Source organism: Ixodes scapularis, unplaced genomic scaffold, assembly GCF_016920785.2.
Source record: "Ixodes scapularis isolate PalLabHiFi unplaced genomic scaffold, ASM1692078v2 PGA_scaffold8__174_contigs__length_109621045, whole genome shotgun sequence".
Taxonomy (NCBI): Eukaryota; Metazoa; Arthropoda; class Arachnida; order Ixodida; family Ixodidae; genus Ixodes; species Ixodes scapularis.
This window is the reverse complement of record NW_024609883.1, coordinates 29,758,554-29,829,879: the sequence shown is the minus strand read 5'-3', so window position 1 is coordinate 29,829,879 and position 71,326 is coordinate 29,758,554. Positions and strand designations below refer to the sequence as shown.

The window sequence follows — 71,326 nt, the reverse complement described above, 5'->3', positions numbered from 1 at the left end:
TTCCACGTACAGTTGTAAAGCAGCATCCTTATTGATTCTACCATATACTGTTACGGGTGAAGAAAGTCTTTGGGTACACGATACTTGAAACAAGTCTGGCACTGTACATTGTGGTTCGACACCCACTAATGTCGTCGTCCTTATAGAGCCACATCATTTAATCATTACCTCGTCACCTCATATTGCTCTTCATCAACAGTAAGTACAATAGGCTACCGCCATATTACAATCCAGGAATTGAAAAATTCAGTCGTTCAGTCCTTCAACAAGTTTATTATTTATATAATGTTATTACGTTATATTACCTCGAGGGGATCGACGTCCATCGTCGATGTTCAAATACTTATACCTGTATATAAATTAGGCGCAGAAAAGGGGGGGGGGGGGGGGGGATCGGTGGCCGAGTGCATGGTCTAGCGCACACCAGCTCGGAGCACTTGGAGTGAAGCTCGCGCTGCAGAACCCACCCCGCCCCTGCCCGTTTCGATTTGGAAGAGCATCGTACCGGCGTGCGGTGGTGTATCACTATTGCGTGGTGCACGTTAAAGACCCCAGGTTTGCGGTTGTACCGCACTGGCTAAATTGCTTATCTACAGCTGAGACACCAGACGCCCACTAAGGCAGACTAACTTTCGGCTGTATAAACATGCACACAACAATTTGCAATTAGACGCATAATAACAAAGAACACAGCGTGCCGCCTCTTTTCTTTGGATACCTTTTTTTTTAAGCCAGCGCAAGCTCGTGCGTTCCGTCTTTTAAGACGGTTAGAACGGTCGCACATAAAACTCGCGTTCCTCCTACCCGCCCGCTTCCTCCTCTCATTATGTGTATTTGGTTATAACTAAATAAGATATAATAATGGTGTATTATTCATATTTACTTTCAGTTTCAGTCAGGAAAAAGGAGTTTCGCGGGAACTAGAGCCAATAAATGAGCTGCGCTTAGAGTATCGGCACTCTTTTCCCCGACAGTGTACTGAACGCCGCCATTTTGGTGCTTGTGCACAGCAGGCGGAACTGCCGATCGTCATGATTCAAAAGTGCTACATCTTCAGCATTAGATTCGGTGTTAGGAAGGTCATGTAATGTTGCTTTGCTTTGTCGCAAACCGTTTAAAGTGGAGGACGGAAAAGCGTTCCTTGTGATTTCAGATAAAGCTTCTAATAACTGGCAACCATGATTTTAAGCCACAATAAGGCCAAGGGCCCCTACTCTGAAGCGTAGCCTATTTAATGACACTATTCATGCTCTTGTTCAAGAGGCTTGTAATACCTGGAGGGGCCATGACGTAAGCCCCGTGGATTCCACAAGCCACTACCTTTTGACACCTGCCTCTTCTTCATTGTTCCCGCTTGTGCCAGTAAATTATAAGGAAAGCTACGGTTCAGATAAAAAGCTACGGTTCATATAACCGGCAACCAATCATGGTTGCCAGTCATATGAAGCTTTATCTAACATCACAGGAAACGCTTTTCCGTCCCTCACAAATGTTTAAACAACCCGCGACAGAGCATTGCAATGTTGCATCAGCTTCCTAACACCGCATCTAATGCTGAGGAAGTCGTACTTTTGGATCATGATGATCGGCAGTTGCGTTTGCTCTGAGCAAGACCCAAAATGGCGGAGCCCAAAACAATTTTGGGGAACGGAGTGCCGATACTTTAAAGCTCATTTAGTGACTCTAGGCATAAAGTGAACTGGGGTGTATTCTTTTCCTCTTCGTCTTCATTGTTTATTTATTTCAATCATATCGAATAATGAACACATTATATCACGCTACGCTTGTGTAATTATTTGTCTTATATTTATTAGCCTGACCCAGTACTTAAACCATTCAGTTATCGATAATAAATCTTCCAACATATTTTTTTTAAATGTGAGGGTAAAAAGACACAGAGATTGATGATGATACAGACGCCAACGCCGCCCTCGGAAATTTTTTGAACATTAGAAATCAGCAGTTTGTCTGCCATCCGCCAGGTAGCGCAACAAAACACCCAAACACCTGGAAGGTTCAAACACCTGGAAGACGCCGTCAAAACAAGCTCACCAGCCCCCAATGACGAGGGTCACACTCTCAAAGAGTGTATAGCGGACCTGCTGCATCGACTCCACGTACTCGAAAAATCAACAGAATGTCCTGTGGGTCAAAATCTTGAACAATATAGAGCCACCCTAAAACTGAAAGACATTCGTCCAGTTGAGGGTGTCATACACCATGACGACGCTGCTGCCAAAGCTTCAGAACATCAACTTCAACAATGTCAGTTGATCGGTTCGCAAAATGGCGCAATGCCCCTGCACATTCAGTGTACCGGTGACCTCATTCCTACACAGAAGCAGATCGCCTTAACAAGAATGGTGTCATCTGAAGCGCATTTAAACGAGGAGAACGCAGATGAGAAAGTTGCCGGGACGAACCAAATGCATAAGACAGCTGCATGCTCAATCAGCAGTATGACACAGACTTCAAATAACTTTTCAGAGCAGGCTGACCCAGATGAACCGATCCGGCCCCCATCGGGGGTACATCGAGAAGTTATTGTAGCCGGAGACAGCAATGTGGCCCTTTTTGCGCGAGCTCTCTCTGAGGAAGTCGGCGACCCCCACAGTTTGGAGATCATATTGAATAGAGGAGCCACTTCAGAACAGATTCACGAACTGATTGACACACACGAAGAGCGAGCAAGGCAAGTACCCCGTATGTACATCGTACATGTCGGAGTGAATAATATTCTCCAGGGTGATCAACCAGATACCATAATAGAATGCTTGCGACAGAGGTGGGCTAAGCGAAAAGCTGCACTAGCCATCTGCTCAGTGCCAGAAATCCGAGGCAGAGGAAAGGAGCTTCAAGCTGGGGCAATGATGCTTAATGCCAAACTAAAACATCTCTGCCAGAATATCAAAGCACGATTTATAGACTTTACCCGGGACTTCGAAGACACGAACGCAGTCGAGAAGAATGGTCTTCACTATCGCCCATTGGGAGTTCAGATGGTGACAAACCGGATGAGTGCTATTGCATGCCGTTTTTTAGGGTTCCGTTCACGAGGGAACCAACGATCAGGACGGCCTATATACAACAGGAAAAACAAGAACCAAGCACCACTACGACATGTGCCAGATGTGCAACACGACTACCCGGCAGTGGATTCTTGTGCACCCAATGTCCATTGTCACACTACGAGACGACAGATGATGCCCGGAAGCTCCGGACACAAGCAAACACCATCAGTGACTGGCCCAGAGTTTTATCCGGAGTACCTCAAGGAATACCCACCACTAGTGAGAGCAGAGATGAGGACTCCCCCTGTGTGCCCAACATGGCATGGACACCTTCAAAGAGAAGTTCACACGATACCACCGATGAAAGGCACCGATCACAGGGACAGAACGGATGCGGTGTGGGAAAACTCAGACAGGCCCCGAACCCCAGCTGCCGCCCCTTTTCTACACACGAGAGCATCTAATCAGCTAGAAAGGCCTCCCCCTCTGCCGAACCTCCGACCAAATCCGTGGGTTGCCGGAGACTTCCCTCGACCCTCTCCTGCCCTCTCAGCACTGGAGTTGACACTCTTTGTGCACCAAGTAGTGCGACACCAGATCGAAGCGATGCAGAATCAGAAGTAACAAAGATGTGCAGAGTGAGTGCGAAAGACGCAGGTGATTGCACTTCTATTCCTAATCGGAGAGCAAATAAGAGCAAGCGAAAACAGCAAAGTGTACTAGTAGGTTTTTTGAATATGAATGGTGCGAGACGTGAACGGAAGTGGCATGAGTTGTACAGTTCTCTCCACACAAGGTCTGTGTCTCTATTTGGCGTAGCGGAAACACACTTGCGTGACATGGAAGAACCGCCGATTGATCCAGAATGGTGTTGGGCTGGATGCAATAGATTTGAAGGGGAGAGGCGAGGTGGAGGTGTTGGACTTCTTTGGGCAAGTAATGGGCCAACATGGCTTCGGAGATCTGAGGACTGCAGGGAACACATATGGGTTCACGGGAAAATAGGTAATGTTCCGACAGCGGTCTGCATTATTTATTTTTCGGTGGGAAACGCCCGCAAAGAGAACATTGCCATCTCCGAATGTGTTCGTCGAGATAACCACAACATGGACCACGGTCTCTCTGTGCTTATAATGGGAGATTTTAACGGCCACCTGGTTGAATTGGACGGACGAGAAGATAACAACGGCAGAATGATGAGACAGCTAGCTGGCGGAGGACCTTGACTTGGAGATCTTGAATTTAAGAGATGACTGTAAGGGACAACATACGTGGTCTGTGCGAGACCGACGGACTTGCATAGACTATGCGCTCGCGTCGAATAGACTTGGGATTCATCTTCAGAAGATAGTTGTTGATGAAGAGGGCACGTGGAGTATCAGCAATGACCACAACAGCATTTTTCTACACTTTGGCACTGTTAAAAGAACTCGAGATAGCAACCAGCGCAAAACTATAACCCGGCTACACGAGGAAGACATAGATGCTGTCGTTCAGAACTTTGACGAAAGTACTCGGCGTGTGCAAGCACTCAGCTATGATGATTATGCAAAAGAGCTTAGAATAATCATTGCTGAATACTCCACAGTGAAGAATGCCAAAGGAAAGCAAAAACTCGTGTCGTGGTGGGACTTAGAAATCAAGAAATCGATTCGTATACGACAAGACGCTAACCGGCGGCACAGACATGCGTTAAAGACTCTTGGAAAGGGTCCTGTGACTCTACAGCTATGGGAAGAGTATCGTAAGTGCAAAGCAGAGACGCAAGATATGGTAGAAGCGAAAAAACAAGCACATGATTGTAAGGTGATGGCGGGCATAAGAAACGGCGGAAAGAAAGCAGTAGAAAAGTTCGGGAGATATATAGCTACGCTAGACGGCAAGGACAAAGCTCCAGAACTGCTGGATTACGACAGTGGATGTCCAGTTCAGCATATTGGGGAACTGCTTGAGAAACAACTTGTAATCCTTTTTGGTGCTACGGATGTCGCAAGCTCGCCAGAAGAAAGGAGCAATACGAGTCTGCTCGCCGAAAGCCTCACGCTATCGACATCTACTGATGATGGTACAACCCTAGTGGGACGGGTGCAAGTCGATCGCGCACTCACGCGGTTGAGCGGGAATACTTCCCAGGGATTAGACGGGATATCAGCAAAGGTGTTGAAAAAATTGAGACCAGACTCACGAGAACATTTAGCACACCTGTTTACTCGAATAATTCGCGGCGAAGAGCCAATACCAAGTGACTGGAGGCGCGGTCGAGTCACGTTCATTTTCAAGAAAGGTGGCAACAAACAACATCTGTGTGACTACCGCCCACTTACTGTCACGGCTGTGGCATACAGGGTGTTTGCGACAATTATCAATTGGCGAATCTCATCTTGGGCCGAAGATGCTGGGGTTCTTACGGAACTACAAAACGGTTTTCGTAGGGATCGTCGACTAGAGGACAACGTGTTCACTGTAACTCAGTGCATAGAGATCGCTCGGGCGGAAAAGCGAAATCTTATATGTTGCTTTTTGGACATAGCCAAAGCCTGCGACTGCGTACCACATTGCTAATCAGGAGGCTACAACAACTCGATATGCCGGAACCCTGGGTGAGACTTATCCAACGTATCTATGATAGAAACCACGTAATGGCAACATTCAACGGGACCACATCTGGGGATGTTCCGGTGCACAAGGGACTACGTCAGGGCTGCCCGTTATCCCCCGTTCTGTATATGCTATATATACGTCCGGCATAGAGAAGGCACTGGAAAAAACCGGTATCGGTTTCACTTTACAACACAGGCAGCACGGGGACATGGTCAAATGGCGGCTCCCTGGTCTTGCTTTTGCCGACGATCTTGTGCTGATGGCCGACAATGTGGCAGATATGAAGGTACTGTTGACCACCTGCGAAGCAGAAGCGGCTCAGCTTCGACTGCATTTCAATGCCAGTAAGTCAGCCGTGGTGCTGTTTTCCGGTCAGGGCGAGGTCCTTGAACCCCTTTCCATTTAGGATAAAGCACTTCCTCTGAGTACCCGATACAGATACCTTGGTGTTACACTGACCTGTTCCGAAGATTATCTAAAAGAACACAATGAAAATCTCAAGGCATCGGCACTAAGAAAGCGAAACATGCTGCGTCGAAAAAGTCTTTGGAGCTGTGACCGGTATTTAGTAACTCGAGAACTTTGGAAAGCGGTCGCGGTACCAGGATTGACTTTCGCCAATAGTGTTACGTGTACACCCAGCGAGATCCGGGAATACATTGAAAGACGACAACGAGAGATTGGACGCCAGGCACTAGGATGCCACAGCAGGGTGGCCAATCAACTTGTTCAAGGAGATCTCGGATGGTCCTCTTTCGAGGAACGTGAAGCCAGCAGCAAACTCGAATATTATGTCTGACTTCGACATATGAATGGAGACTGCGGGGCGAGGAGAATTTTCGTATACCTGCATCTAAAAAACGTGCACACAACGTGGAGGCGTCGAGTCATTCGACTTGGAACAAAGTATGGTGCCTTCTCAATGACCGACGAGCCATCTACAAAGAAAGACTGGGTAGCCAAGGTAAGAGGGCAGATAAAGACTGTCGAGGCAGACCGCTGGAGGGCAGACATGCAAGAACATTCAAGTATGCAGCTCTACGCGTCTTACAATACCGACATCGCTCCTATCCACTGGTGTGGAAATACGTTGGGAAGTCGGCTCCTCGCCGAGGCCCGCGGTGGTGCCTTGCGTACCCGTCTGCACAGAAGAAGATATGACACCAACGTAACGGACGTGCTGTGCAGTGCATGTGGTGATGCGGACGAAACTTTACAACATTTGCTTCTCGAGTGTCCAGCACTGGAACCTGTAGCAGGCGTCGGTACTCGCATTGAGCAAGCTCTTGGATTTACAGAAGAAACCAATTTTGTGGCGTGCGCAAAGCGGGGGCTGGAGGCTTGGTAGGCGATTCACCTGTAACGCTCGCCGAGAAGGCATTGCTGGAGACGCTGCTGCGAGACTCGTGCCAACAGATCGACTACTCCGGCAAGGAGCAGGAGGCTCTGCTTAGGGTGAACGAGCGAATGGCAGGCAAGATAACTTCAATGCACATCACCATTCATGGTTTAGAAGATGCTCCCCGACGTAGCGCCATTGCTGCTTCCGAGGCAAACAAGGTGGCGGAGAAGGGGAAGGCGTTGGCAGAGGAGATGGGGGCATACCTGCTGGAGGAAGAGGAGAAACACAGGCAGGCCCCAGAGAAAAGATGGCAGGAGTTTGAGGAGAAGCTACACTTGTCAAACGAAGCACCTCTTGTTGAGCAGGAGCGTGCGACGAAGGTGACAGAGAACGAAGCGGCGCTGACGTTATACAAGCGTCTGCTGCCCTCTATGAAGGAGAAGGTGCTTCAGCGCAAGGCTGAGGCGCAGGAACGCGTGGACATGCTACAGAAAGCCATTGAGGAGTCCAAAGATGACCTGGAGCAGTGCAAAGCAAGGCAACGTTCGGACGTCTGCGCAAAGCTCAAGGCGCAGCTGGACGATGCCGTAAAGGATCTCACCATCCATCTGGAGATGTCAAACAACCAGAAGTGCGATTTTGAGAGAAAGCAAAGAAGCTGAAGCACAGAGCACAGGACAACATCGAGGAGTGCAAGATGCAGGACAAGAGAGGATTGTCTAGGGTGAAGGAGTTGAAGAGGCAGTTCCAGACGGAAAGAAGACGGGCAGACAAGCTTCAGGAGAGACTTCAGGAAGTTCTCAACGGCACGAGTCTCGGGAGATCTGACGAGCTGTTTCGGCCCATTAACTACGAGGAGCGCCAGTGCGGTGACTCCAGCAGCAACAATACTCCAATTTCTTCTTCTTTTCTTTTCTGGGGGGGGGGGGGGGGGGGGGGGGGGCGTGTCTGTTTTGCAGACGCTCGTTGCAAAGAGCAAGCGCCGCATAAATACATACATACATACACATACAGTTTTTAATTGTTTTTAAAATTAGCTAAGCTTTACACCTATTAAGAAACCAAAGCAAGATCACTGTGAAAGTTTAATACATCGCAATGTATATCTATTCCAAACAATAAATATTATTAGATGCCAATAAATCTGTTTGACGTCCAAAAAAGATATGCGTCAAAACAGGTAAGTTTGAAACGCTCCTGGAGCGTTATGACATTGAAAATAAAAAAAAAGCCATCGTCCACCTCTTGGGCAACCATTGTAGCTCTAAATGTTATAAAAGATTTTATCATAATTTAATTATTTTCTCAGCGGCATTTGAAGTACCATGACTCGAAGCACAAAAAAGTGCTACGTTTGATATAAAATATGTAAACAAAAAAAATTTTACACAACATTAAATTTTTTTTTGCATATTACCAATTATAAGCACTACATCTGTTGCTAATTTCATTGCCCTGCTGCGTGTCATTAAAAACATATTTGTGCTGAAAAATGTGAATTTTAGGGCAATATTTGGAGGGATGAAAAAAAAACAAAGTAGTGCAAATACCAAAAAAGTGTATCGTTACATTCTGCTCCGACATCATCTTAACAAAACTACTCTATTGTAACCGTGTTACCTTTAATGGATCGTTCATAAAACATGAACTAGCGGAGCAAGTGAGGGTCCGCGCCATCATATTCGAAACGCTACAAATGCGCATGAACAGTAAAAACCAACACATACATAATATCAAATGAAAGAGTATTGCATTGCCTTTCGAATGACATCAATCCCACAAAAACAGTATTTAAAAGGAGATGAGTAATGACCTGCCGAAAAGTACCTAAACTGCCACATTCAGTGGGACCGTGGCCTTAATTCAAAGAAGTTGAAAAACGCCGAGATAAGTTTGAATAGAAATAGACTTTATTAAATACATATATTAGACAATGGACCCTACACACAAAACAAATCTAGTGTATTTATGATCAATTATAAAATTTCCTCCGTATTTGAGCTTCGACCGAGAGACAAAGATTCCGGCAAAGTGGGAATCGTAGAACTGAAATATGATTACCTGGTGCAAGTCCAATACAAACCTTTCACAGAACGGCTTTGATAAAGGCTGTTCACTGACCTCGATGGCCCAGTTCACAGCTTGAGTGACGAGTCTTGTAACCTCGTTGCTGACTATTCATTTGGCAACATTTTGCGGCCGTCTCTATTTTTTTCTTTTTCTTTCATTGAACCGAAATTAAACAACAACCCGTTGAGTGGGCAAATAAATTGTCGTAATATGATGAAAACTGAGTCAAATGCATATGCGCCTCGTCCACAACTGGAAGATGTAAAAAACAAAATATGGCGGTTTCTAATGGCATGATGATGATAGCTGGCAAGACTTCTGCGTGTGGCCGGGAGGATCGGTGGTCCAGTGGTCTATACTTCGTTTCAGCTTCGGTCCAGACGCAGCCAAAGCTACAAGCGCGAGCTCCGGGCTTTCAGCATCCCTGCCAAGCACGCGCGCTCGTGCAGTGCAAGCACTGTTCTGGGCCACATGCTCGCGCTTGTAGCATCGGCTGCGTCTGGACCGAAGCTGAAACGAAGTATAGCGCACTCCAGCTCGGACCATGTGGGGCGAAAGCTCGCTCTGCAGAACCCAGGATCTTGGGTTTGATCTCCACTCATTCCCGTTTCGAACTGATCAGCGTCGTCACCTCGTGCGGTCGTGTATCAGTACCGCGTGGTGTAGGTTAAAGGCCCCAGGCTAGCGGTTGTACTGCACTTGCTAAATTGCACAGTCGAAGGCCAAGTTGCTCGTTGAGGCAGACTAACTTCAAAGCTGTATGAGCATACCTACAACCCAATTTTCTTTTTGCGTATTGCCTATACAGGGTGTCACAAAAGAAAATTTACACGGTCTTTTTTACCGCAAAAATAAACTAGGCATCGCCGAACGCTCATTCTCCGCCCAAAAGTAGAGCTAGAGGTCACAACCAGATGCCAAAGTTTCAGGCCGATCCGATAACTTAATCAAAAGTTATAAGCGATTTTCTGAAAATTTCAATGGGAAAATGGCGGCCGACGGAGTTTTCAAACGCATGGGGCTCTATGGCACCAGAAACCGAAAACGGGCAAAAATGGGCTCCATTTTCCCATTGAAATTTTCAGAAAATCACTTATAACTTTTGATTAAGTTATCGGATCGGGCTGAAGCTTTGGCACATGGTTGTGACCTCTAGCCCTACCTTTGGGCGGAGAATGAGCGTTCGGTGATGCTTAGTTTATTTTTTCGGTAAAAAAGACCGTGTAAATTTTCTTTTGTGACACCCTGTACTTGTATTGTTACCAAGAACTTCTTCTTCCATAGTCACCAATGTCATCCTCAGGACATCATTCATTCTTTTTTAATTGGCATCACAATCGTGATCGGGCATATCGAGAATCAGCCCGGAGGGTTCGAATCTGGCCTTTGTCCTAGCGATGACTAATAAACCCCTCTAAAAAAAACGGACTCAATCTTACAAGTGGTGGAGGTTTGCAGGCGATTTTCCCTCAAGACGCTCTTGTGATCTCTTAGTTCACCAGGCATGTCCCTGCTTCTCTGGAGCTCCGCAGCCGAATCATCCTACCAAATATGGCTAACGCCCTTACCACGACACCCCGAAGTACCAGTTGAGTTGCGGGACAGGTAAACGCATATGTCCTGAGAGAGAGAGTAAACTTTATTGTGTAAATGTAGTTTTCCGTATCCCAGCCCTAGTCTGGGCCTATGCGGTCGGGGCAGTGTCCGGCCCATCCAGCACATTGCGAATGTGGTGAACAAGGGGGGGGGGGGGAGGGGGGGCACCACAGCCTTTGAAGTTCTGGAGGGAGAGAAGTTCATTCCTTTCAGCTGGTTCAGGAGGTGGGTGCGAGAGAGATTGCTGTCGGCTTTGGTAGGATGCGATGCATTTCCAGAGTGTATGTTGGTTGGTTGCATATCCTCCGCAGTGAGGGCAGGAGGGGTAGCCTGGCGCTTTTTGTATGTAGGGGATGTAGTTTTGGGTGAGGATGGAATTTGTATGTGCTCTATGAGTCAGATTTGCTTCTTCTCTTGGGTGAGTTCGTGAGGGCGATGGGAGGAGAGTGGAGGCCTTGCGTCTTACCTTTAGAATTTGTTGCCTGGTTGTGAAGGGTTTTTCTTCCTTGTGTGGGATCGTATTCCTGATCGCAGGGCCAGGCGAGAGGGCTTACCCGAATTCGGTTCGCGGGTGAGCTGATGTGGTTGTATGTTCCCTCTTGATGCCTTGTGTCCTCGGACCAATTGCATTCTAATTTGGAGTTGTATGTACTTGTGCATGTGATGTTGCAGCCGGTTCTGTATTGATGTGGGAAGTCTATTCTTCTGAAAAGCCCTGCATGCGTCCTGGCTGTACGTTCTTATGATTATTTTGTCGTTGGTTTTGGTGAATTCGGTGATGGAAGTATATATGGCTAGTAGTTCGGCCTGCCTTGGGGATGGGATGTCTTGATGTCTTCGCGTTAAGGTTTCCTCGATCCATACAGCTATGAGGCCATGTCCTGCGTTGTAGCTTGCATCTGTATAGTATGTTTTGGTGCTAGTATCTTCTTCGACCTTTTTCTCTAGACGCTGGACTCTGTCGTTTCTTCTGTCTGCATTACGTTTTGTACGCATCTTCTTGGGGATTGGGTTTACATGGATTCTAGGTATTTCTTCCCATGGGGGAGTTTTCAGTGTGATAAGAGGAAGATTTTTTTTCATAGTTTAGTTTGGTTAGTATTCATCTGCCTTGCAGCGATGTCTTTGTTTTTGTCCTAGTTTGTGGATATTTACTCTGCCGTCTAGTGAAGTGAAGAGCCCCGCATCTTTTATTCTTTAGGTGGCTGTAAAGCGGGGTTCGTCCAATGCTAGCTTAGAGGCTTTGAGCAGAGTTGTTTCGAGTTTTCTCTGTTATGTCTTGGCGAGGCTGATATATGGTGAGTGATACATGACTCTAGAGTATATTAGTGCTTCTATGACTCTCCGTATTTCATGCTCTTTATACCTCTCTTCTGTCTAGTGATCCTGTGGATCATGCCAATAATTTGTTCTGTTTGTGCTATGAGTTTATTTAAGGTGATGTTATGTTTACTGTCTTCTTGTAGAAAGTAAATCTACAAGATTTACTTCTTGTAGATAGTAAATCTTGTTGATCCTAGCACTTCTATGTGTTTGTTTCTTGGCACTGGTTCGTTTTTTATTGTTAAGCTTATAATTTCTCAACATTCTGAGGTTGTATTTGTGGGGGATCGAATAATTACGGTACGCCCTGTTTCTGTTGAACGAGACTAAGCGCGTGCATGGCGATAGCAAAGTTGGAAGCTTTCAATAAAGTTTAGTTGCCAGTTAGCGTTTGTCCTGTGTGCTTCTTCGTCTTTTTGTCCCGTCTCTTTTGCGCTATTTTTAATATGAATGTCCACTACCAACTTGCCCAGCAGACCAAGCTTTTACAATAATTACTACATACTCCGATTTCTCTGCAGAGCATGTAAGTCCAATGGATGCCGCGTACCTTTGCATTGCGTCTTCTTGTTCTCCTGCAGATCCTTTAGTCGTCCAGAGGGTGATGTCGTCTGCATATATGCTATGTTCGAGGTCGTTTATGACGTTAAGCTATTTCGGTAGCCTTTTCATTGCTAGATTGGAGAGGGATGGTAATAGAATGGATGCCTGGGGTGTCCCTTTGTCTATCGGGTGGCTGTCTGAGGTGTCGTCGTCCGGTCTTATTTTGATTGTTCAGTCAGAGAGGAAATTTTTCACGTAGTTGTACATCTTGATGCCCGGGGTTTATTTTCTTAGGTTCTTTAATATAGCTGCGTGTGATATTTGGTAGAACACCTTGCTCATGTTAATCCCCGCGACTATTCTAAGTTTTACCGTACTCGGGTGATCGAGTATTTGTTGTTTGATCCTGATTATCATGTCTTGCGTGCTTACATGTTTTCTGAATCTTATCATTGTCTCCGGTAGTGATTCTTGACTTTCCATGAGCCATTCTATCCTCGTTAACACCATTTTTTTTCTATTAGCTTTCCCACACAGGATGTCAAGGAAATCGGTCGACAGTTGTGGATGGAGTTTGGTTGTTTCCCTGCTTTTGGGATTGGTATAATGATTGCCTCCTTCCACTGGGTTGGTAAGTTAGCTTCGTCCCATATTCTATTAATTTCTTTAAGTAGAAGTGTTATATATTCGTCCAGGAGATTTCGTAGCATTCCGTATGTTATCCCGTCCTCTCCCGGGGCAGTATTTCGTTCGAATTCACTAGGTGCGCTTCTTAACTCCCCTTCACAAAATAGGCAGTTGATTCCTTCCGTGTCCGCAACATTATATTCTGTTCCTGTGTCAGGGAAAGTCATTCTGTGTTTGTTGGGTTAGAATTTGTACAGTAATTTTTCTGCTATTTCTTTAGGTCCTGTTTGATAATGGAGGCATAGTTTATTTGTAGCGTATTTTGTTTTAGGTTGCCCTAATAAAGTTTTAAGGATTTGCCATACTCTCGGGGTGTGCAGTAGGCCGTTCAGTTGATCGCAAGTTTGGAGCCAATTTTCTTGTGCTAACACATCTGCGTAATTGTATGCTTCCGCTGTGATTATTTGGGTCGCTTTCTTGAGAACTTTTTTGGATTTATTCTTTTTCCAAAGTATAACAATCCTGTTTCGCTTGTCCCATAAGCTAAGAAGATGCGAGTCTACGTACGGCGCTTGTTTACTGTTTGCTATCCATTTGATGTTATTTTTGTAGCTGCCTTGTATTTTATCTAGTCCCTGCGCCTACGTCAGGTCAGGATTATTTTCTACGGTTTCTTTAAGTTCTTTTGTTATTTTGTTCCACTTGGTGATTTTGCTTTTTGTTCCCGTTTGTGTTTTCTTACTTTTCCTGCGTTTTTTTATAGTAATGCTGATAATATAGTGATCACTACCTAAGTTTTCTAGCAGGTTTTCCCAATGGCACGTTGGTTGGCCTTTGTACCAGGTTAGGTCCAGGTTGGTGTCCTTTTGCACGCTATTGCCTGCCCTGGTGGGTATCGTGATGTATTTCATGAGAGTGAATTGTCTGGTAGTCATAATGTTTTTGAGTTTTCTACCTCGAAAACATTGCGAGATTGCAAGACCCAATCTCGCGTTTGACTGCGAGATTTCACAGTTGTGCTCTGATATCCCGTTGGGATCAGGTGGAAGTTTAGCTCCGCACTGTAAGCATCTCTGGTAGTGCAGTTTGTTTAGGCAGACATCTGCACGGTGACGTATTGTGGCGCAGTTGTTGCAGAAGAAGCTCCTTGGGGTGTTGGGATGGAGCCTCATGAATAATCTGTCGTAGAGAGCGAATCTAGGTAGGCGAGTTCCCTCCATGACGATTAGTACGGAGTGGGGTGAGCCTCATCTCCCAGCTTGTATGACCTTGGTTCATTGGATCTCAAGTTCGCTTTGAATTTCTTCATCTGGGACGGACATTTGGATATCCTTGACTGTGTTGTTTCCACCGGTTTTATATGCGAGGATTGGCTGTTGTTTGTTGAGGACTAGTGTTTGGCGTAGGTGGAGAAATTTCTATGCTGAGTCGTGCGGTGCATGTCTATCGCAATGAGGTTCGGAGTGGCTGTCACCTTCACGTAGTTGTCCCTTTTTTCTGCCGTGGGGAGTGCCGCCGATTGTACAAGGTTTCGTCCTATAGCATTGGGTGGTCATTTACTGAGGTCTGTGCCGTCTGTGAGTTTGATTATCACAGTTATATGTTCTTCGAGTCGTTGGCTTGGCGCACCTGCGACTTTCCAGTCCTGTTCTGTGGTGATTTCTTCTGTGTCCCTGCTTGTTGGAGGTGTTAGGGCGGGAGTAGCCAACATGCCGCAGGGCGGTAGCCGATTCCTTGTTCTTGTGCCAGGTGTTAGGCTTGTCTCCGTTCGGCCACGGGAGATTCAGTAAAGGTCCGGTGTCCTTTGACACCAGACTTGATGGTGGCTTTACTCACTTTTCGTGCCTGGTGTCCTCGTGCTAATTTCCTTTCGCATGACCTTTGTTTGCGGCGATTATATATAGAGTTTGAGTAAAATTATTGGAGCTCGCTGTTCTGCCGTGCTGTGAGCGAGTGAAAATACGTTTATTTCAGAAATTGGACACCGAATACCTTGACGAAAGTCATCTTATTCGGTGGGGGATGTAGAGGGTAAAAGTTGGAAGGTTGAAAAAAAAAGAAGTGGTTATATATATTGGGCTTGGCCCCCGTTCTTGATCAAGTCAGGAAGGGTGTCGAGGATTAGCTTCCTGTCTGGAGGACCCCTGTTGGGGGTAACCCAGTCTTCGTAGTTTTGTGGTTTGAGTTCGGCGGCAAGTTTTATGAGATCGCTTCCTGTCGTTTTCTTGCTGTCTCTTGACAGTCCCAGATAAGGTGTTTGTAGGTAGCCGGTACATGGCATACTGTGCAGTTAGGGTCAGGGCCCGGGTCCTCTTCTGATGTTGGTTTGTAAAAACGCTTTCGTAGAACTGGTGTAATGGCCGTGTTGATAGCGAGGCGCCGGAGGCACACCCGCTTCCACCGTGAGTATTTTGATGGAAGCGGGGGTTCCTCCGTTGGCAGTAGAGCAGTCAGCCTCGCTTTCCGCTCTTGTCTTGCGAGTGTGTTAATTTCGTCGGGATCGGGGTCCTCGGTGGTTATTGTGGCGGAGGAGTCCAAAAAGCCTTGTGCGGAGCAGATTGCTTGTAGCGTGCTCCGCGCGGCCTCGTGGGCTTCTTCGTATCACGAGATACCTTGGTGTCCCGGGATCCATGAAATTTTGGGGGTGATTTTTTTGGTTCGGAGATAGCGCAATGCGGCTTTGATTTCATTCACAGTCTTGTTATTACTGCTGGCTTTCCTGCATTCTCTAACAGCCTCTTGGGAGTCAGTGTAGATGAAGATTTTTGTGGGGTGCTCATTATCTTGGGCGTTTTCTAGTGTCCAAAAGATTGCTTGAAGTTCAGCGGTTTTCGCACTGGGAGTATAAGAGAGGATTTTAGCGTTTGTTTCGCCGGAGCGGCAGGAGTACCATGCAATGGCTGTCCTACCGTCCTCGTTGCGCGACGCGTCTGTGTAAATGACTTTATTGGTCTTACATTGAAGGAGATGTTCTATCTCTTTTATGTGTCTTTTAGCAACATTTTTTCTTCTATTACAGTGCTCTTTGCTCTGATTTTGGGGTATAGGCTTGATCTCTGTTATGCATTCGTCTTCCCATGGAGGAGGAGAAGTGGCTATAGCTGAAATTTCAAAGTCCGTTATTTCGAGGTGCTTAAGGATGATTCTTAACGGTTCAGTTCTTTTGAGGCGGTCTCTCTGACTGTTTTCTGCTTCTTTTGCTAGTTCTTTAATTGTGTTTATTTGAGCCGCTTTGTGAAGGTCGGTAATGAGGGTTATCTTGGGTAAACCCGTGATAACTCTCATAACTGCCTTGTTAAAGGGGTGGTGCAACGATATTCGATTGGAATGTTTTTCACTTTACACGAGCTTACTGGCAGTAGTGGGACTCAAGAATACTCGCACGCAACGCCACTGACCAAGAAACTTCTTTGTTGCGCTGTAATTTCAAGGACAAAACCGAGTGTTTTCATTCAATCTCTCCTTCGCAGAACCTGATGACGTAGCTGGGCGGTAGCAGTACCGCCCAGTGACGATATTTGAATGCGGCTCATAGATTGGACCCGAGCATGGCGTGGACACTCGATTTGGGCTCGTGATAATCGACAGCTTGAGAAGCATTCGGGTGGTGGCCCGTGTCCAATCGCTGCAATGACGACAACAACCGAACCATAACAATGTCTAGAACTCAGCGCGTTTCCTGTGCCTTGCCAACCCCAGCGCGAGGCTATGATCAACAATGGCGCCATATAATCGGCTCCAGATTCCTAAGCTTCGAGTTGAGGAGGTGAACTATGCTCGTTTTTCTTAATTTTTTTCCTGCGACTTCGATTACGTGTGGTGAAAAACGAACGGGTAATTGACAGGTCATTAACCACAGGGATCCGTTCTAAGCGGTATTCGCGCAAAATACAGAAATCCTTGCATCGCCCCTTTAAGGTTTTCAACTTGATCTTGCCGGGTCTTGGTAAGACGAAGGTAGTTATACCCGTAAATGGCTTTGGAGACAAGCAGTGATCGCACCAACAGTTTTGAAGGTTTTTCTTCAGCCCCCCCCCCCCCCCCCCCCCCCCCCCCCATTCTTTGGCTGTTGTTCTCTTGATAAGGCTAAGGCCGCGTCTCCATTGAATCTTAACCTGGTTCAGCCAGCTCCGTGCTCCCCCATCCTCGTCGATTGTGAGATCGAGGATCTTTACACTTGGTTGTCTTTGTATTTTGGTGCCATCAACGTACAAATTACTGGTGTCTCCAATGTTTTTCTTTCTAGCCCTCTTTGAGGCGACGACTGTGTAGGTGGTCTCTCCGGCAGATATTTTCATATTTGTTTCCTGCATAAAGTTCAATGTGACATCCAGGGCTTCTTGAAGTCACCTTTCTTAAATGTTGGGTGTGCCTTTGTTGATCCATAAGGTGACGTCGTCAGCGTATATAGTGTAACGTACGCCTCGTATTGCCTCCAGGCGGAATGCTAGGTCAGTCATGGCCATGTTAAATAATACTGGGGAGATGACCGCACCTTGGGGAACTCCTACCGTGTTTCTTGTGAGGGGGCTCGTGGTGCCTCCAATGTGAACTTGAAATTTGCGTCGATGAAGGAAGGATTTGATGAAGTTTAGTATTCATCCATGTAAGCCTCTATCTTTTTGCTCCTCGAATGACTGTTTCATGTGTGATGGAGTCGAACGCTTTTTTGATGTCGATCGCCACTATCGTACGAGGTTGTATGGTAGGTTGAAATTTCGTTATAACATTGTGAATCATGGCTAGACTGTCTTGTGTGGATAGGTGTGGACGGAATCCAGTTTGCATGGGGTGTAGGCTGTTGTGTGGCTCTAGGATCCAGGTCATTCTAACCAGGACCATACGTTCCATTACTTTTTCAATTCAGTGCAACGTTATTGACTCCAGTTTGGAGAAGGAGACAGGGAAAAAAGCTGCATTGCGTAGCTTGACAGGTCTCTGCCTCCCATATAGACTTGGGCAGACTAGTCGGCACTTGCAAAAAAAGAAAGACAAGAAAAAAATACATACAGGGCACTATACAGCTTTTGATATGATGAACAGAACAGAACTTTTAAAATAGTATTTGTTGTTAAAATACAAGTGTCTAATTTGGTTATTTGACATATTTTCTATGTGAATATTTGTTCATTAATGGTAGATGGTACAGTATGCTGGAGCATTTGAAATCCGTATTTGGTTCTGGGATGCGGCACTCTCCAGTGGTCTGGACTACGCGTATGATAAAACGAAGAGCTTTCTTCCAGCGAAGCTAAGTGAAGGAATGATTTGTTATTATAATAAATACCATCTTTATATTTCTGGATTAATGTCTGTGTACATAAGTAAAAAAGACGTGTTACCTTAAATTTTGAGAATAAAATATCGGCATGACTATTATATGGTACATTGGCTACTATACGTAAGATCTTTTTTTTTTTTTGTGCGATGTATAATCTGTCTAGGTTTAATTTTGTCGTATTGCCTCATACAAGCCGGCAGTACTTTACATGTGAAGCAAACAATGAGTTATATAATATAATCTTGACCCTTTCTGGTAAACAAAAACGATGTTTATTAATAGTGCCTGTTATTTTTGATAATTTAGACATAACATATGTTCTACGTGTTCGTTCCAACTCATGCATTGGTTAAAGAACACCCCTAGTATTTTTACCGTTGGAACAACTTGTTTTGTCGATCTATCTAGCTTAAGTGGTATATCTATTTGACAGAAATAACTTTTAGGGCAAAATATAACGGCCCTTGTTTTATTGCTATTGATTTTTAACGAATTTGCCATTGCCCACGAATGAAAACTATTCACTTCAGATGAAATACTATTTATGTCCGTTCCTTGAAAAAATATGCTCGTATCGTCGGCATACGTTATTATCTGGGCATTATGTGAAATATTTATGATGTCGTTAATGTATAGGTTGAATAAAATAGGTCCGAAAACACTTCCTTGTGGTACAGCTTCCTGTAGTTGTTTTAGATCAGAGAAGTGGCCATTGATGTGAATGCTCTGAAAACGAAAGCTCAAATAGCTTCTTATTAACGGCGCCGCATTTCCACGAATGCCATAATTGTAAAGTTTACTCATTAGTGTGTTATGATTTACCCGATCGAAGGCTTTCGAAAAGTCGATAAAAATTTCTACCGTTAGAATTTTATTTTCAAAATTTTTCAGAATTATTTCTTTCATGTTCAACAGCGCAAGTTCAGTTGATCTCCTTTTTCTGAATCCAAATTGAGAATCTGTAACAACTGAACATTTTTCACAAAACTGGTTTAATCGAAATTGTATGAGTTTTTCTAGACCCTTTGAAACTATCAGAAGTACAGAAACCGGCTTATAATTTGATAAATCATTTTTATCTCCAGATTTATAAAGTATCGACATTTTTGCTATTTGCATTTTTTAGGAAAATACCCTGTGATGACGATACATTAAGAGTTAAATAGGTGCAATTTGCGCGATCACATATTTAACGGGTTTTATTTGGATGCCGTCAATATCGCAACTTTTACTATTGTTAAGGTTACAACATGTTACATAGGTTGGAGGTTAGCGAGATGGGTCTAAGGTTTTGGACGTCATTGTTAGGTTTGCCTGATTTCGAAATGGGAATTACGGTGGATATCTTCCAGTCATCGGGAAGTCGACCGGATTCCCTTATCTCGATGTGCTTGTCTAGGAGCTCACGCGTTTCTTCATCCGGAAGGTTTCGGAGTGCTCTGATGGTAATGTGGTCCGGGCCTAGAGCTGTGTTGCTTTTTGCTTTTGCTAGAGCGTCCATGAGCTCACCCGTGGTGAAGGGGAAGTTTTTTGGCAGCAATGCGTTTATAGATTCCGGCGCATAGCAAGTATCCGGTGGTTCCTTGGCTGGTTGAGGGAAGAAACTGTCTCCCGCTGCTTTTACTAGCTCTTCTTGTGTTATGTTTAGACGTAATGCGAGGTTGGAAGCGGTGTTTTGCTTTTGGTTTTGCCGCTCATTCATCGGTATGTGTTCCACACCTTCTTTAGTCCAGTCTTTTCACCGAAGGAGCTGCAGTGTGCCCACCATCTGTTTCGTCTAAGTTCGAGAGTGAATCTTTTGGCCTTTGCCGTGGCTAAGTTAAGTTTGACCCTGTAGGAATTCGCGTACCGCCGCAGATTCGCCCTTTCCCACGTGGTCCGTCAACAACCCGAGTCCAACCTGGTTCTTTCACGGGAGCGGAATTCCGCTCCCAGTTTATTGGTACAATAAAACACAACACTACAAAACACTCAATCTAAACTACAAATACAAGCTACATTACACAATTATTTACAAATACACGTTAAGCCTAAAGCTAAACACAAAGAAGGCCCCCAGGCCTCGTGTCCCACGATACCCTAGATCCGGTCGCCATCCACCTGCCTGCCTGCGTTTCGGTCCCGTTCGGAGTTCTCAGAGGCCTCTCGCCCCCTGCCCCACCGAGTATATATCCATCGATGGGCGAGGAGGTTTCTCCTCACCCGCCACGGGGGCGCCTGCAGCGCCCTCCAGTGGCTAGGAGAGAAAGCGGCGCGTCGGGAGCCGAATTCGAGATCCCGATCGACCCGGCGGTGACACGACCATGTGATCCCGTCTGAGGCGAGGCAGCTACGCAGCTGCCTGGCGGCCAAGGATTGGCAGAATGGTTTGATGGGCGCCCAAGTGAATGCACGGTGCGCCATACTCCCCTCTCCTAAAAATCGAAGTACGCCGGAATTCAGACGTACGGCTAGGCTGCTGGGAACACCGTCGCTTTGTTTGGCCTGAAGACTCCCCCCCCCCCCCCCCACACACACACACACACGCACACCCACACCGCTGATCCCATGGGTCGTCCTCACTGAGGTCCATCAGTTCTCCCGAGACCTGGGGTGCGCGGCCACCACACACCTCACAGTAGACTGTGTCGACTTCGGCTTGGCGGCGGCCTCCGGGGCAACGGGGTCCTTGAGCAGTGTGCCTGGCCACCATGAGACTGGATCCTCCACAGAGTGGTGCACCAGAGAGGGGCTGTGGTTGCGACCCAGCTGCGACCGCCCTCCCGGAACGATGCGGGGCTGGAAGTCCAGTGTCACTGAGAACTGCACCCCGGCGTCCTGCGTGGCGTCGCGGACGTCCCATGAGGCTCCCCGTGCTGTGGTTCTGGCCGGGGAATACGCTGCCCGAAGACGAGGAGTTCAGCCCAAGCTGGTGTTTGTCCAAGCGGCGACTCCTCCTTTCATCCTCTCCCAGAGATGACCATTCGGTGCACACCAAGTTGCGTCTCGAAGCAGCAGCCGCAGGGGCGATGACGCACAAGATGGGAAAAGTCCAAGGCGCGCGCCCAGCGATGGAGCAGTACCCCAACACCAACAGCAACGCCGCACAAAAAAAACACAAAAAAAAACAAAAAAACATTCAAAGCAAAAACAGGAAAACAAAACACTGAGGGTTCCGAGGCACCCTCCCCCCACCCACAAAGAAAAACAATAAAAAAAAAAAAATGCCGGGAACGCCGATTTCGGATCGCTTCCCCTCTTCTTCCCTTTCCCGAGTTACGGAACGCCGATTTCGGATCGTCCCCCCTCTTCTTCCCTTTCCCGGGCCACGCACTCTACGAGGTTCCGATCCCATCGGGTTGCCTCCGGCTACGCGTGTTGTAGCTGTGCCGCGGTGGTCCCAGGAACTCCTGAGATCGTTGGAGCCCGCGAATGCCCCTTTGCGGCTGCTTGACCGGCTCATCCCCTTCCCTGGGGAAAAAGGGTTTCAGTTCGCCGATGTGAACTGTCCCGCGGACGAGATCAGAATTCTGGTCCCTCAGCGTGTATGTCAGTCGAGACTTCTTGGAATCGATGACAAAGGGGCCAACCCACTTGGGGGCCAACGCCGCCGAGGAGAACTTGCTCGCATCGCTCTGAACGTGACTTCGCCGAAGAACGGTGTCGCCCACCTCGAACTGCGCATCGCGGTGCGCTTTGTCATAGGTGTTCTTCTGCTCCGCCCGCGCGCGAGCCCTGTTTCCGCGGGTGGCGTCCAGCGCCCGCGACAGTCGCTCTCTCGTGCGCGTCGCGAAATCCTCGTACGAGGGCACCGCTCTGGCCGCGCTCTGTCGCGGGCGAAGAACCGCATCGGTCGGCGTAGAGAGTTCTCTGCCGAAGTTCAAAAGCGCAGGCGTGAACCCAGTGCTGCGGTTGAGGTTGGACCGCAATGCAAACGAAATCGAATCCAAGTGCAGATCCCAGTCCCGCTACTTACGAGCATACGCCCCGAGCAGCGGCTTGATGTCGCGGTTCCGCCGCTCGTTCACATTTGCTTGAGGATGGTAACACGAAGTCTTACAATGCTTAATCCCGAGGGCCTGGCAGGTTGCAGCGAAGACTTTCGAGCAAAATATCGAGGCGTTGTCACTCACCAGTCTCCCGGGGAACCCGTATAGCGACACCAGACCTCAGACAGCCTGCTCAGGACTCCCTTGGCTGTCACCTTCGGCATTGGAAACATCTCGACGATTCCGGTGAAGTGGCAAGTTACTACCAACACATGTTGATAGCCTCTGCTTGACCGCGGCAGGGGTCCCATCAAGTCGCAGGCCGCGATTTCCCATGGCCGCGTACTCACGATGGGCTCGAGCAGGCCGGGTGGTCTGCCCCCTCTGGGCTTGCGCTCTTGGCACACTGCGCAGCTACGGACATAACGGCACAGCTGCCCCTTCATGCCCGGCCATGAAGCGAAACGGCGCAGCTTATGCCACGACTTCGGTGCACCGCCGTGACCGTCCGCATCGTGGTAGTGACGCAGCGCTGCCACTCTGAGATCGCGGGGAATCACGGTTTTGAACGACTCACTTGAATCGCTCTCTTCCGGGAAGTAGCGCAGCAGGACGCCGTCCCCATCGATCAGGTAAGATTCCAGCTCACCTGCTTCGATGTCTGACTCCTGGGCGATGGCACCTGCCCCTCTCGGTGTTCCGGAGTGCCGGAGCGTCTTTTCGCCTGTCTGGTCAGGATCCATCTCTTGCCTGAGCCGGTCGAAGATAGCGCGACAAAAAGAATCGCTCTGCTGTGCTTCAAACAGTTCCGTGCGGTTGAACGCCGGTCCCAGTGAGGTAATCGCCTCAGCCAGCTGCGCGACGTCGCCACAGTGGGGAGCGGAGCGCGAGGCGGGATTTCCCGTCTCCCGGGGGATGGCCGCGCCTCCGTAGTCTGCTGCCTCGCGCGGTGGGGGATCCACGGGTGCGCGGAAGAGCGCGTCGGCCACCACATTTGTCGTGCCCTTCCGGTACCGAATTCGGTATTCGTACTTCTGCAGTGTCAAGGCCCAGCGCGCCAGTCTTCCGGCGGGTTCCTTGATTCGGGAGAGCCACGCGAGGGCCATATGGTCCGTCTCGATCGTGAATTCCGTCCCCTCGACATAATGATCGAACTTCTTAAGAGCAAAAATGATGGCGAGGCATTCGCGCTCACTCACCGCGTAGTTCTTCTCTGCCGGGTTCAGCGCCCGGCTAACAAATGCCACCGGGCAGATCTCTCCCTCTGTCTCCTGCAAGAGCACCGCGCCGAGTCCCTGGACGCTGGCGTCCGTCTGGATCGTGAAGGGCCTATTCAGGTCCGGCAGTTTGAGGGATGCTGTACGCGCCAAGGCCTCGGTCAGCTGGAGGAACGCCTCCTCCTGCGGCGCCTCCCAGCTCCAGGGAGCCGCTTTCTTCAGCAACTGCGTGAGGGGTGCCTGCATGGCTGCGCAGTTCGGGATGTAGGCTCGGTAGTATCCTATCATGCCGAGAAAACGGCGCACTCCCCCGAAATCGGTAGGGACTGGGAACTCCAAGATCGTCCGCAACTTGTCCGCGTTGGGGGAAACTTTTCCTCTCTCGATCCGGAATCCCAACAAGCTGATCTCAGAAGCTCCAATTTGGGCTTTAGTCGGGTTCAGTGTGAGGCCGGCGATCCGTAGGTGGTCGATTTTGTTTATTTTTCCGGTATCTCTGGAGCGCTTGGAGGCGACTAGCCCAGAGATTGAAGGGATGAAGTTCGGGTATAAGAGAATTTCTTAATCTGGTATATTGTCTTTGCAACCTTAAGGGCCTGCTGGATACGGGTGGCAAGGTGTCCTTCCTTGCTTGCGGCTATGGCGGTGCGGAAGACATCCCATTTAATGAATATCGCCTGTTGTTTGGCTGGAGTGTTTTTTTTTTTTTTTGAGTCGAATTACTATGGGCAGATGGTCACTGCCCATGGGATCCGGCCAGTGGCGTACCGACTTGATTTTGAGTGGGGGGGGCAAACCAGAACCCCCTCCCTCTTCCCCCCCCCCCCCCCCCCCCCCCCCTAAGACCGGGCGGCGCATTTCCACCGCGCAGGCGATAGACCGAGCAACCACGACCCCGCCGGATTGGCTGCTCACAGGAACGCGTGGGAGCATACATTTCGGATTCGGACAGCGCGTGTATCACTCGGGAGCGCGTTAATCCCCCCCCCCCCCCCCCCCCCCGGCCTGCGTTCACGCCGCTTCACGGCGACAGTATGCGGCTGCTAATTACAAAACTATTAACCCACTTGTCCACCCCCGTAACCGCTTCGCGGCGCCCAGCCGGCAACCCAAGCCCCGCTGTCCCCCAATGCACCTCTGGAAATAGTCCCATATCAATTAGTTCAGTGAAGTCTCATGGGTTCACGGATCGTCTCATGGGTTCATATGTCAACTTCTGTATAAACGTTGCGAACATCCTATTTAACATATTAACCGTCATCCGCGAACAGTATATGATGTGAAGGAGGTAAATAAGTTTTGACAGGAAGATGTTACTAACAGCAACTCGACCGAAGATTGATATATATCTCATATTCCACATGCGAGCAGCCGATTTAACTTTAGTTCCGACACTCTCCCACGTTAACCTGGTGTTGTCCATAGGACACAGGGGAATACCCAAAAGTTGATGATGCGACGTCCACACATCTAGACGGCGTCGTTCCCCACATCCTGCACCACGAACCAGAACTTTTTTCCCTGTTCACTGCGGCCCCAGACGTCGCACAGAAGTCTGAAACACACTTCAATGCTTCTTGTATGCTAGGCTTATCAGAACACACAAGCACCAAGTCGTCCGGGTAACCTAGAATTTTCCCTTCGCAGCGGCGGAGTCGGAACCCATGCACCTTTCTCTTCATGATATCTCTACAAAGTGGTTCCAAATGTAAGTCAAACAGTAGTGGTGAGAGGGGACACATTTGACGTAATGAGCGTTGTACTTGAATCGATCTTGAAAGAGATCCGTTAATAATAGACCGATCTCACAAGGAGTTGCACGACGCCACCGCTGCCGCGGTGCATTCTGGTACCTGTAGTTCTCCCCAGTTTTCTGGCCGCGTCAAGGCGCGTTGTACGTCCGGCGTTTGGGAATTTTCAGGTTAGCACGAAACTTGTAGTCGGCCGTTTACTCACGGTTTTTAATGGGTGTCTTCACCCGTTCTGTGTCAAGGTGCTACAATAACAGCACCAGGCAAAAAGGTATCGGATTTTATGTCTTCCCGGAGGAAAGCGGCCCACGAAAAGAGTGTCTAAAACAGGTAAAGAGAGCGGTAAAAGAGCGGCAGAAAAAAGCGTTTTTAGATTTGTTTCGTTATTTGATTCATAATTTATATTCACCACATTGCACGATAACTAAAGAGTGTAAGCTTACTCAGGGCATGAGACGTAGTAGGGCGTACCAAAGTGTTCCGTACGTTGGAATCTTTCAGAGCACTCGCTCCGCAGCGGTATATCGGAACTTCCACACTGCCTTGCGGCGACCGCACTGCCTTGCGGGCGTCGAAGTCGGCGTAACAGCTGAGTCGAACGCAGGGGCGAGGCTGACTCCGCTCGCCTTGCGGAATCCCTTATGTACCCTCGTGGGTTTCTGGATCGTTCGGCGTAGAAGGTTCGGTGTGTAGAACATTCTAACCTCGAATCAGCAAGACGGTTCTCGAATTCACTAGAACATCAAATTACACTGTCAACAAAAATCTGTAGTCGCAGCCAAGAATCGAACCCTGGCCCTCTGCGTGGGAGGCAAGCGCGATAACCGTTAGGCCACGCGCGCGCTGCCTACTTGGCCAGCTGCGCGCGCGGCAATACAATGTTTGGTTGATGCATTTTGATGGTTACAACTGTTATTGATACGACATGTTTTGAGCACAACTGTGCTTCAAAAGATCAGTACAATCACCGAAGAAAGAGCAGCGATTCTCGGTATGTATATATATATATAACTTGAAATAAAACGACTTTTTCAATATCAGACTTAATTTTTTTTAGTGGGCTATTATGCCACAATCTGATTTTGCTGGCGTTACTGATCCATTCTGTATTAACACCAATCGACACAGCGGAAAAAAGCATTCCCCGTCGGTCAGCTCTTACCGTTCGAAGCTTGAGCAAACCAAATAAAATGAAACTGTACACAAGAGCTCATCTCTACCCGAAGTTCTCAGGCATCTCTCATGGTTACGTTTCATTTTGACAAATGCGAGTTGTTACGGCTCGTCAGGCAGATTCTTTTTGTAGATCGTTTCTTTGTGTGCACGCTTCCCCCCGCAGTTCATATGTACCCTGTCGCAAAGGCTCTCAGCCAGAATAGAACGAGTTTTAGAAAACTATTGCTCTCCGAGAATGTCTATTGAGCTCGTCTTACTTCATTGTCGAATAAAAGTTATGCCCAAGCCTGCGCACAACATAGCTCAGTGTTTCACCGACACGTTTGACGCTGTTCCGCGGTGCTACACCGAGCCGATGGTCCCTCGAATTTTGTGCTCTTTCACGTTGAGGTAGATATTCACTTGCTTCCAAGTTTATTGACACGTAGGAGCACCCGGAGTGCTCGAGGGAGAAGGGGCCTCGTTGTTTTTGCCGCTGTTGCAGTAAGACCACAGCGTGAACGCAGTGGTTTCACGCGCGTTCACGAAGGCGAAGAAGCGGACGAGGACGAAGCAGACGACAAAGCGATTCTAAAGCGATAAGACGACTGAAACTTTTTTTGCGCCTGATGACAAACTAAGACATCACACACAACACAATCTTATAAAGTAGTGATATGCAGGAGAATCCAAGCTAACACCAGGGCTTCCCAAACTATGATGTACGCCCACATGAGCCCTTTTCAGCCGGGAAGCCGGAGAGCGATGACTACAAGAAGCATGGCGGCTGCAATACTTCCGGAATACGCGCGCCTGCGCAGTTCGCTTGGTGGTATCGGTCTATTATCTGTGTCCTTATGTCTTTATAACAAAGCTATGCACCTTTCTCAATTTTATTGCCTACCTGGATATCCTTCAAGATAGAAAGAACAAATGCATGTTCTACCCTATCAAAGGCCTTCGCCAGGTCGATCTGTAAGATAGCGGCTGCTTCGTTTGCTTGTTGCCATAGTTCTAAAATCGACCGTACAATGTGCAGATTTGCTTAAATATTTCTTCCTTTTATGGAGCAAGTTCGGTGGTCGCCCACGATTTCAGATATCACACTCTGTAGTCGGCCCGCAATTAGTCTTGAGGAGATTTTGTAGTCGCAGTTCAGAATGCTAATTGGTCTGTATCCTTCAACCTGTTGTAGCTTGTTAGATCTTTTGACTTCGGGATTAGTATCATGTGTGCTTTTCTGAACGATGGTGGTAAGGAACCATTTTCGTAACACTCGTTGAACACATGAAGAAGAATTGGCGCAAGTTCCTTTTTCCACTTTTTGTAGAAACTGGCCGGTAGTCCGTCCGGGCTTGGAGCCTTTCGGCTTTTCATGCTAACAATATTTGTTTCAATTTCTAAAGCGTTGAAATCGTCGTCTCGGTATGAAGGGTCGGCAGCACAGATATTATTTCGTCCATTCTGGGGTCTGTAAGTTTGGTCTTTCGCGAAAACGTATCCTGGTAATAGGGTATAAACGCATCTTGAATATCGTTGTATTTTGTCAATTCTTTCTCATTTGGCCGTACAAGTGAAATCAACTTTTTGTGTGTTTTTTAAATACTCTCGTTCCGCGTGTAGATAGCAATTTGTTGGTTGTTTTGCTTCGATGACTTGCAGAGCTTGCGCCCTCACAGCAGCCCTCTCGCATCGTCTCGCGTCGTGCTCATCAAGTTTATTTTTTTTTTTTTTGGTTTTTAATGTCGTTTTTGTATTCTCCGGGATGTAAGCACTCCAGATGGAACAGGTACGAAATACCTATCTCTGTTCAAGCGCCTTTCTTGTGTTTTTTTTTTTTTTTTAATAAAATCTTACAACTGAGGCCGTCTCGATTGCTATTTCTCTTACCCAGAATTTGAAAAAAAAAATTCATTTCTGGCACCACCCATTCCTTTTCCGTTCCAGTTCTTTTAGTAGCTTTCCTATGTTTTGTTTAAAATCATCATTATCAAGTAGTTTTTCATTCAATTTCGAGACTGACCATGATTGACACTTTGGTTTTACCGGACATTTTCTGAGACGTATGGTTACCATCAGCATGCAGTGGTCAGAAAAGAACGCAGGAATTATTTATAACCGCCCAGGCTATTTCTGACTGTTCCAGAAATATAAACTCGGTCTAGCCGTGCATCGAACGACCCTTGGAAGTGCGCATCTCTTAGAGTATTATCTGTTGTCGCTGAATCTAACAAATCGCAATCGCCAACAATCGCTCTTAGAATATCTGCGCTGCAAACTACAATATTTTTGTCAGGTGTTCTCTCCTTGACATGCAGTACACAGTTAAAATCCCTGAGGAAAATTGCGTTAAATCTTGTGTCAGCATGAATTCGCCCTTTATCGAACAAGTTTTCTCTTTGCACTGCCTCGTTGTAGGCATACGAAACAATTATGCGCCAAGGTAGATTATTGTAAAGCATGCTAGCGACCAGCAGTCTTTTTGCGTATGGGTCTTCGTGGACACTGCAAATTTAATATATAAGATTTTTTGAACAATATATAGCGCATCCAGGCGGAGTAATCAATTGCGGGACGGTGAAATACGTCATATGTGTAATTCACAGCACGGTTAATCGAGAACAAGGCGTTGTTATCCGATACTTTTGTTTCTTGTAATACAACTATATTACAGTTGTAGTTCTCTTAAAGACGAAATGGTTGGTAGTGTAGAAGTGTAGAAGTGTACTTCTACACATTAAGTGTAGAAGTACAAAATGGACCTATCTCTGTGGTGCCACTGGTTTCGCTAGTCGTGCTTGGGGTTAATGTCAGACCGGGTTGAAATGGACTTCGTCTTATCCTTAAACTTAGACTTCCCCCTCTGCTCTTGAAGTTCCAGGCTTATCTGTGGCTCTTGTAGCGCAGGGAACCTTTCTTCAGAGACTTCAGGCTCCGAGATTGCTTGCTCCTCAGTCGAGCTCAACTTCACTTTTTTGCAATGCCTGGCATCCTTCGCCACATCTCCCATGGTCTTTGGTGCCTGCAAGTGCTGTTTCCTTGCGTCCTTGCCCTTGTTTGTTGGAGCGACACTTCCTGAGCTCTGAGGCATATCCTGCGTTGAGCTTGCACCGTTATCCATTATCTCAATTTGTTCAGTAGCTCTCGGTTCTGGATCATCAAGGTTTAACTCTACCTCCCTGCTGTGCACGTCTGGGAGTCTTCAGGTGAAATGTCAAACTTGTCCATCTCTTCTACATCCATGATGAGGTCGCCGTCATCGGTTGTCTGCGATGTATTTCCTAGCAGCCTGGAGACGTAAGCAACAACGCACACTTCATTTGTATGTCCATATCTCCAGCATTGGTTGCATCATGGTGTGCGGCACTGCCTCCGAATGTGGTCGACTGTTTTGCAATGTTAGCAGAGAGGAAGTTTTCCAGGGATTACCACTAGTGTGTTTACCCCATAGATGTTCAGCATGTGTGATACCCTGTCCACATTGAGGTACTCTTTGAGAACCAATGTCACCACTCGCGTTAGCGTCTCCGTTTCTTCGAAATCTGAGAATCGCCATCTTTCTTTTTTAATATCCTTGACATCAAGGAAAGGCTCAAGAACCTTCTTGATCTCCGTGTCTGGCAAAGATACCAAAAGCCACAGAAGCTTCAATCTAATTTATTATTTGCATAGGTCAATGACCACACATTTTTTTTCCTTTCACCTGAAGCTCCTCGGATGCCTTGACCTTGCACTTGGCTGCTGCATTGGCAAAGGTGGCCATCCAGACGTGGCTCATTGGGTAGGGGCCCAAGTCAAGGAGGTCTTTGCGCTCAATGATCGAAAAGAGGGCTTCCTTTAAATCAATGGCTTTGTACGAACGTCCAGAGATGCCAGCAGGCAGAAAGAGAGAATCTGTATCCATCAACCTGATGGTAGACGAGGCAGAATTATCCTGTAGTCTTGGAAGCTTTCCGATACCCGCTCTGAAACCCGGCCTTCCAGTGCCGTCGAACTGCTCTCAATGTCGTCGTCCTTGTAGGCCTTGATGTGAGCCTTACGGCGCTCAGAACGAACCCGGGCCCCAGAAGTTCGCTGCAGTTTAGGACAAGCAGAAAAGGCAGTGTTCCTTTGAAGACACTTCGTCGTCTTCCCTAAGCTGCGCTACCACTCCGGGAACTCGTTGTAACTGCTGCTTATGCTGACAGTGGCGGCAGCGTCTCTCTCCACGAGCTAGCCAATCCGGCGTGAGCGCCATTGCTAGGGGGTGCACCGCCAGTGTTTGCCCTGCCCAGGTCGGCTGTTTCAGGGGGGGGGGGGGAGGGGGCCAAACACGTGCCGCCCCCCCCCCCCCCCCCACTGTGAAAACTGGGGGGGGGCAAGCGCCCCCCTTGCCCCCCCTGTTGGTACGCCCATGGATCCGGCAACGTATGCCAGGAAGCTTTGAAGTTCTTCGTGGCCCAGGTGAGGTCCGGGGTTGTGTCGTTGTGCCTGGTGCTTGTTGCGATCCTTGTAGGGGTGTCGGGCTCGTTAAGAAGGACCAGCATTTGCTGGTTATATTCCGTCCTTGTTTGTTAGCTTTTTTGTACCCCCACTGTGGGTGTTGGGCATTCATATCCCCAGCGATGAGTGGGGGTGCGTTGCCTTGCACTGTGGCATCGAACCAGCCTGCGCCGTTTCTTCTTTCTGTCCTGGTCTAATGTAGACGTAAATGTGGAATTGTTTGATTGCGTATGCGTAGCTTAACTCACACAACTTCTCGGGCTGCGTTACATATATGCGAGGTATCTATTTGCGATCGTGTTGTACTATTCAAGACGAGGGTGGTTGCTTGGCCATAGGTTGCGCTAGTGGATTGTTGGCTTTGGTAGTTGCGGGATCGTCAGACGATGGTGGGATGAGTGTATATAGTGTACCCTCGAAAATTGAGGTTTTCAACGCGTTTGCTTCCTCTAGGAGAATGACGTGAGGTTTGTTTTTCCTCACTTTCTCTAATCTTTCTTTAAGTTCCGCTGCCTTGTTATTAAATCTCCTGCAGTTCCATTGTAGAACCCAAGGAAACGTCGCCTTACGTTTTGGTTTGTTTTCTTTGTTGTGTTTGGGCAAGTTAATCATTTAGTCGTTTGAGGATGTCTCGTAGGGTTTGCGAGATGTTCTCGAGGGATTTTTCGACTCTGTCCATGCGTTGTTCCATTGCCGTTAGACGTTGCTCGCAGCTGGTGTGATTATGTTGTTGTTGCCAGTTGGAGTTTCCGCAATTTGTGGCTGGAGAAATTTGCAGGTTTTCTACCGCTGATGTGGTGCCATCTTGAACCTTTTCGAATACCATGGGTGGAACGTATGGATTGACATTGTAAGGTGTTGCCCATGCTCGTTGTGGGTGTGGGTTCGTCCATGACTTCGAAGAGTTTGATGCGGGGGGTGCTAGGTCCATTCTTGTCATATTTAGAGGGGGTCTTTTCCCTTAGGGTGTCCAAGCCGGGAGTCTTTTGGGGGGAATTTTCCGCTTGGGGCAGTCGTTACTTGTGGCGATGTGGGGACCACTGCAGTTTATGCATTTAGGCTGTAGTTCACATCCGGACTCGCTATCATGAGTGTGTCCGCATCGGTCACAGAGCTTGATGCCGCTAGGGCAGACGTCCGATTTGTGGCCTATTTGATGGCATGAGTAACAGACGAGAGGTCTTGGTCGATAGTAGGTTACTCTGAATATTTCGCAGAGGAAACGAACGTGCTTTGGAATAGATTTCCCATCGAAAGTGATCAAGATGGTCCTGCCCGATCGTCCAGTGGGACGAGCTCCGACGATCGTGTGTGTTCTTTAGTCGAGAATTTCCATGAGGGTTTCTGTAGTTTCTTGCACGTCGTGTCCGGACAAGTAGATAACTCCGCGGATCTGATCATTTGAAACCGCCATGTTGGGTTTCACTCGTAGCTTTGTTCGCCCTTGACGATTTGGTTGATGTTGAGTAGTTTATTCGTAAGGAGGGGGTTCTTTGTTGTGATAGCAATGGTGTTAGATTTCTGGTTGCGATGGGCGGAGAAGTCATCTTTGTTTTGAATTCCTGCCTTTTCCATCGCCCCAACAATGTCTCTGTCGGTGAAGTTGTCTACGCGCCTTTTGCACGTCGGTTGAGTACGACCGTGTGCCTGGGTGTTCTCTGTGTTGCTTGCGTGGCTTTCTGTTGACGGTAAGTGGAGTTGGCACGTCGTCTTTCTTTTTTTTTTTTTTTGTGAACCTTGAAATTGGTATCCATCATCTTCCATGTTCTCGACTTCTGTCAATGAATTCCCATTCGAGGTGGTCGATGTGGAAGGCATGTTATGCCTTGCCGTCATGATGGACCGCGTGAGCCATCCTTTCTCACCCGTTTCGCTTTGTTAGGGTGGTGTCTGGGAATTTCACTGAGCTCAGAAAGTCTCGAATTCGTTCTTGTGCGTGAAATATTCCTGAAAGCAACACCATTCGTGGTCATTTCTTCGTAGGGTCCACTGTTGGAGCGGGGCGACTCAATAAGTTCTTTATTCTTCATGTAGAACTCGATAGATACTCGATTCTGCATGAATTCTTCTATCGCTTGGCGCTCTTGGGCACATGCCACTAAAAACTCTCTCCTGTGGTAAGAGTGCTGAAAAATCCAACTGACCTTTTTGGGTAGGGTGTCCTGTGATGTTGCGGGGGGTAGTACTTTTTAGTCGGGTGACGTGGAGGATGTGGCGACTAAGGCAGCGCTTGTCCGTGGGAGCTTGCAATGTTTCCACCAGGTACAGTTAACCGCCTGTACGGTCCAGAACCCAATATACGCAGTGGTATTTGTCGAGAAGTTTTTCGGATAGACCAATTTAACGGTGTGGAAGGGAACGCCAGACCAAGTCTCCTGGGGCAGCATGGCATATCACCTATCCCTTTTCAATAAAACTCTAAAGTCGCAAAAAAAAAAAAAAAAAAGAATGGAAACTTTCAGCCTTTTTACTCTGGTGAAGAGGGAAGAACAGTGGAGGTGTGGTTATGTGCCGCCGTCGCTTATAGATGGCGGTAGCTGTCTAGAGGGTTGTGTCGAGATTCATTTGTCCACGAACACGAAGCTGGGGAACCCAGCCCTTAACAGCTCCGCTGTAAAAAGAGATGTCTTTGTGTTGAGAATTGTAGAGGCATTTTTCTTTCGCTTGTTCGCTTGTCGTCCGCAGGCGTGCTTATTGACGTCATTCCTCAGCATGTGAGGCCACGTTTGAAACAACCCGTTGTTCTGTAAAATTTGACCGGTATCATTCATCCTTTTTCATTGGCCTCACCATCGTGATCGGGCGGCATGAGACTGAGCCCGGATGATTCGACTCTGGCCTGTGTCCGAGCGGTCACAGTAAATCCCTCCAAAAACCAACAACGGTCTCTATCTTACAATCTTATTGAGACGCTTGTTTGTCACCTTCCTTCTGTCTCTTCTAATATATCTTAAAGTTTCCTTCTAAGTCTCAGGGCATCATGGCTTGTTAGAGAGAGGTTACGGAAAGAGAATTCTTCAAACCTGAGAGCACTACAGTTGCGGAACGCTTTTGTGATAGGCCATTATAGAAAAAGAAAGCGGTGGTAAAGACAACCGGAAGAAGATAAAGTCGCAACTGTCAGTAATACGCGTGCATGGTGAAACAAGAGTAAAACATAGAAAAATATACCGTGGTAGTAAGCGCAAAAAAAAAAAAAAGTTTTGTTATTCCTTTTTTTTTTTTGTACCTAAAGAGCAAATACATACGGCGATCCAACGTGTTGGAGTAAATTCTTACAAAGTTGGACGGCCATTACACATGCGCACGTTTGTGCAAGACTGGTTTCACCAAGCATGTTACATGGTATTTATTGAAGAAAGGTCTTTTTATCTTCAAGCATCGTGAGCAACGTGCGCACTTGTCTCTATGGGCCCTCGCTTTTCAGGAGAACTCGCAAGCTTTTCATGCTTCCTATTTTTTTTTTCAATCAAGTGCAACGAAGTATGAAGCATAAAGTGTAAGTTCAGCATACCGGTGAAATGAAACTCCCGCTCCCGTCTTTTCTGTGAATAGATAACGCAAGACGGCTGTTCTCCTTGGATCGGGCGGTACATCCCGCCATCTGTCAGCTACCAACTGCAAGAGCAGTTGAATAGAGTCTCTCCCTATCGGTCACCGACCGCAACCGTCGGGTAACTCCCAGTGACTCTGGGTGACCCGGACGACACACGTGGGATCAAAGCTGATGAAAACCCGGCAGTGGCCCGCGCACCACGAGTTCGCCGCACTACCGGCACTACGCCGGCTTCCCCGCAAATCGGAGCCGTCTTTGCGCGTGCACGAGTACCCTCGTCGATGGGCGGCAAGAAAAAACAGAGGACCAAATGGCGGACGCTTCCCATGGGTAAGGAGCTAGCCCGTTCCACTTTCACTTTCTTGCCGCCCTCGTAGCGCTGGAGCTCTGATAACAATTGACCGGCAGCGTGCGAGGTCAAGCACAAGGTGATACTCGGAGCAGACTCCACTGGGACGCGCGTGTCTTGAACAACGTGGTTCCGGCCCCGTGCTCTTCTTTCGAAACTTATCGAACTGCTCGCGGGAAGAAAAACCTGCCGGTGGCGCTTACGAGTTCTATGACCCCGCGCGCTCGAGGTTATTGGGGTCGTATTGACATGCGCATTCGTTCGACCGTGCCTGGGTGGAAACAAAAAGAAAAACAGGAGAACAGCGTGCCGCTATTGTTTGTCGGGACTCGTAAAAAGTGGCCGGCTCCTTCGTCCTGTATAGTATATACACGCACGTGCGTTATGAATCCGTTGCGGTTAACGTACTTTCAAAACTGTTTTCAGCCCACCCGGAAGCCGAGCCGGAGTCGTACTTGGTTGAGCAACCTCGGCCGGCTCGGCCGCCCCAGTCCTCGCACCGACAACCTCCGTCGGCGCAACCGAGTAAGAGAACGATTACATCGGGCGGCTGTACGACGCTTTGACCGATCTCTCAACCGCAGGGAGAGCACCTCGTCTCGTGAGCGGCGGACTGCTGGCTGTGCCGGTAGCTGCGATTCCACTCGTCCCTTCGTGCCCGCCTGCGGGCAGCGGAGTTCTTTTCGAGAACGGGCCCGACCCGGAGGCCAAGGGATGCTACGTGAACGGTGCGTTCTCTTTCCTCTCTCTCTCTCTCTGCGCGTGAAAAAAAAAAATGTTTATTCTCGTTTTGTGTAAGCCACGCGTTTGTTTGCGTTCGGTGCTCTGCGTGCGACGCGCCTGCGACGTGCCTGCCGTCTGCTTAAACCAAAACAAACATACTTCCCCCCCTCCCCTTTCTTGCGAGTCGTGTAGTCTAGCGAAATTGGTAGTGTTTTCCGTGTTACCGGAAAGCAGCGAGGGAGTCGATTCTTCGGAATTTTTCCGTACCGGTTTTGTAGCGCTTAGCGACGGTCGCGGCATCACGCGGCCACCTCTGTTTCCCCATCGGTGCGAAAAACGGAAACACAGGTCAAAGACTAACGATTATGTGCGCACAACTTAAATAAAAATGCAAAAAAAAAAAAAAAAAGAAAGAGAACGTTTTGCATGAAAAGTACGCTGCGTTCTATGATCAAATAGAAATGAAGTTGACCCGTCATTCCCGCGGTTACTGGTTTCGCAAGAAAAGCAAGAAATAGCTGAACCTACGTGCCTCTTTTTTATTCGGGGTGCTCAAAGCCTTCCTAACCGTAAAAAAGGACACGTCTCTTAAAACATGACGAGGAAGCAAGATGCTTTGTTTTGCGGCACGGGCAACGCAGGCCTCTGGATTCCGGCGTCCGAACTCCCACGAACGCAGTGGCTCCAGCTGTTCCTGCTGCTGCCGCGGCCATGTTGGGCGACGCCAGGCGTCGCCACGGCCGCGCCGCCTGCCGCCGCCGCACCGCCGTGCCCCGACGCCGTCGCAGCAGCAGCGGCCGAATGCCAGGCCTACCGGGACGAGCTGGGACCGACGCCGCCGAACGTCGCGTCGCCGACGACCAGTGAGTGCGACATGTCACCGTCGCTTCCCGTAGTGTCTCTCTCTCCCGTGCAAACCCGTTGTCGCGTCGCACGACACGCACTAGCGCGGACCGGACTGTCCGCCGCGTCGCCGCAAATCCGCGCGAAAATCACCGACGAGCGTTGAAGCCGAAATATCACGGTGCGCGCGCGCCGCCGCGTTTCTTCCGTAAGGTGACCCTGCTCCTCGCGGAGGTCCGTCGAGCCGCCGTCCGTCGCCGCTATTTTTAGCCCTATCCCCGAGAAGAAGAACGAGCACTTTGTCGTCGCGCGGGCGGCTTTCGTTTTGTCGGTTTGAGCCGAATGCCAAGTGTGACGAGTCAACCGCTACGCGCTGGAAGTGAGCGGCGGAGGTTCGCGGCTTTGTCGGGCGATGATTAGGCACCTCGGTGGGAACTCCACGACGGGATGAAGGCATCGATTGAAGAGAGCGCTCTCTCGCGATATGTCGCCTCTCCCTTTTGTTGTCGTCGTTATTTTATTTCTCGAACGCGCCGCCGACGCTGTCGCTAACTGCGCTGGCCGCCGTGTACGTCGCACCCCTTTAATCGTCCATTATCGCTGATTAGCCGCGCGCTATTCGTGGAGCCAAAAAACGCGCGAAGAAAAAGCGCGCGCACGGGCGCCTGCGAAGGGTGCTTTCCCGCAGATTCCGTGTGTGTAGTGGCGAAGCGCGCTTGTTGGAAGCTGAGACCCGCGGTTCGCCCTAAAGGTCGGCCCACTTAAATGATTAATTTAGGCGTATCCTCGTGGATTGCTCGGAGCGGATGAAGCGGGCGGCGGCCCCGCGTTGAGTCGATGGCCGCGCGGTGTCGTGTGCGGGTGTCGTTATATTTGCGCGAATAATAGAGATCGCCCCTTTTTATGCATTTTTTAACGCTTTTAGGTTGTCTCGTGGCATCGGAAGAACAGGATTATTCGTTGGCACGGACGGAGCCTGCGTCGACAGGGAACTGTGACGACCGCTTGCGAGCAATGGTGGGTGCGAATTTATACCTTCTGTCCTCTTAGATTTTACCAGTGACGTCTGCAGTAGCAGGGTCTACGTTCTCGGTGAGGAAGGGGGAAAAGGGGAGGCGGGAGGGGGAGGTATTAAATATTGCTTGCTCGAAAGAGAGAACACTGCTTACAGGTTTTCTTTTTGTTTTCTGTTTCGAGTTTAGAAAGTTTGTGCGCGCAGTGCTTGTGAGCGACCCTTTCGGCGATACATTGCCTGAAATTTCTAATTTTGACGAAAGACATGTATGTTGTAGGGAATTTTCTACATATAAGAAAGGGGGAAAACCGCGGGTTGGGATGATTTTTTGTTCTCCAGTTATGGAGCGGAGAAGCGGCCGCGGTGGAAATGGGCGTTTTTCCCGTCTGTCACTTTCCTCCCGTGGTTTTTGTCTCTGCGTTATTTTAATTTTTGTCTATAACTCTGTAGACAACGTGAAGAGGTCTTAATGTATTGGGATATTTCGAGGCATTTTATGATTGTTTAAAGAAATAATCAAACTCATCTCTCAAGTCGATTTTTAATAAGCTTTGACAAACTGCCATTTGCGACCTGCTTAGGTTATATTTGAAATTCCTATGTCCGTGGAAAGCGGAAAAGGAGTTCTTTACAAATATATTCAACTCATTCAGTTGTTTTTATTATATCCTTTGATATCATACCGTAAAAATTTTAAGCAAGGAGAAAATTGCATGTTTAAAATTAATTTTCTCAAAACCTTTTTTTTTTTTAACTCTTTTGAGTCTTTACGCAGGAAAGATAGTTTTCTACGAAGAACCATAATTTATAATTGAAACATTTTGTTTATTGGCCTCTATTCAAGCCCAACATCGTGAAATGTGTGATGGCATGTAGCTAGAAAAACAGGCAACCTTATCGAATTTGGGCATCTTCGATTTTTTTTTTTAAATTTATTGGCAATCTCTCGGGCGATATCTCCACGCCCTGGTAATTAATTCATTCACTTTGAAGCGACAAGGATAAGGCCGAAACCATATGAGTGGGAAAAAAGTTTTACACAACAAAATATTAAAAAAGGAAAACTTTTAGGTAGCATTGGGATGAAAGAACATATTGCACACAGTTGGTGGCTTATTTAGCTTATGGCTGTATTCGCAAACTCTGCTCGGCGCTTCATGAAAGCAGAACTTTTTTTTTTTTTTTTGTTGCACGTGTCGTCGAGGGTTGAGGCGTTGTACAGGAGAGTGAAAAAAAGAAAAAGAACAACAACGAAACGGCAAAGTGTACGAGCAGTAAAAACCTAAAGTAATAACGTCTAAATGACACGTGGCATAAACATGGAATGAAAGCGGAACATTCACGCACAAACGTGGCTAATGAGAGGAAAAACTGCCGGAACAGGGAATCAATCCGATGAAATATCTGGAGGGAGCTAGTTCCAGTTGTGCCCCGTGTAAATAGTGGAAGAATACAATGAAGTGAGTCACGAGCACACGAGCTGCAGAGGTGGGTAACGCCATGATTAAAAGAGAACACTCTTCAGTCTTTATGCTCCTCTTATCCAGTCTATAGAGTGACTCAAATAGACAGGTTTGATCTAAAATGGGTCGTTAAAATCGGCACCTGCACGTGGCAATCTAAATTTTTCGTCAAAGGTATATTTCATTGGCCGGAAGTTTCTTGTGACGTTACAAAGCGTAGCTCCCTTTCCGTAAAAAAATAGGGCCAAAAAGCTTGCCAGGCTGAACGGCGGGCGGCGACGCAGACGACCAAGTCGAGTTGCGGGGTGCGTTTGGCGCGCGTATTGATGGATGGCGTCGGGAGCAGCGTCGGAAAGTGCAGCCGACCAGCGAAAGAAAGCAGACGACACGCGGACGAAATCTGTCGGCAGCAAAAACGCCGTCGTTATGCAACAGCATTTTGTTTTTAACTTCAAGTTTTGTTTTTCATGTCTGCATTTATTTTTTAAAACAAAGATACACTACAAAAATATTTTGTTCATTTTAGTAGATAACGGTCGTCGCGAGCAGTCTCGATAGAGAGGCAGCGCCATCTATCAGTACGTGCGCCAAACGCGCCCCGCCGCTCGACTCAGTCGTCTGCGTCGCCGTCCACCGTTGACCCTGGCAAGTTTTTTGGCCCTATTTTTTTTTTTACAGAAAGAGCTACGCTTTGTAATTTTACAAGAAAAAGAGAACGATTTGTGAAATACACCTTTGATGAAAAATTTCCATTGCTACGTGCAGGCTCCGATTTTCACGGCCCATTTTAGATCGCGCTTGGTTATTTTAGTCACCTTGTTTCTGAGAACCAGACGATTGGAGGAGGTGGATCGCACGATGGGAGCGTTATCGTGTCATCTCCAGACTCCATCTCCCAGACCAAGTCACCCATGCGAACACTTTTCTCTACGCTATGGAACGGGAAGAGAATACGTGCTCTTTTCACTTAAGTTGACAAGAGATGAGGTGACCGTCTGCGCAGCAGTAAAATACAGGTTCGAAGCGCACTTCTGTCGCCATACAAACGTCACCTGTAAAAGGCCGAAGTTTAACGTGCGAATACAAGAGGAGGCCCATGAGACGGCAGAGTTGTTTATAACTGACACAAGATGGCAGACACCTGCGACTACGATGACCTAAGCGAAGATAGAATCAGGGACCGGCTAGTCGTGGGTCTCCTAGACAAGAAATTAAGCAAAAAGCTGCAACTTGACGCAAAACTCACGCTCCAGAAGGCCACTTCAGTAGCTCCCAATTCGGAAGCTGTCAAACGTCAAAAAAATTAAATACGTGGCGACGAAGAAGCACATGCTGTTGTGGACGAAGTTGGAAACAGGCAAGGTGGCTGTCAAAACCTAACTCATTGCGGAAACGCCAAGCAACCGTCGCCGTTTGAAGCCTCATGGTCCAGCAGATAGTGCGGCAGCTTGCTAAGACACAGCAGGGCGCAGTGCCCGGCAAATGGGAAGAAATGCAACGGATATAAGAAAATTGGTAATTTCCAATCGGTTTGCATGGCCCAAGACCGGAAGCTCAAGCAACCTTGGGAAGCGAAGGAAGTTCGCCGTGGAAGAACTATTCGTGCGACAGGTACGCCATTCAACAAACGACGAATCATGGACAATCAGGGCCAGAGTTGGCCAAACGACAGTGACTTTAAAGGTCGACACCGGTGCAGACGTCTTGGTGATTTTAGCCATGGAATACGGTGAGAAAACCTTGGATGTCCTGAGTGTTGCCAACAAGAAACTTCTCACGGCCAGGAAAACACACCTCCACGCCCTTGGGCAACTCATCACGAGCATCCAGTAGAACAACCAGACGACCAAGCAGAGTATCTGTATTGCTAAAGGGCTCCGATACGCGCTACTCTGACGCCCAGCCATCCAAGTCCTTTACGTGCTTCCATTTTTGCACGAAGTCAGCACCAGCAGCAGCCAGTGTCCGAAGTATTAAGAGTTGTTTCTCGAGGGCCATTTGCAAACAATGAGGACTGAGTACAAGATCACTCACATATCCTCAACACGTGCTTGTTCCGGTTCTGCGGAAAGTCCGCCAGGAAATGCAGCGAATGCTGGACATGGATGTCATCCAGCAGGTAGAAGAGGAAAAACAATGGTTTACTCCAACGGTCGTCGCCAAGAAAAAAAACGACAGCTTAAGGATCAGCGTTGATTATACAGAACTTAACAACCAGATCGTTCGAGAAGGCGTCATTGTGACGACAGTCGAAGAAAACTTGGCAAGACTTGTTGAGGCGCGCATATTCTCGAAGCTGGACGCAGACGTGGGAAACTGGCAGGCTCTTTTGGCACCCGAATCCAGGGAGCTGATGACCTACATCATTCTCCTAGGACGCTTCAAGTTCTTACGGTTGCCGTTTGGCATTTCCACGGTGCCTGAATTCTTACAAAAAAAAAAAAAAAAGATGCCCCGCATTTTTGAAGGAGTACCAGGTCAAGCATGGCACATGGACGAAGTACTGGTGTTTGGGACTAAAAGGCAAGAGTATAACATAAACCTGAAATAGATGCTCCAATGTCTAGAAAATGCTGGCTTGACCTTGAAGGGAAACAAATGTGAGTTCGCGACGAACATAATTAGGTTCTTAGGGCACATCCCGGACAGCACAGGCCTCGCGGCTGACCCAGAGAAGACAGCCTCTGTCATCAAAATGCCGGCGCCCTAAAACCTGAAGGATCTAAGACCTTTTCTCGGAATGGTCTATAATTTGGCCAAATTCCTGCCTATGGTGGCACAAAAGACAGGACCTCCGAGGGATCTACTATACAGGGACGCAAGTTGGTGCTGGTGTGAACAGCATGAGTCCGCCTTTCAACGGATCAAGGCCGACCTGTGTACGACTCCAGTCCTCGCGTACTATGACCTTGAAGCGAACATCACCCTTCAGACGCATCATCGTACGGTCTCGGGGCCGTACTGCGCCAACAAGACGGCGAAGGTAAAACAATGCCTGTGGCTTACACCTCTGGAGCCACGACGGAAGCGGAGCAAAAGTATGCTCAAGTAGAAAAGGAAGCCCTCGCTCTCACATGGGCGAGCGAGCACCCTCGAAGGTACTTGCGGGGTCCGAGGTTTCATGTTTAAACAGCCCATACACCGCTGGTGCCGCTGTTTTCAACGAAACGACTAGACGAGATGATGCCACGTTTGCAACGCTTGCGGATGATGATCCTGGAGTACTACTTTGCAATATCTTACACACCAGGAAAAGAGATGCACACCGCTGTCTTCTCACGCGGAAGCTTCCATCATCACAAGCAAGTCACACACGGAAGGAGGAGAGGTATGTAAAGAAGTTAGAACTTCTAGCAGTGGAACTCGTGCCCACATCCTGTAAGCTCCCCGACAAACTCAGGTCAGAGCTCAACAAGGATGTGACCACGGCACGGCACGGAGCCAAAGCCAGTGCCCTGTGCTGGCTAACTTACCACCAAAAGTTAGGCAGTATGGCAGCGTGGCCTCGGAACTAACCTCAGTTCAAGGGTTTCTAATGATAAATAACCAACTTTTCATTCCACCTGTGTTTACGGCAAGATATTCTCGAACGCCTACGCAGTGGGCATCAGGGCATCGTGCGATGCAGAGCCAGGGTGAAGGACTCTGTGTGGTGGCCGGTATCAATCACCAGATTCAAGACTACATAAAAATGTAGTCTTGAATCTGGTGATTGCCGTCGACCAGGTGCGGAGCCATTGCTTCAAAGACCTTGTCCCCGAGCGTCCGTGGCAAGAAAGTGGCATGGATCACTTTATGTTAGATGGAGAGAACTACTTGGTAGTTATTGACTACTTTATCAGTTTTTTTCGAATTGAAGGAGCTTCACAAGACGACATCAAAGGATGTCATCGAAGCGCCGAGGGAACTATTCGCGCTATTTGGTATTATAGATGTGATTCGTTCTGACGGTGGACCCCAGTTAGAATCCAACGATTTCAAGATGTTCACGCACGAATTACGAATTCGACACGTTACATTAAGTTCCTATTACTCCCAAAGCAACGGCGAGGCGGAGCGAGGAGCCCAGACTGCAACGATCTTGCTAAAAAAAAAAGTCGAAAGATCCCGCACAAGCTGTTGTGGCTCACAGGTCTACGCCAGAAGAGGGATATTCACCGGCGGAACTTCCGATGGGACGGAGGCTAAGATCTACAGTTCACCGCGTCTTCTCAAACCCAATGGGAACTGCGTCGCTGAACACCCGAAAAGTCATGATGTAGTGAAGGCCAAAGAGGCGAGCCACTACAACGAGCGCCACAAGGCACGAAACAGAGCCGAACTGGCTCCTAGATGAACGGTTTGGACGCATGCGGGCGCCGCGTATGAAGGTGTGGGGTTACAGCCGTCCAGGGGACCACGGTCATACGTAATACAAACTGAACATGATGCATTACGCCGTACGACCAGGCATCCGCAAAGAACGCACGAGGACTCTTGTAAAAGACGACGGGCCACCAGCCTCATCTTCGGGCAACGATGCGGCGGTCATCCGAAGTGAAAGGGCTTCTAAACCGCCGACACGTTATGGACATCGATGCTTCGAAAGGGAAGGTGTTGCGTCCCGCGTACATGGTTCGAGAAGACAATGAAGTGCGTCACGAGGTCCGGAGGTTGGCAAGGCCACGATTAAACCAGAACGCTCGTGAGTCTTTATGGCCATTCAATCCATAAGGTATGTGACACCAGAGTCCTTTGTCCTCTAGGTCCTACCGGGGCCGACACTGCGATGGAGCCAATCGATCGGCAACAAATGTGCTTCGTCACGGCGCTCCTTTGTGCCTTTCCTATCGCCAGCTAAACCAATCACAGAAAGAAGGGATTGTGACGCATCAACTGTGCCTGATTGGTTAAGTCGGTGATACCCTCGAAAAGAACAAATGCCATGACACTTAAAAAAAAAAAAAAAAGATGGTGTGTGTGTGTACACTTTATGAAATGCTTGCGCGTCTACTTACCCTCAAAGCACTCGAAGGGCCAATCTCTACGACCTACGAAATCAGCTCAGCGAATGATGAGGCGGAGCATCCGTTTAGACCTAAAAATGAAGTCTGCGCTGTGGCTTTACGCAATGTAAAACGTCCTGCTCGCATTGCGTAATGCCACAGTGCAGACTTCATTTTTAAGTCTAAATAGATGTTCCGCCTCATAATTCGCTAATCTTGTAGATCGCAGAGATTGGCTTTTTGAGTGTTTTGCGGGTAAGTATAAGCGCACGCATTTCTTAGAGTAAGTTTAAACAACGTGAACTTAGTCTGCCTCAACGGGCGACTTGTCCCTCAGCTGTACATGAGAAATTTAGCCAATGCAGTACAAGCCTGGGGTCTTTAATGTGCACCACGCGGTAGTGATACACGACCGCACGCCGGTACGATGCCCATCCAGGTTGAAACGGGCAGGGGATTGAACCCAGGATCCTGGGTTCTGCAGCGCGAGCTTTCGCTCTACGTGCTCCGAGCAGGTGTGCGCCAGCACGCTCGGTGACACTTTTTGGCACTGCTTGATCGTCTTTGTGGGATCGTGGCGTCTGCGGTTATTGGACCGCAGAATAGCCGAAAAGCACAGAAGAAATGTTAAAAAAAAGACACGTTCATATTGACTGAAATTTACCTCTTAGTGTTCGCTCTGCTTAAATGGAAAAAGTGGAGGGCTTTGTGAGAAAGGTTGGTCCGGCTTTTTTTTTTTTTTATTTTCTTTTACCCGCAACAGCCTGTAGTCCTGCGCAGTGTTTTTGAAGGTACAGGAGCAAGAGCGGAACGCAAGCGGTAGGAGAAAAGGGGAGGGAGGAATCACTCCCTTTCCCGAACTTCTTTTGCGCATATCCCGAACATTTAATTTCGTTTATTTTACCTAACGTGCATCCAACGACGTGTTTCATTGGATGAGAGTGAAAGCGAGAGAGTGGAAGATGTCGCGATAAAAGGCTAGACATTGAATGGAAAGAATATGCAAACATGTACTAGTTTTATTTTAGATATTAGTTGTTCGCGCTTTTTAGCCCGATTTAAAAATTTCGTCCAAAAAGAACGCCGCAACCTTACCCACAATGACTCTTACAAGAGCGACGTGTAGTGGTTTCAGTCACGTCGTCGCTTGTGTCGTTGACGCACCACCCAAGGCCGCGTTGCCGACATAGCGGCGACATGATGCAAACAATTACGTCACTCTTCCGAGCGTAACGTAGATTTTACAAAAAATCTTTAGCCCGCCAACTACGTTGCGGTGAAGCCTGCATCCCGGAGACAAAGATTGTGAGTCGAGTCAAAAGCGTCTTATGTAACTGACTGTCTCGAAAATACGACGCAAAGGTCAAACTATATTTATATGCAGGGATCCTGTACCTTATGAGAAATCCACGAGTGAGAAACAAGTAAAGAAATGAAATAATGGCGTTTTCGAGGAAATCCGCCTCAAATACCTCGAAATTTTAGGTTCTTTACAAGTTTCGAGCAGCAAAGAGGCTTATTTAACTGGTTGTCTCCAGAATGCAACAAAATAAAGTCAGTCAATAGTTATATCCGGTGAATGTTAACGTCATGGGAAACCGACACCAAAATTAAACATACAAATAAAAATTCCCTTTTTAAAAATAATTTATTTTAAAAATCTTAAAGGTCACATTTTTTTAACAAATTTAGAACGGGACATTACTAATTTAACAAAACACGCACACACTAACAATATAGTATAATCAGATAGTTTATGAAGTTACGAATAAAGTGAGACGGATGAAGCTTTCATGTCATATTTCTTAACGGTTCTGTTTCTACAGCAATTTAAAGTTGAAGCAATTGGCAATTTCTCGATTTTGTGAAACATAAATAGTAAAATCTCAAAATAAGCTATTGATAAAAAAAAAATAGTCTGTAATCGTGTTGAAAACATATAAAGATATTAGTGGTGTGAAATAACTGTACAGTTAGTAAATAAAGGCCAAATTCGTCGAAACCTCACAGGAAGCTTTTGACGCATTCCAGCAGGTGGCACCTTTAGAAATATTTTTGTATAAAACTCTGGAGCTCCAATTTTTAAAGCGACGTTTCGTTTATCCCAGGACTTGGGCTATCACATACAGGCTGTTTGATTGTAATTCAAACATATTTATTGAAAAAAAAAAAAAACGAAAATATAAGCTGATGCGGCCTGTGGAAGCGAGTTATTATAATAAAAGCAACCAATCAAGAATCAAGAATAAGTTTTATTCAGTCCCCAGGAATGACCCTTTTAATTTTAATAATAACACATACAAAAAAAAAAGAAACGTACACACTACACGCAACATCTAAAATGATCGCACGAAAATCGAAGCAACGCCGGTACTCAAACTCAGCTTTGCAAAGACATCAGCTGCACAATAACAAGTAGGAAGTTGAACAGTCACTGTGGTAAGCGGAGAGATGAAAAGGACACACTGTCATATTCAGCACAATAGGAAGGAACATCGAAAGCGAGACAAAGGACACACCACACTCGTTTAGGTCCATATAGCGCACGAAGCGATTTTAGAAAGCTTTCTTTATATCCACCAAAAATATCCAGGCCACTGGCATGACCATTATATGTGTTCGCCATACGAGACAATAAATCATGATTCCTTGAGTTGCAGTGTACATAAAAAGGCATCTCGGATCGCGTCGCCGTGTGTGGGACTCTGAATGATATGTTTCTTAGCAAATCAAGACAGCCACTGACACTGTGGGCTGTTTTAAAAAATAACACCCAATGTGCTTTTCTCTACGTGTCATAATAATAACAATAACAATAACAATACTTCATTTTTTGATAGTGTCCAAAAGCAGTCATAGAAGCTTTCTGATTGGAACACTGAAAACACATATGGAAACCAAAGCATTGACCGAATACTTAAAGACACTGAACAGTTTCGCCCTCAAACTGTATAGTCATCACTATCATGAACAAGACCATACAGTGCATATCCATTAACACGGTATAAGCATTGCTATAAAAACAAGATTATACGGTACAAATTCATCGAATTGCTATTACAAAAACTGTAAGCTTGTAATCGAAAAAAAAAAAGAAGCGCACAGAAGCAAGCAAAACAGAGCATCAAATGCTACCGATATTTTACTTTTCACAATACATTATCTGTATATATGACCATATCGTGGTTAGAAATTAATTCATAAAGCGACTGAACTCTAGAGATGAATGGAGCATGACATAGGGTGTTCGGGTAAAATTGCGGGTAAAACACCTAGCCTTCCGAACAGGAACATGAAAGTTCACAGACGGTACCAGTGAAATACTACCGATTTTTCCAATAATGACTTTGCATAAAAACAAAAAATCAGGATTGACTCGTCCACTTCGGTAGCTCGTTTAACTCAAGATACTTCAGATCGAATCGTAGCTATAATAGCAACGACTATTGAAGTATCTACCATAGACGATTCGAAAAAACAATTTGGGGTTTTTTACGTGCCAAACCTACGACGGGCATCTGGCACGCCCCAGCGGAGGACTGAGGATTAATTTTGACCACCTGGGGATCTTTTGACGTGCAGCCGAAAGCTCGGTTACACGGCGCCTTCTCCGCAATAAGCCTCTCTCATATTCCGGGCACCGCGGTCGGGATTCGAACCCGCCACCTGGGGATCCGTAGGCCGGCGCTCTCGCCTCGGAGCCACCGAGGCGGCTATAGGCTTCTGAACGCGTTAATTTTGTTGCTCACATTGAAAGAGTTTCATACCAGGGAACTAAATTCAAGCTTTGAATGTAGAAAGGAGCAATATAAATGAACTAAACATCGAAACCCAGAAATCTGACGCGCCATACGGGAAACCAGCCCCAACATTCGTAGGGAACTAGCGACAATTGACGTAGCCTAGTCTTTGAAAGTAAGACGGCTACCTGCAAGAACGTACGCCAAGGTTGCGAAATGTAGATACACGCGGAATCATGTTTTTTCCGGAAGGAGTATAACGAGAATCAATACGATCTCGCTTCCTGGACCAGAAAATAATTTTAGTTTTCTGCGGGTTAAGAAATAAAAGATTGCTTGAGCTACTACATTGACACATGATTAACATCTTCCTGAGCAATAAACAATCGTCAGAGCCACGAACCGATAAAGCTTGATATCATCGGCAAACAAAATAATCTTAGCACCTCTAAGAGCGGAAACAATATCAATTAGAACAATCAGAAAAGAAAGAGGCCCTAGATTCGAACCCCGTGGAACACCTGGTGTTGAAGTGTAATGATCAGAAAATGTATCCGAAATGCGAACCGCATTTTGACGTGAAGATAGGCACGATTTAAAACAGGTAATATACTGGGGGCATAGGCCATACAACTGAAATTTCGACAATAATAAAAAAAATGATTTACCGTATAGAAGGACTTCGACATATCGAAGTACACGATCTCAAGTTGACCTTGTTGAACAAATACCGGTGATGAGTAATACAAAAAAAAAAAAGCACAAAGGTTGGTTTCAACTGACCTTTTTCTTACAAATCCATGTTGGACCGAATTCATCTTTTGGCGAAAATAAATCGACATTCGCCTATATACTATGGTTTCAAGAAATCTTCGACAAACCAATAAGAAGAGACACCGGTCGGTAGTTATTCAGCTGGAAAGCGTATCCTGCTTTCAATACTGGTACTACACTCGCTTCTCCCCCTTGCTGCTGAAAAATAACGAACTAAAAATTAGAAGTGCACCGAAAAATAGGAGGAAGAATATTTGCGCAACCTTCGATAGTAAAACTCGCGATAATATCGCTGCCAGAAGACCGCTTAGGCTTAAGCCCCTAGTCACGAGTAAAACTTAATCATCACTGATATCGCAAAAGGAAAAGAAATCCAGGTCATTAATTGTTGAATAAACATTTTCATCGTTTCTAAGGCAATTTCATTTGTCGATGAACTAAAAAACAAAAAACAAAACAAAAAAAAAAAAACAGGAGCTAAAGTGACTTGCAAACATATGTGCAGCCTGTTTACCTGAAGAATGATAAACAGAATTTGAATATAAAATAAATCCTACGTTTTTTTTTTTCTTTTTCTTTTCTGACGTGCTGCTTTGGCGAACAGCCAAAATTCTTCAACAGATTCCGAATAAAGTGACCCGCCACGCTGGAGCAGCTTGTTCACCAAGGTGCGGCAAATAACAAACTTGTCATAAAAAAAAAAAAAAAAAAAATGGTGGGCGTTGCGTGTATATCATTGGGGCGCGTTTTAACATAACGCCTCCTTACCGGGCTTGAATTCCGCATGTGTAAAATTTTGTGCGTGGAAAACGGCCTAGGGGATGTTTTCTCTAACTTCCGGTACGCTAACCCCCCTCCCTTTGGGTACACCTGCATGCGCCCCTGGCCTATGCGTAAAATGTATCTGAGAGAGACTATAGTTGGAGAGCTTTATACAAAGTGGCATTGTAGTCTGTTATGAGGAAGAATAGAGGTAGCGTATAGTAAATTAGAACGCGAGAGTGTTGTCGACAAGCAGTTTAATCCCCGTGCTAGTAAACGGAGATAAAAGGATCGTTTCGGGGCTTAGAACCCCCGATTGAATGTGCTGTCGAGACAATGAGACCACCTGGACAGCTTGGAGAGAACCGGGAGAGCAGTTTCGTTGTATGCATGGTTCGCAGAAATCACCGAAGCCCGCACGCGGTGCAGGTGTGAAGACCGAAAACAAAGGATCCATTGTTTCCGCACAAACATGCAGGCACTCGTACGTCGGTTCATCAGCGTCGCTGTAATGGCTTGGGACAGTGGTTGAAAACGAGCTCGAAAGCGCCGGATGAGGAAGGTGCGTTGCAGCTTTTGGAAAGGATGCTCGGCTAGATGGCAAGGTGTGGCGATCGCTCGCTTCTTCCAGTGGCTCCCAGAGCGGTGCTACAATTCGTGGCTCGTGTATCTCTTTCACCGTGGTACCATCTGTAAGCTGGCAGCAGACTTGTGCCTATCTCAAATACCCTACTCAAGATACTGTATTTTAAATACTTTATGAAGTATCTTGGGTATCTTGCTAATACTTTTGATCGAGAGTATTTGATAATCTAGTTTAATTACAATTCCGAGTACTCATTATCTTAAAAACATTTTTGACATTCCGCCATTTTCCGAGTTTTTCGGTGTGAAGTGGCGTGGGCGTGGCACGAGCAAGCGTGAGCATTCTTTCGAGCAACCAAATCCTGTTGCTAGCTCCGATTAGCTACGGTGTCTTTGAATGAGCTCGTGGAAACATCGCTTTTTTTTTTTGCCGATCGTGACTCACATTTTAGCCCAAAGTTCGTACCAATTAAGGTTTTCCCCTCGCCTTCCCAAAGGCACCTTTTGTTTCCATAGAGTTTCCTCCCAAAAAATCCTCAAACAAAAGGTGTGAATTTACGGAAGTAAAGATGCCACCCTGAGCGCAACGCGGACCTGGAAACGGCCTACGACCACAATGCAGACTTGAGTGTCAAGAAAACAACTAATAGAAGAAAATGGAAAGTGGTCACACACACACACACAAAAAGAAACAAAAAAAAATTCTGTTTTGCTTTTTGTATATTTGACCCCGCTGGGGCAATACGTCAAGGTTTTCTTTTGTTTCTCTTCTTTTTGTCGTCAGTCCATCACCTATTGCTCTCACGAACACTGTCGGTAAGCGAACATTGATAAGCAGAGAACAGTGCAGGAAACTAACTACGAACTGGATGACCTCTCGAAATGCCAACAAATGGTCCGCAACGTTGAGTGCCTTTCTGAACGCTACCTACTTGAATAAGCTGCGACCACTGCCGTGGCTATTATATAGGTTCTCTTTGTTATTCATTCTCTCATATCCGTATCCCAAGTTCGTTTATAGTGAACTCTTCATATACGAAATATGGATTGTAGTTAAACGATGCGTCTAAGGTGCGCCACAGGACGTGATATTCAGCAATGTCACTATTGGCGAGGTGCTCTGACCCGTTTGTTGCCCCCACAGCTCGGCGTTTACCCAACACAAGACCTGCGCACACGCTCATGTTCATGTCATTTTTTTTAATAGAGCGCGGGGCACAGTGTAATAGAAAATACCGACAATTAGTGAAGTGGCGTCAAGTGCCGGATCTCTCCCGAAAGCAGTCGTCAGAGGTTGCGAGCTTGACCCACTTGGGCTTTTGTGCCGAGCTGAGCATCATGTTTGCTGCATTGTTCATGCAGGCCGGAGTGGTAACAAAAGAGCCCCTCCTCCCCCTCACCGGAGAACACGGACTCCACCCGAACGCTGACGCCGCGTTCGGTTGACATTCTCGCAAGTTCGAGAACCTTGTCGTCTGATCGGAGTTACGAATGCTCTACGCGCCGAACGTTCTACGCCGAATGTTCCAGAAACCCACGCGGGCGCAAAAGGTGCTCCGAGTGGCGGTCCGGAGTCAGTCTCGCCCCAGCGCTCGATCCTGCTGTTGCGCCGACATCGACGCCTGCGACGCAAGCCTTTCTCAATGCGGAGGGCAAGTTCGTCTGCTCCTTGCGCAGGGGGTAGCGGTGACGTCACAACGCCGAGCCCTGATTGGCTGATTGCGACCCCCTCTCTGAGCGTCGTCTGCTCCTTTGCAACGTCGTCTGCTCGCAACGTCGTCCGCGTCTGTCTTACCTTTCCTGCGACTTTCGGAAGGCCAGATTCACAAAATGAAACGAAATTTTCGTAAGCTTTGCGCAGGTTGCGACGAAATCCTACGACAGCTCCGAAGCTCGCGTGGCCGACAGCGTCGCGGTCGCGACGACCCACGGACGTTTATTTTTCTACGTGGGCTTCTCACGCGTCCCGACATCAAGCAGCAAGAAAAAAGTACTTGAAACAGACCACGACGAACAAGAACGCTGGATCCACAAATGCCCAGGAAAAGCTCCAATGGCCACGATTAAACCGAACACGACCAAGCGAGTACGGCAGTTAGGCCTAACAGGCACTCCGCGCGACTCCGCGACCGTCTGACCACGACCGGCTGGCGTGCTGAATAGAATATGCCCGCGCGATCCTTGTGAACCCTTCCCGTATTATACTTTGATCGCTGACCTCAATTATAGATTAAGAGGTCAATGTCTTCCTCTTGTTATCTCCTTGTTTCCGGAGGCAACGGTGACTCTCGCCGGTGAAAAAGCGGTGAATCTGCGACAGACGCAGGAAAGGTAAAGCAGCCATCGCTTTGACTAGCAGACGTAAAGCAGACGACGTTGACTGCGCCAACCCGCCGACGCCGTTAAAGAATGAGGGGTCCCGCCGCACACCAAAGGAGAGAAAAAGTATTTCGGAGGGAACTTGCGGACACTAACATGCTCACTCTCGGTTTTTAGTAAACAAACCTCGGCGCCTCAGGACACCTCGCCACCTTTGACTCCCCTCCTTGATGCTCGTCTGCTAGTTGTTAGACAAAAACAACGTACCGCTCGAGTTATTTAGTCTGCCCTCTCTGAAAGACGAAGTCGAGCTCGCTTATAAAGTCGCAGGAGAGGTAAGACAGGCGCAGACGATGTTGCGAGCAGACAACGTTGCAAAGGAGCAGACGACGCTGAGATAGGGGGTCGCGATCAGCCAATCAGGGCTTGGCGCTCTGACGTCACCGCTACTTCCTTTCTCATGCGCAGAAGGCGAAAATGAGCCCACTTGCGAGGCGTATTTTGGGTTGGGCACAAGTTCGCTCATCAAACTTTTAGCTTCTTCAGTTATTCGCCCCCTCATCATTTGACATTCGTGGCAATATGCTCCTTATAGTTGGACTGCATAAAATAGCCCTGCGATACTTTTTTTTTTCTTTTTCCGTTTTGTGTTGTTGCGTGCTAATAAACCATTCTCGTAACCTAGACTTGCGTAGCTGTATAATTGTCGTTGTCACTGACGTCGATACAAATTACGCAATGCGGAAGTATCTTCAGAAGTGTTTAAAATACATTTCTAAGTATTTGTACTCTACTCAAAATATATTACAGTGAAAGTAACTTGAGTTGTATTTTAAGTACTTTATGAAGCAGGTATTTAGTAACTTCACTTGAATACTTTTATCGAGTATTTTGTCCAACACTGGCTGGCAGCAACACTCAGACGGCAAATTACCGGTTTATTCTTTGGAATTTGGCTTTTAAACGAAATGGAGCGTGCAAAAAATATATATAAAAGTATATAAAAGGTTGTGTTCTGTTTTATGGCTAAACCTTTACAAAGTGGGAAAAAAAAATTCTTCATCTGGCAATTTTTTTTAGTATTGTGTCCCTGGAGTGCAAGGTAGCGCTGCTTTTAGTATACCCAGTATGCTGCGCTTCGTGGACATGAATGGGAGGACCGCTCTCGCCCCTGCGGTCATCGCACCTCCCTTTCTAGCCCACCATATCAAAAGATCATCGCAGCTCTCGTTTCTTCTAATCATCGTCATCGTCATCATTAGCTGTTTATTTTGTGTGTTCATTAACAGCTAAAGGCCTGGAATATGAGGCACAGAAAAAGCAACTAACATTTAGAGATGTCGATGTCCCATCAATGGTGTTGTACACTGTTATGTGCGAGTCGTGAAATTAGATATTACGGTGTAATTAACGAATGAAGTAGCGATGAAACTCAGTAGAACTTACGAAAGTGAATACAAAATAACTCAAATGAGACTCCCATAAAATAGGTTGGACATATTGGTCAAAGAAGCCCTTAACATTTGAATGTCTAAGTTGAAGGTATCGATAGTGGTTATACTGAAGGTGTTATAAAAAGGTTGACTTTCAACTGAGAAAGTGGGAGTAATCACTTAGCACTACTCCCGGAAAGTAGCAGACATGAGGCACGAAAAATGAGTTAATTTATTTATTTATTTATGCAAGAAAAGGAGATTTCTTTTTTTCAGCGGTGAATGCCATTTAATTTCGTTGCACCTTAATTGACTTTTTAGTAATTGCCAGTATTCCGGGAAGTAGCGCTACATGAGTATATTGTTGCGTTCGTGTAACCCTTGAAAGGTGTGCATAGTTGAAACATATAGATAGAAAACGTGTATAGTCATAATAACGTGTTGAGGCCATGGAAATATTTAGCGCAGTTTTGCAGTCATGTATAGTTTGCTGAAATTAAGTATAAACCGCATGGAAGCGATTTGGCAAGTGGCGAGACAAGCGATGGCGACCCGCTTCGCTGTCGCTCGGTCAGTCGCGCGACGAAGCAAACCGCATGAAAGCGACGGGATCAAGTGACCAAGGCGATGAGCGACGTTTTCTAAAAAAAGCAAAAAACCGATCATCGCGACGAGCGGCAGTGATAAATCTTCGTCGCTCGCTAAATCACTTGCATTCGGTCCAGCCTTGATACTTAGGTGTAGAGTTTCGAGCAAGCCACACAGTTTGCTAATGGCCACAATTTGAGCAATTGCGTCGTGTGTATATTAACACAGCAGGAAGTTAGTCAGCCCGAGTGCTCGACAAGTTGTCGGTCTATACGGACTACCCTGTGGCCCTCTTTGGCGCTGTACATCCCTTCTCGAGGTCCATTTTAGTATTACTGTAAGAAAATGGCAAGAAACACTAGGCACGACGGAAATACAAATAAAATAGCTTTGGTTAGCATACGCCAAAACGGCTGATCTCGTGGGGCGCACGAAAAGCGAGACACTTACGAGAGAAGACATTCCAACCGCGAAGCCTTCCGCTGAGTCAGTCAGCCAAAACACTTTATTTAGAACAGCGTAAAGGATTAGGGGGAGACGGTGTGCCTCCGAGGTCCGAGCCAACTTGCTCCCGCCCCGTCTAGGAGGGCGGAAGCGAGTCTTGTGGGTTTTAGTACTACGTGTTCTACGATTTCCCTCTTGCATACGGCACACAACGTCTTCACTTCCTTATAGGTACCCATATAGTTTTCAAAACACCTGTTCGAGCTTCAAATAACAACCACCTTCCTCGTGAATTATCGTACCAGCGTTCTCTCCTTGTGTTCCGTTTTCGTGCCCTATACACAATGCAAGCTGATTTTCGATGCATTCATGCACTTTACATTTTCCTTTTGGATTCTTTTACTTCCTTTTTCGCGGAGGTAGCCTGCACTTTCCCCCAGCACGTGACTTTTGGTATTATTTAAATTGAAGTTTTCGGGTTCGGCCTGTCTTTAGTGTTCATTGTTTTTATATATAAATGGTTATATACCTTTCTCGCTCACCGCATGTCCTTCATCGTGTCTAGTCTTTGTTCAAATTTCAATTTACTGATCGCTTTCTTAACCTCGAAAGGTGACCATCCCACATCTCCCTGCAATCTATCATTTCGTGTATTCCCCATGTCCCCCAATGCTATAGCCAGCCCAAGCTCCTTTGCTGTGTCTCTCAACTCAACTGGAATTAAGATTTCACGCATAAAATCGCGTTGCCGAAAGACTGACCCAGGACTATGACTTCTTCCCGTATCCCGCCAACAATTTCACATCTATTGCAATTTTATAGTGCCTTATGCTTTGTAAGCGCAAACTCCTTTTCCTCTTCTTGCATATTTTCTTCCTGTTCTTCAAAGTATTGTTTTCCCTCATTCGGACATACCGTCAGATGTTTATTTTTGTCCACATGTCCTGTTAGAGTGCCTTTTATTTTGAGAAGGTTCCCTTACCCATCATCATAGACCATTATTCTTGACCTGTCGTTACTAAATTTCAGGCCCAGAGAGTGTCCTTCCTCTCCACATATCCTATCTAGCTCCCATAACATATCCCGGCTGTCTGCTAGCAGCACAATGTCGTCTGCCTAGAACAATCCTGGTGTAACTTGGTTTTGTTTCTTCCTTCTCTCCGTGTACGAAACATCAAAACGGAGGTGGCGACTGCGCCACTAAAGTAGGGAGAACAATAGAAGTATCGGGTGTCTGAGGAAAAAATGAAACATGTTTCTTCGGCCCACGTAAATAGACTACGCATTGCAGAAAGCTGAAACTCGATGAGAATACGTAGACAGTGGTAGAGAGCGGATGCGAAAGTTCCTGATCAAGATGTTGTCTCGATATACATTTTTAGTGGAAAAAACTAATTTCTCATTAACATTCGCATTCCTATCCGCTAGCTTCAATATGTGGCGGAATTTCAGCTTTTTGGAATACGTAGTTTATTTATGGGGACCGAAAAAACGGGTTTCCTTTCCTCTCGCGAACTCCTATTATTAGAAGAGAGAGAGAGAGAAACTTAGTTGGTTGTTTTGAAGAGGCTAGCAGCCTCGAAGACGACGCCGGCTACTTCATTTATTAGAAGTATACTCCAGATATTGGAATAAAACGTTAACTATGTTTAATACAAATACGAAACTAGCGTTTTAGTGTATTTTTTTCCCTATGAGAAGTTTGTGGAAATTTCGGAAGGGAACGCTAGACGCATACCACTCTTCATTCATCGTCTTTCATGTGGAAACGTGAAATTGCTCTCGTGGGTCGTGGGCCGTTGGCATTTCGCGGTGTTGAGGAGCAATCTGTGGACTTGACTGAATGATGGGCAGACAAGGAGAATATATCGTTTCCCCCGTCCCGCAACGACCTCCGGAACTCGCTAGGAATTCCGGAGCATTGGAGAGTTTACGTAGATCGTGTCGATACCTCCGATAACGACCCGATGACGATACGATGCAAGCGAAGAGGCGTCGGCGGAGCATCGGGTATTCGTATCGGAGTCATCGGAACGGTCTACTAAAATTCGCTACTGCAGGCAAGGCCAGCGGCGTGCATACGCAGCAGCGGCGTCTCCGTTGCGGAGAGCGTAGCGAAGGAGGAAAACGGTGTGTCCGGTTCTCGTAGCACGTTGTGGAGGGCTTTGCGAGACGCGGAAAACGATCTACAATAATTCGTATTATGTTGTTTGGAAATACCACAGGTGGACGTCGGCTCGTAGCAACATTCTGTTTTTTCTTTAGTATCTTTCGATCCAGGTAGCGTTATGGCTCGAACTTTCGTATCTTATCATCACCATTAGCGTCACATTCTCACTGAGTTTAAGCTTTCTGCGAAGCGCAGTTTATTTGTGCGTGCTAAAAAGCTTGGGTTTACCTTTCTCAATCGGATCCTGTAGAATTTAAACTGCGATCATTTCAACTTGTTTAGAAGAAAGTGTACACCCGTCTCGGGGAGGGAAGATTTCATTGTTTAATAATTATCGACGTCCCGTGCTCGAACGTCGAATGACGTGGTCACTTCACGTGACGTCATGGTGTGAAGTTGAGGTATCACGCGTGACGTCACGGTGTAAAGTCGTGGTGCTACGTGATGCCATGACATCACTTGACGTCAGGTCTCTCAACGTCGATTTCCCCACTAAATATAGCCGGGGTATTTATGCGTGGAAGGGTGGACAAGTGTTTTTGGGAGAAGGGGTTTCCGTTGAAATGCACTCCGTGCTTTCGAGCGAATAGACCGTATAACGAAGTACGACGTGTACCTTGACTACTGCGCAGGAAAGCGGCACCACCGAGGCGCGAAACGACGACGACGACGACCCCACGAACGCCGCTCCACGTGGTGGGGGCCTCGAGGACCTTGTGAACAGGACGTTGGCCCGTTGCCTAGAGGAGGCCAGACCCGAGATCGTCCTACAACACCGACACCGGTCCCGCCGCTGGGCGACGTCGATGGCCCAGCAGCTGCTGGAGCGAGCCCTGGTCGACGCCCGGGCCGAAATGGAGGCCAAGAAGCACAACGACTCGACGTCGCGCCCGTCTTCGAGCCCGACGAACGTCGTGGACGGAGAAGCGAGTCGATTGGCCGGAGAGATCCTGTCGGCTGCCGTCAGCGCCACCGCACAGACGCTACGCGAAGCGTCGCATCGGGAAGAGCGAGCGACTTCGGACAAAAGGCCTCCCACGGGTCAGCTCCCTCAGCAACAGCACGATCCGCCGGAAGTGCAGCAGCGGCATCAGCAGTCCCCTTCGGCGGCTCGGAGGTTGCTGACGTCAGCGCGGGACAAGGCCCATTTTTTAGCCGATCCTGCAACATCTCCTGAGCCGGCTCTGCGGGAGGTGTTGGGGGCAGGTGTTTCGTCGACAAAGAAGCCGAGCGAGCCGCGATGCGCCGAGATCGTGGTCCATGAGATGGACGACGAGCTCAGCGAGGCCGGCTCCGAGGACGTGGAGCTGCTTGGACACCGCTACGAGACCGCGGCGCCCAGGAGCAGCGTCCGCGGGGAGTCCCTGGCCACGGAACTGCGCCGCTGCCGGGAGCCCAGCCCCGGGGACAGCGGCGTCCAGTCCCAGGAGTCCGGGGACGAGGCGGCCGTGAGTGCCCGCGGGCCACGCCGCCCCCTTTTTCGTGCCTTTCTTCTCGGATGCCCAACCCCCACGACGAAGCCTGCAAGCAGTGATGTTTCGTGCTACCTCTTCGATATCGGCGGGAGATATCGAAAGACGTGTCTCGGTGTCCACCCTTCCCACCCCCTTTCCCCATCTTGGAAACGCGACCCGCTCTATTGGTCCTCGTTGAGGTTTCGACGAATTTGTGCGGAGATATGCACCCGAGTTATTTTGGAAATTTCATAGTTTGTTGCGGTGGCCAGGGTCGGCTTGCTATAAACAGCGTCGTAGCTGTTTTTAGCAACGACTCCTTGCTCAAAGAGTGATTGATCAGTGAGGACATACTAGCATCCAGAAGGGACACGCACGGGAACAACATGTTCACGATTTTTTTTTTTTTTTTATTATTAGCGAAGCATGCATGCCTGCTTGTGAACGCTCGCATCTCTGTTTGCGTGCATGCGTGTGTTTGTCCATGCATGCCCGCTCGTGTGCGTTCTGTGTCCGCGCCTGATGTGCGCGTAGTCTCTCAACGCGTAGGCTGGCTACTTGCAAGGCAACAACCGCTACGTAATAAACCTGTTCTCACTTACGGGACCTCAACTGAAGTTTACGAACGTACTTATTTTTCACCTTTTCTCCATCTCTCACGTGTTATTGTTTACAGCTGTATAGCATATTTTTTTTTTGTTAATTTCTGTTTTTTCACTTTCTGTCAAAACATTCACATTTTATACAATGCTTATCCCCTGGGCTAAAAACGTTGAGTCACTGGGCTCTGGATGCATGCGCGAAGTCTGATATTTCGCACATGCTCAGAAAGCATTCCACGGCCCAGGAGACAAAGATGACAGCGCTCAAAAGGCACTTATTAGAATGATCTAATGAGGGAAGGGCGGGGCAAAGGGAAGAGGAACAAAGTACTCGGAACATCACTACGGGCGGCTTCAGTTGGGAGTCCAAGAGCTCATAGGGGTCGCGCACTAACCATCGTTGCCTGCTTTTTTTGTTTCCTCCCTAAAGGTTTCGGCAATCGCAGCCTCCTAGAGAAAGCCTCTAGTTACCCACGGCAAGTTCCTGAAGTTGCTAGCCTCCTAGCAGCAGCTCCTTCTAAGTCCTTTTCCGGCCTAGAGCCACTGATTAAGCCACGCGTTAGGGTGACGACACTTGAGCCGTCTTGGTGCATAAAAGCAGTGTTGGCAGTTATATAAATCTTCGTCTCGCAAAGAAATGCCTCCTCCAGATATCGTAAGACACTTCGTTAGCGAAAGAGCGAAACGATATTGTTCGAGCTTCCTGAGACCGTATTGAGTCTTCTAATTGCAACCATTTCCGTCCACTCTGCGCTAAGCAACAGATTGGCAGCGCCCAGAAAACGGTCGGGGAAGTTGATACTTTATAAACGTATGCCTATTCTTTGGTCGGGTCTTCGAATTTCTTTGCTCATTGTACATGAAGGCAATGTTGAAGAGCATTTCTAGCAAGCTTGTATGCTGCGACTGCTGTAGCGCTGCAAAGGGAGACGGAGCCTTGTCAGCTGGTTTAGGCCACCTTTTGCTCTACTCTCCCAGACAGACGTGCTTTCTAAATAAACTTTAATTTGTCGTTCATTCGAAGCCAGTAAATAAGCTACTCCTAGAGTATCGGCACCCCAGGCCCCGATCTTCTTCTGGGTGCCTCCATTTTGGTGCTCAATGCAGAGCGGGTGCCATTAGCGATAGTTACGATTCGAAAATGTTACTTCCTTTAGATGAAGTGTCAGGGAACCCAGGCGATATCGTATTATTCTGCCGCGTACTATTCTAACTTTCCGGGTGGACAGAATAGCGTTTCTTGCGATTTCAGACGAAGCCTCGGATGACTGGTAACACTCATTTCACGCATCGAGGTAACACATCCTAGATAAGAAGGACGGAGTGCTGAATCTTCCATGTCACTCTAAGGACCCGAGTGCTGCGCCAGCGTTTGGATCACACTCGTGTCCTCGCTGACAGGACGCGAGTTTCGGCCGAACGCTATTGCGGCACTCGTGCCCCGCGTTCCGAGTGCAAATTCAGCACTAGGGTCTTCCCATCTCGTTGATCAAGGTGGCTGATGTGCCGTTGTCCCTGAAGCCTGGCTCACTTGGTGTCTCTGGTCCGGCCTGTCCGCGGCCCCCGAGTGACCGCACTTGTTTCCCCGCACAGGCGAAGCAAGCGTCCGCGTCGTCGACAGCGAGGCGCTGGAGGACCAAACTGATGGCAGGCTTTGCTCCAGGAACGGGGTCCCGAATTTGCTGCTCCATCGTATGACCGGCCCGACCACGTTCCCGACTGGTGCCTTAGGAAGAGGGGAAAGCAACACCACAAACGCTCGTCTCGAGGCTCCTAGACCATCGTCTCACCAGTCGACGCTTCTTCCACCACTGTGTGATCATAAGGACTTAGCCATAGTAGCTATTAAGTGATGTCATTTCCTTCTCGATTACTTTATTCTTGATTTACGTAGCTCGATATGTTTTCACTGTCCACGTCCGCAGACATATTATACAATTTTTGTTTGTGCACGGATGCAGAAATACCGCCTCGTCCTTTGCCCACGGCCTTCGTGAAGAACTCGGGTGGCCTTGCTGCGTCGCCAGCCTGGTAGATTTGTGAACGCCGTCATCCGCCGTGGGAAAAAAAGAAAAAACTGCGATCTAGCGTGAAATTAATTATGCGCATTTGCAATAATTGCCACGAATATGGCGGACCAAGCCGATGCCGTGTGGTACAGAGGGCCTCGGTGCATGGCGGGGGAACTTGATGAAGTAACCAAATGGGAAACAAGACGGGCTTCACGCGGAACTCATAAATGACACAGCGCTGCCGGCGGGGATGATGCTGCGCTGAGCTCGTCAGCAGCCGTTTCACGTCGACTATTCGCTTTCTGGGAGGTGTCTGCCGAGCATTGTCGGTGTATTCCCTTTCAAGAGGGCTGTTTCAAAGCGCCAACTTGTTAAAAGAAAGAGAAAAAAAAAAAAAAAAAAAAAAAAGAAGCCCGCAAGGAGAAATGTTTTTATTGGCTGCAAAGAGCCAGGTGCGCAGAGTCAATATAGAACTAGTAAGTTGGAGGTTCGAACCCCAGTAACTTCGTCACTGAGGGCGTTCTTGAAAACATTTTCTAGATCAATATGGTGAGGGTTTCGTGTTTTCCGGGTTGATATTAAACCAAATTCGGCGTGTTTTTTTTTTTTTTTTTTTCCGGGATTTATTTTTGTTACATATTTGGTGCCTTTTGGCGTCAATATTTGGTGTAAAAAAAAAAAGGCTTTAATCGGGATATTTATTGTACAAAATATACGACGGGGCTCCCCAACCCCAAGGGAACCCTGTGCCCGACCCGAATACTTGAAACACCGGCTAGCATTGATAGGGGACGCATACAGGATAAAGGCGCGGCTCCCAAGAAGTTCAGTGCGCGCTGTGTTTCGGATCCCAATAAACTTGAGGTTAGATGTTTTCTTTCCGTAGAGCTTGCTTTTCTCTTGCGCGAGGGCAGCCCTAATTTTTGGGGTTTTGTGGTTTTCCCCGATTTCGATAAAGCCGGCTCGGAGGTTAAATTTTGGTGGGCGTCTAGCGGTATTTAACGAATGCACGGAACCTTAACTAAGGCGGCGTGTCAAAAAATAGCTTCCATATTACGTGGGAAAGGGCCGGGCGCTGGAAAGCGACTGTTTTTGCGACTTTGAGAGCGGGGAGCTTTCTCGTGTTCGGCTTTTTGCGCCGCTAGTCTAGACGTAGACGATATATATAAAACCCGCGTTTGTTACCTTCGTCAAATCACAGCCTGCTTGCACCCGGTGTAGACGCACGCGAAATCTAGTCGATAAGAACCCACCAGTGAACGAAGTACCTTGCTTTGTGTTCGCGAACTTTCTGTTTTGAACTGTGTCGATTTTGTCGTTTTACCAGACTCGAGCAAAGCTAGTTTACGGCAACACTAAACGAGTTCTAACATACACAGAAAGCTCTTGCGCTCAGGCTGGACTAGAGTGACATATACGTCTCCTCCGCTTTTCGAATATCGGGCACAGTTTGAATTTCGGTGGCCTTCCCTTATGTTGCGCGTTCCATATTTTGTAGTGAATTATTCACCCGAAGATTCAGCAAAAAAGAGCTTGAGCCATATTGAGATTCCTAGAATGCGTTGAGCGCCACTCTTGCAGTCACGGTCAGCGTAAGAAAGACAAGGCGTGTCCTATCGCTCCTCTGCCAATAAGATCAGTGCATTTGTCGCTAAGAATACCGAAGAGCGAATCACGAAGCTATGAGCGGGAATGTTAAAAGCCACGCTCTCCTCTCCTATTACAGAGCTGAAAACAAGCTAGCAATATTGCGGGTTTTTTTCTTGTACACCGACAGCGGTCGTTTTTTTTTTTATTATTTTATTTATCACAGCCGTGATTCGTCCAATGTAGTACTGTATAATCTTTTCCAATATAGAGAAGCCTGCCAACCCTTAAACGGGTACGGGGAGGGGTTTGGGAGGGGGAGGGGGGGGGGAGGGGGGAAATGCAGCGGAGATGAATCTGATGCTAAAGTGAAGGACCCCCCCAATACACGCTATACCCTCCGAGTTATATTTCTGCACGGTGGAAGGATCCACGATTCATAACTGCCTCGCCATTTCTGTCTGGCAAGCACCGCTACTGTAACAGAAAACCCCGGGGCTGGCTTGTTCGAAACCAAACGAATCACTGTCTCGTGTGAACCGCTTCTCATTAAAAAAAAAAAAAAAATCTAGCGGTGTGGTCGAGTTCAGCTACGGTTTCTGGGACGCGTCTTCGAATGTTGTGTTTAGCGGCAGCGCCCATACATCAAAATTAGTTCCAAAGTGGCAAGAAATGGCGTCGCAGAAACCCGCGTGTCATTTTGTCTGGTGTCGCAATCCTGGTGGCTGGTGCTACAAGTCCCGCCGACGGCCGGTGACAAAGTGACGCTTTTCTGGCGTCACCAGAGGGACATTGAGGGACCACTTCTTAGCAGACGGTAAACCCACCAATCGGAGACGCGTTTCCTGGCGCCGTATAGTCTCTCAAACCTACCAAACACACCCGCTCGAGCGCCACCAATCTGCAGCCGAGAGGACATGATTTTGTACGAGGTGCGCTGCCGAAAATTGTTCCAGTCGTCGAAACAATGTTCTTGTTATGTCGGCGGCAGTGTTCTTTGTTCGACTATGCATTCTATTCCATCGTGAAGTCGGGTTCACACATGCATTTAAGCGCTGAGATAACGCAAAGTCTGCGCTGCATGAGCGGTGCAGACTTTGTACGTGTGAGCAACAAAAAGCCGGTGTCACGTGTATCAAATCACCGATACAGTTCCGATACAGCGCCTTGTCTATTGCGCTGAGTAAGTGCTGTTTTGTATGTGTGAACGGGCTGCAGGTCGAACAGCGAATGGTAGCCCCCTCGAGCCAATCAGAGCCACAGAACGAGCCACGTGGCGACTTTCCGCGGGAGCGAACCCTGGTGGTATACGTTTTCATGTGCCTAGCTCCTACCTTCTGATTGGTCGCTGGGACGCCGCAGCTTTCGCCGTTTACCAGCCTATTGAACCTTTACAAACATAGGGTTAAAAGAAAAAAAAAAAAAAAAGAAACATCGCCTTAGCGTGGTCAGTTCTTTGAGGACACCTTTGGCCGCAGCCAACCTGATCGGTGCTTTAAATGAGACGGCCGCGAGATGGCGACGCATTTTGTTTCGACCAAACCGCCCCAAATGTGTAGATAAGAGCTATACGCCGCGCGGTCGCGGATCTTGTGACATTGTCGAAAAAAAAAAAAGCACGTGGCAATCGTGTACAGTTATTGAAGAAAGTTGAGTGATGCACTAGGGGTGAATAAAGATGCACTCGTTAACCCAAAGTTGGTTGTTGTAATCTTTTCACATTGTTGTTTGGGTTTGTGCAGCGCGCCATGCATCGGGCGCGAGCAGGCGACGAGAAGTTTTGGTGGCGCCCTCTTCTGGTTCCTACCCGTGAAGTCACGAGAAGAATTATCCGACCTAGAAGTCCGATGGTGGTGCGAAATGCAGGGACCGTCGATGTTAACAGTCGGACATCACTCTTATGGGGAGTATTCACTGGACGCCATATTTGTTGGTGCTGTTTAGAGCGCATGCTCAGAACGAGCTCACATCAATTAGGCTGCTAAGACCGGCACTCTTGATGGTGCGGAATGCACGTAGAAAAAGAACTGTGGAAGCTCGCCATCAGCATGCGCTCAGCATTCGCGCACACAGCTATGGCCGCCAGTGAATACTCCCTATAGGGAGTATTCGCTGGCGACCATAGCTGTGTGCGCGGTTGCTGAGCGAGTGTCGTCGGCGAGCTTCCGCAGTTCTTTTGCAACGTGCATTCCGCACCGGCATGATCGCCGGTCTTAGCAGGCTATAGACGCTTTGCAGCAGCTGTGCATGGACGCCGCCATAACTGACCTTTAGTTTTTGTTTCCTCCTATTTCGTTTATTTCTCTTCATCATTACCATAGGAGGCCAAGTTATTGCCACATTAGATTCAACTGTGTCCTTTTCTAAAACATCGGCCTTTGTAGAGGATCGTGACCTACCGTTTCAGTTGCTCGGCATCTCGGTAAGACAAGAGAAGGTCAGCAATGACGGCTGCAATTTGGCGCGTGTGTAAAGCGTCAATTAATCTGAGATCGTTTGGAGCTTGATCGTCCATTACATTTAGCCTCCTCCCCCTGCCCTTCCCATAATACCCTTCGCCCGTCACGATTGGATGACTTTATCGAGAGGTCGTGATGCATCCCTTCCTTTAATAAATACGTTTTCTCACTCACTCACGTGGGCTTCTAACGTCGCCCTGAAATATGGCGTCCAGTGAATACCCCATTTTAGACTGCTCTCACCGAGCGTTCCGCGCTTGCGCCACGCCGCCATAACTTTAGTTCTCAAGAGGCAGGCGGCACTCCGCGAGACGGTGTCGTGCTCCTCTCGCGCAGACCTGCACGCGCAAAAATCTCTACCCGCGGACAACCTTCGGTGGCATTTCGGACTTTTCGAAAGAAGTCAGGGCTGCGCGTGCACAGCTTTGATGGACGCTCAAGCAAGTTCAAGATGTGCACAGTAAATGTTCGTTCGTTCGTTGTTGGTACTTTGGGCCTGCCAAGTTTTGCAGGCCGATGGTCGTTGAAGTTCTCAAGAGGCGATGGAGACTTTGCGAGTTCTTTGGCGAACCAATTGATTTTACAAACTATGTACATCTGTACAAAGTAGGGGAAGTTGGCATACTCGGATCAAACGGGTCTTGCGGATCTCCAAATCAGTCCAAAATCGACCTCCCTCGCCCCGTCCGAGGCTTTTGAAGGCACTCACTCCCTCGCCCTCAGGGAAGTCTTAACCAATGGTTTCAAACCTTTTCGAAGTCACGTGGCGTCAGCCCTCCAATGGTCAGCTGGGGGCCGACCCGGCCGTTCATCAAGTTTGCAACGGCCACGGCTGACAGCTCCGTAACATTGGCACAGCCTTGGGTTTCAGACAGAGTGGCGCCACACCAGAGCTCCTGGCCCGAAACTCGATCGTCACCAGCGAACCCCGTGGGACGCTGGAGCAGACGAGAAAACACGCGTACACAGAAAAACAAAACGCCCTCTTCGCGGAAGAGACAACGTCTTCGCTGCGGGATGCCTGTTTGGGAGGACCGCGGTCACCCGTCGAAATTAAAGAAAACAAAGACAGCCAGGGTGCGTCCCCAACCCCTCTTCCCCACACCCCCGCGCGGCCGTGGAATGAGGACCACCCGGTGAGGGGGTCCCTCGCGACTCCTTTACATGCACCCATAGCTTTAACACAGAAAGTTGTACGGGTGTCTAGGGCGTTTTCACATGACGTCAATCCGCCATTTTGTTTTTCAATGATAGCGTGATGAAACCTATAAGCTTTTGTGCACTGATGTGAATCCGGAGTGCTCGCCTTCTGCGCGCGCGAGACTGCTCATAACAGCAAAACGGTGGACAAAATGACGTCATTGAAAACACCCTATTCGCCTCGACATTAGATTGGCACGGATCATGTGTTGGAAAGCAGAACTACGCTTTTTTTACACTTAGAGCAAAATGAATGCTACGGACGCGAGGCATTCATTTTAAATGCCTCGCGTCCGTAGCATTCATTGCTACGGACGCAAGGGAACTGCTAAGAGCTCGTGCTCTTAGCAGTTCCCTTGCCCACGCCGTGTGCCGTTAGTGTGGATGCTTTGTTTCCACCCACGCTGTGGTCAGAGGGAAGCACCACGTGCCTCGTAGACAACCATGGGTAAACAAACGCACGCTTCCCCGAAATTCAACATGGGTCTCGAGGTCAATAGTTTCCTCGATACACCTCGGCAGCGGTGGCGAAACTGACTTGCGAGATTATGGCCGCCGAGATTTTTCGCGCGCTTTGCTCCAGCCTGGCCAAACGCTCGGCTGGTTCACTCTAGCTCGGCTGCCCAGCAGAAAAAGAGCCGAGCCAGTTCTCTAGATCTCCGCACGGGGCGCTTATAACCAAACCAGAAACAGAATCGCTTCAAAGCACGCTGTCAAGTGTGACCCCTTGGCAAGAAGCTTACATTTTTAATATTCTCGTCATCAGAATAGAGAACGGTAAGTCGATTTTTGTTGATTCGTAATTTTTATTTGCCGCTCCGGTCTTTGTGCTGTTTCGCTAGATGATACCTCAGAATGCAAGATTTAGTGCGAATATAGACAAGGCAGCTTTGCATGGGCGCCACCATAACCGACTTTCAGTTTTTGTTTCCTCTTGCGCCGTTCGCTTCACTTCATCACTGCCACAGCAGGACAGGTTATTGCCCCTTTAGGTGCTGTTGTGTTCTCCTTGGCACAGGCCTCTGTCGAGGCTCGTCAACGCCCGCTTCAGTGGCTTTGTATCTCGGTATCCCGGTAAGAGGAGAGAAGGTCGGCAATGGTGGCTCAATCTGGCGCGTGTTGAAAGCCTTCATATTTGTCATCTGGGGATACTGTCTAGGTCGTCGGGACAGGCATAGAAATATTTTGGTCGTCATGCATGAGAACATATTTGCTCTACAACTTTCTTTGTTTTAAAAAGATGAGCCTTAGAATTTCGATCAACTTCTTCTTTCCCAAACGTCTGTATGCTGCGGTAAGAGGTAGAGCCACTCGATATGGCAGCGTAGCTGCCAGAGTAGCGCCACGCTTTTCCCTGTGCCGCCTCTCACCGCGATTGGTCACACGCGGTACCATAGCAACGGGACGAGCTGGCACCGTGCCCATAGTAACCGAGTGACGACTCGTCACGTGACCTCTCAAGAGCCGTGATGTCATCGGTAAGATGGCAGCGCCCAGAGCTGGTGGATGCGAGTTTGTTCGGTGCGCGGAGTCGTGATGTGCCGCAGCTTGCCGACGATTTAGGGCTTCTTCGTGCTTTCTGACGTAGGTATAACGTGAACATCTGAAAGAATGATACTTCATACCTTTTCTGTGCAAGATCGCTCTGGATATTAGCACCTCTGCGACAGAATCATTAATATCGCCTTAGCGGTGCTCGGGTTTCCGGATGTGTTTGAGGATCGATAAGACATTTAGCATGCAATTTTCGAATTCTCTTAGCTTTATTTGAACGTTGGAGTGTCTGAGAATCGATTCGAAATTTATGCGTCGCATATTGGGCCTTGGGGAATTTGTTTTGGCCCCAGGTAACCGCATGATCACAAACTTTTAGCGATTAAGCTCCTGCAATGTTTACGTTTTGTACTAATCACCCAGGGAACCTGGGTTCAATTCCCACCCCTGCCCGTTTCGATCTGGATGAGCATCGTACCGGCCTGCGGTTGTGTATCACTACTGCGTGATGCACGTTAAAGACCTATAGAGCTAGCGGTTATACTGCAATGGCTAAATTGCTCATCTACAGCGAGTGACTCGTCGCAACTTTGAAATGGCTGACGAAGTACACGCTGTATAAATATTCACACAACTCCCAAGTATACTAATCAACGATATTACGATATGCACAACGCAATTTCGTCTGCTTCTTTTAGTAGGGGTTGTGGTGACGTCAAAATGCCGAGCTATGATTGGTTCTGAATAAAGAATAGCGGGAAGACGTCAAGGTAGCTTGCGTTTAGGTCTACCCTCTCCTTCAATCGAAGCCACTCAGATCTCGGCGTACTGACGTCACCACAACCCCTGCAAAAAGAAGCAGACGAACTTGCGCTCCACATAGCTTTTAGGATAAAATTTTCGCATTTTTCTAGCTTCCTTTGAAAGTCTGAATTTCTGAGAATCATAACGAAAGGTATACGGCGCGTGTTGGGCCTAGGGGAAATTGTTTCAGCCCTGGGTCACCGAATAATCACAGCATTTTTTAGCGAGGAAGCTCCTGCGATCTTTAACCTTTTTTACTAATTGCCAATTCTACGAATTGGCAGTTCTGAAGATTTCGATATAACTTGCTTTCGTTGCAATAGCTTGCATTTGATCGCAGCGTTTTTTGGTTTGTTTCTCAAATGAAAAGCTGGCGTTTGCTCAAGTGACGTATATGAAATGTCCTGCTATATGACAATGCATCAACACATACCATTAAACTTAGATGCTCAGAGGTGTGTTTGTCTCTGTAATTAACAAGTTACAGACGTATTTATTTCTTACGAGTGTAATATTTATTTTCTGTAGCTGGGCCCGTTTTGTGCTCCTTAATGTCAGTGTGCTATGACGTTATCATCATGTGTGTATGGTTCTAAATATCCTCTTTACAATGCCTACAAAGGCCAAACTGACGTCAGCCGACCCCAACTCACGCATTGGACACGAAAACTGCGTCGCTCGGATGTATGCGCTCGTCAGCAATCAATTCGTCCATGTATATTTGAATTCGCGTTCCTGGCCAATGAGTGCCTTGACGGAACTTATCATTACTTGCGAATGCCAAGTTCTTCGGCGTGCTTAAAAAGCACGGTGAAAGCTTGGGGTCATCGCACCGGTGCCCTAGCATGTCACGACTGCGTGATTTCACAGTTCTCTTCTGAGTTGAGGATTACAGGTAAGGAAGAAGCTTAAAAATAATTTCGTGGCCCCTTTAACACGGATATGTGTGCTGCACCAGATACAAATATTGACTTTTTGAATGCTGGTAAACATCCGAACGACCATTTGGCCTTTCAGCAAGAACACCTCATATCCGGCGTCCGTCTCTTTTGATGGCGTGAACAATTCCTAGAGAGCACCATGCCGTCCTTCTTGGTTGAATGGTTGAACCCCGTCGACGTCGCTCTTCACGAGTCAGTGAGAAAATCTCATCTTGAAGGGATGATCGGTTCATGAAGAAGTATGATGCTAAACATATATACTCGCTCACTATAGGGCAGTCGAGCAGCAGTCATGTTCCGAGCCAATCGTCCTGTCGCGGCCGGCGTAATCGGATTTTGTTCCATCGGAGCGAAGTCCGAAAGTACTAGGACGGTACGTTCGTCCCACGATGCGGCCTCCATCCCGGCGGCGCCGAAAACCACTCGCCTTGTCCGTGCACGTACGACACCATAGCAGCTCTCGTCGCCCAAGAGTTCCTGGGTGCAAATCGTCTCACTTTTCAGAAAAAAACAGGCACCGTTCCTCCAGAGGTTCTTGCCGTACCGCGATGAAAAGCGTCTCATAGACGCTTTCAGGCACCTGTACATGGGCGCCGCCATAACCGACCTTCAGTTTTTGTTCCCGCTTATTCCGTTCGCTTCACTTCATCATTACCACAGCAGGACAGGTTATTGCCATTTTAGATTCTACTGCGTCCTTCTCCCCAGCTAAGGCCTTTGTGGAGGTTCGGCAACGCCCGCTTCAGTGGCTCGGCATCTCGGTAAGACAAGAGAAGGTCGGCTATGGCGGCTCGATCTGGCGCGCGCTGAAAGCGTCTATACCACTTTTCAATGAACGAATGGAGATATCAACTAGACCACAAAGGTTGCCGCCCGGCGTCGCTAGAAGCACGGTTACCATGGCAACCTCCCAGGCCCAAAATGGAGATCATTATCAGCGCTTCTGACGTCGTGCATCTAGATAATTTTGCGTCGTGTCGCTACTCTGGCAGCTACGCTGCCATATAGAGTGGCTCTAGTAAGAGGCGGGGAGCACAATTCGCGCTGCTCCAAAGTTCTGTAGAACAACGATAATGGTGATGACGATAATTCGCGGCTATTTCTTTCTATTGTTTGGTTTAAAGCCCCTCGATGTGTTTGCGTTTGTCTTGCAAGTAGCGTCAAATACGCGAGTGCACGAGGCCCATGTCTCGAGCGGCCCCTGGAAGCAAATGGCGGCGCAGCACTGAAATGAGCGGGCCTTGGAAGCGAATGGCGGCGGCGCACCCGCTCAAGGCACGTGTCTCGCGCGCTTCCACAACAATGGTTGGCGGTACTTGTAAAAAAACGCTTTTATCAAGGGGCTTTAGTTTCGTTCAGAGCCGTTTATACTGAGAGAGTTTGGCCTTCTTAAGGAGATTTTGACAGTCTGACAACCACAGCAGCGTTGTCTGACAACCGGGGGATGACTACTTCCGTCCGCCATATTGTGGATCTGACTCATAGGAACTCTACGCGATTTCTCAGGAATGAACAAGACAAAGAAGTAACGCCATATTGTGTTATCGCGAAATCCGCTTGTTCTAGCGGCCAACAAGCTCCGCCCATCGGCCAAACTCTCTCAGTATAAACGGCTCTGGTTTCGTTTAGCTGCGAGCGCCACCAAGCGCCCACAGCAACAGTCTCTACCCGCGAATGCAATGACCCGAGGAACGCAGCTAGCGCGCGAGAAATCTCAGTAGCCATGGCGAGATCATGGCCTCCAAGGTTTTTGGCGCGCAAAGCTCTCCTCCAGTCATTCCATTTGTCGTGAGAGATTGAGAGAGAAAAATAAATGGCTCGAGGGGTGTTCGCGCCGCGCGCTGCCGCTAGGTACAGGCCCCGGGAATTACCATTGACCTTGCTTGTCTAGCTGCCCGGATAAAAAGGCGCTTCTTCGCCGGAAATATAGTCGTTACTTCTCGCCATCACATTTCTTTTTCAATAAAGCGGTCGGCTGAAATTTGATTTTTGTTATCGTTGACGACCAGGAAAGATATAGAATACATGTACGCCTGGTCGTTGTCCGACGAACTGGG

General features: G+C 47.8%; 2 protein-coding genes and 1 pseudogene across 2 annotated transcripts; 2 read left to right on the top strand and 1 right to left on the bottom strand.

The window, feature by feature from the left end:
* Window positions 1-13,754: 13,754 nt before the first annotated feature.
* LOC115324548 lies at window positions 13,755-14,824 on the bottom strand (annotated as a pseudogene).
* A 20,297-nt stretch (window positions 14,825-35,121) lies between these two features.
* On the top strand, window positions 35,122-49,719 carry LOC8030748 (translation initiation factor IF-2). Its single transcript, XM_042286945.1, has 6 exons — window positions 35,122-35,203; window positions 35,299-35,397; window positions 35,457-35,600; window positions 36,237-36,458; window positions 37,364-37,455; window positions 49,656-49,719. The coding sequence occupies exons 1-6, from the start codon at window positions 35,122-35,124 to the stop codon at window positions 49,707-49,709; spliced, it is 693 nt and encodes a 230-aa protein (XP_042142879.1). The 3' UTR covers window positions 49,710-49,719.
* Window positions 49,720-57,353: 7,634 nt separating this feature from the next.
* LOC120837919 lies at window positions 57,354-64,068 on the top strand. The gene is made up of 2 exons (XM_040207564.2): window positions 57,354-58,164; window positions 60,366-64,068. The coding sequence occupies exons 1-2, from the start codon at window positions 57,523-57,525 to the stop codon at window positions 60,468-60,470; spliced, it is 747 nt and encodes a 248-aa protein (XP_040063498.1). The 5' UTR covers window positions 57,354-57,522; the 3' UTR covers window positions 60,471-64,068.
* The last annotated feature ends 7,258 nt before the right edge of the window (window positions 64,069-71,326 follow it).

Excerpts from the sequence above, each read along its gene's own strand:
- LOC8030748 (XM_042286945.1), top strand. The coding sequence starts at position 35,122 with ATGCGCATTCGTTCGACCGTGCCTGGGTGGAAACAAAAAGAAAAACAG. Across the intron at positions 35,398-35,456 it reads ACCTCCGTCGGCGCAACCGA|GGAGAGCACCTCGTCTCGTG; the intron begins GTAAGAGAACGA and ends TCTCAACCGCAG. Across the intron at positions 37,456-49,655 it reads ACGACCGCTTGCGAGCAATG|GCACTCGTACGTCGGTTCAT; the intron begins GTGGGTGCGAAT and ends ACAAACATGCAG.
- LOC120837919 (XM_040207564.2), top strand. The coding sequence starts at position 57,523 with ATGGCCCAGCAGCTGCTGGAGCGAGCCCTGGTCGACGCCCGGGCCGAA. Across the intron at positions 58,165-60,365 it reads AGTCCGGGGACGAGGCGGCC|GCGAAGCAAGCGTCCGCGTC; the intron begins GTGAGTGCCCGC and ends TTCCCCGCACAG.